The sequence below is a fragment of the Alexandromys fortis genome, unplaced genomic scaffold (genome assembly GCF_014885135.2).
Source record: "Alexandromys fortis isolate MF-2015 unplaced genomic scaffold, M_Fortis_MF-2015_v1.1 scaffold_6, whole genome shotgun sequence".
In the NCBI taxonomy this organism is placed as follows: domain Eukaryota; kingdom Metazoa; phylum Chordata; class Mammalia; order Rodentia; family Cricetidae; genus Alexandromys; species Alexandromys fortis.
This window is the reverse complement of record NW_026067902.1, coordinates 16,417,874-16,484,388: the sequence shown is the minus strand read 5'-3', so window position 1 is coordinate 16,484,388 and position 66,515 is coordinate 16,417,874. Positions and strand designations below refer to the sequence as shown.

General features: G+C 45.0%; 1 protein-coding gene, 2 long non-coding RNA genes and 1 pseudogene across 5 annotated transcripts; 2 read left to right on the top strand and 2 right to left on the bottom strand.

Moving 5' to 3' along the window:
• The first annotated feature begins 18,297 nt into the window (after window positions 1–18,297).
• Window positions 18,298–22,763, top strand: LOC126494591 (uncharacterized). The gene is made up of 3 exons (XR_007590039.1): window positions 18,298–18,317; window positions 22,457–22,544; window positions 22,683–22,763. It is a non-coding gene; the product is annotated as an uncharacterized lncRNA (long non-coding RNA).
• A 935-nt stretch (window positions 22,764–23,698) lies between these two features.
• Slc28a2 (solute carrier family 28 member 2) lies at window positions 23,699–44,424 on the top strand. 3 transcript variants are annotated; one of them, XM_050134340.1, is made up of 18 exons: window positions 23,699–23,959; window positions 24,517–24,602; window positions 24,706–24,776; window positions 29,464–29,555; window positions 30,254–30,437; window positions 33,252–33,393; window positions 34,307–34,420; window positions 34,698–34,775; window positions 35,153–35,233; window positions 35,394–35,474; window positions 38,091–38,216; window positions 38,299–38,429; window positions 38,811–38,979; window positions 39,149–39,346; window positions 39,890–39,971; window positions 41,142–41,240; window positions 41,437–41,548; window positions 43,613–44,424. In XM_050134340.1, the coding sequence occupies exons 2-18, from the start codon at window positions 24,522–24,524 to the stop codon at window positions 43,728–43,730; spliced, it is 1,959 nt and encodes a 652-aa protein (XP_049990297.1). In that variant the 5' UTR covers window positions 23,699–23,959; window positions 24,517–24,521; the 3' UTR covers window positions 43,731–44,424. The 3 variants fall into 3 exon arrangements, with proteins under 3 accessions (XP_049990297.1, XP_049990298.1, XP_049990299.1); XM_050134341.1 differs by lacking the exon at window positions 24,706–24,776 and having other exon boundaries at window positions 23,700–23,959; XM_050134342.1 differs by lacking the exons at window positions 23,699–23,959; window positions 24,517–24,602; window positions 24,706–24,776 and adding an exon at window positions 26,062–27,884.
• LOC126496752 (uncharacterized) lies at window positions 42,270–45,323 on the bottom strand. The gene is made up of 2 exons (XR_007590420.1): window positions 44,977–45,323; window positions 42,270–42,506 (listed from the first exon to the last, which is right to left on the bottom strand). It is a non-coding gene; the product is annotated as an uncharacterized lncRNA (long non-coding RNA).
• Window positions 45,324–56,148: 10,825 nt separating this feature from the next.
• LOC126495027 (thymidylate synthase-like) lies at window positions 56,149–64,040 on the bottom strand (annotated as a pseudogene).
• Window positions 64,041–66,515: the final 2,475 nt, after the last annotated feature.

Sequence of the window (66,515 nt, the reverse complement as noted above, 5' to 3'; positions counted from 1 at the left end):
CACCAGCAGAGGTGAACAGACAGACACACGGTGGCCACTTTCATTCAGACACCAGACTGAGCAGACAGAAGGGCATCTCCTTTGTTGGGGAGACTGGGTCTGTGATGGCACCCATCTCCCCATATCTCTTTTCCAAATGCCCAATCAGGTCTGAGTTTCAGATGCTATTGCCTAACAGTTCTTACTTTTGTTTTGTTTTCAATTTGCAAATGTGTGATAGTCATAGTCTGGGTTCCCCGGGGCCTCTCAAGTCTGTGTTGGGCTTTTTCCTGCTTCCGGCAATCCCTGACTAGAGACCATTAATTTGTGTAGCCGTGACCCTGGGGTCCCAGGGACCTATCAAGCCCACCTTGGACTTGCTCCCCCTGGGGACCTCTCCCAGGCCCATCCTTCACCCCCATTGCCCAGCCCTGTGTCTGGGCTCTCCCAGGGACCTCCCAGACCTTCCAGGCTCTTCTAGGCTGGAAGCCTCCAAATGTTTTGAAGTTCAGGACCCCTGGGGAAAGGCCACAGATTCAATCCAACCACAATGAAAGGATTTATTGATTACTACTAGCAGGACAACAATCTCTGAGCCAAAATTGAGATTGTTGTGTGAAGAGGGTGAGGGATGGATTTTTAAAGATGGAGACCAAAGAAGACCTTGAGTATCTGCACAAACAAGCCAAGAGCTGCTCTGTTCTGCCAAGAGTAGGTAGCCAGGGTGGCCTCAAAATGGTCCTTGAATGTCTGCGTAAGCAGGTTACAGAAGCAAAAAAACAGTCAGTCATATTATAACAAGCAGATAGTCATGGCTGTACATTGGTGGTGGTCACAGAGTCAGGGTTACTGAGAACTTACTTTACAGGGATTGGAGTTGGGGACACAGCTGGTGGGTACCAAGATGGACACCTAGCACAAGATGGAGTTTTTTTTAGCCATCACACCATTGCTTCAAATATTTGTGTGAACTGGGGGACTTCTTTCTTTGCAACGCTAGGTTCTGTTTGCCAGCTTCTTCTGAAGTCTCTCACTGCTAAGTGGGCTGATTTTAAGACACGCACGCATCTCCACTCCCAGTCTCCTCTCTACTCCCCTGCTGTCTTCAAATATCACCTGGCACCTTGAACACTCCAAACACTACGGACACCAAGCTGTGTAGCTAGCCAGATGCAGACCTTACCGGAGGTTTGTGGCAAGGAAGGGAAGTGAATTTGCAGCTCAGCACAAAACAAAACAAACAAAACAAACAATCAAAAAGCACCACCACCACCAACAACAACAACGTTTTGGTACAGGGCTTTACTCTGTAACCTTTTTGGCCTCAAACTTGTGATGTCTGTCTCAGCCTCCTTTGTGTGGGGTCACAGGGGTGCACGAGCACTCCTAACTTCAGCACGTGACCCTTAGCGGTCCCTTCTTCCTCTGCCTTCTTCCTTCTGTCTCTCTTTTTTTTTTCTTTTACAGTAACGGGGTTTGAACCTAGAGCATTTTGCCTGGTAGGCAAGTGCTGACCAGCTGAGCTATGTCCCCAGCTGTAGGTCCTTTGGTTTAGTCTTTGCTACCTCTGCTAAGTCTTGCTACCTCACTGTCCTATCCTGTGTGCTACTCACTTCTGCTGCTTCTCCCAAGATGCTTCAGTGATTCTCCCTGTTACTGGCGCAGAACACTCTAGCCTATCCTAGGACCTTCTCGTTTCTTTAAAAGTTTTTTACGCAGCTACTGTTTTAGCAAAAGAGCCAATCAAGACATTTGCCAAATACATTTTTTTTTTTTGGTATTTTTGAGGCTGATCTTAACATTAGCATGTAGTGCAAGGTAGCCCCACACTCACGGTGATCCTCCTGCCTTAGTCTCTCGAATGCTGAGATTACGGTGTGTGCCAGGGCAAATACAACTTTTAAAATATTTTAAGCATTCGATAAACTTTATTTGCAGTTCCACAATTAAGCAGAAAACTTTTATTCCATAAGAATGAGTGTTCCTTCTACGTGCTTGCATTTTCTGATGTTGGGGCTCAAACTGAGGGCCCTGAGCACGGGAAGTAAGTACTCTGTCACTGGCCTGCATCCCTGGTGCCTTATAACCCTTCTGGTGGCCCTTTTGCTTTACGCGAACGTCCTCCTTTGCTCTCTATTGCTACGATAAAACACCATGACCAAAAGCACTCTGGGAAGGAAAGGGGCTATTTCTCACTGCAGCTTCCCCTCTATCATGAAGGGAAGATAGGACAGAAACCTGGCAGCAGGAGCTAAAGCAGAGGCTATGGAGGGACACTACTTATTACCTGGCTTTCCCAGGCCCTCGGGTTGCTACCTTAGACAATTCAGAGCTGCTTTCCCATGAGTGTTACCACCCACCTTTGGCTGGAGCCTCCTGTATCAAGAAGGTGACTCACAGACTTGTTTACAGGTCGATCTGATGGACAGGCGCTTACTCAGCTGAGGCATCCTCTTCCCAGGTGACCCCAGGTGTGTCAAGCTGACAAAAAAAAAAAAAAAAAAAAGAAAAAAAAGAAAAAAAAAAANAAAAAAAAAAAAAAAAAAAAAAAAAAAAAAAAAAAAAAGAAAAAAAAAAGAAAAAAAAAAGGCTAACCAGCACAATAATTTTTTTTTTTTTCTTCTAGGACACAGTACAGGACAACATGACAAACGGCAAGGCTGGAAAGAAATGCAAGTGAGACCACACGGTTGTTGCATGAGTAGCTTGGGCAGTAGAAGAAGATGACCAGTTAATGTGAGTGTGCTGGGCTGCCGTTCAAAGGCAGACACCAGGGAAAGGGACACCTTGAGTTGAGTCTTATAGGAGAAGTGAAATTGAAGGGATAAGGAAGGCACGAGTGACCGAGGCAGGATGAGCAGTGAAGTCCTGGTTAACAACGAGGACTCTAGGCTCACATAGCCATTTGCTCACTGGATGACTTTGGCAAATCAGTTCATCTCTTTGCTTGAATTGGAAAACTGCCATAGCAATAGGTGCCTTCCTCAAAAGTCTGTGGTTAGGAGTAAATGGGAAAATGCAGACTAACTGAAGGGACTAGTACCTGAAATATAAAAGAGCAATCTAGCATAAGTTAGAAGGGAGGAAAAAGTGACCATAGCTAACATCTTTTATATTTTTTATATTGGCTATTACAGTAATATTTTTGAAATGGCTTTTCACATTTGTTACTTCTTTAATTTCTTCAATAAACTTTTTAAAAATTATGTTTGTGTGTGTGTTTGTATGTAGGTATGTGTGTGAATCAAAGAACCTTGTGGGAGTGTGTTCTTCCTTTAAACTAGGTGAGTCATGGGGATTGAACTCAGGTCCTTGGGCTTGCTGGCAAGAACCTTTATCTGCTGAGCCAGCTTGCCTGCCCATCTCCAGTAACCTTACAGGCATTTGTGGTGACTATCACTCACAGACCTTCCAAATTAAAATCTTTGCACTCATTTTTAATAGGAAAACACCAAACCAAACAAACCCAAGAGGGTTCAAGCTCTGAAATGCTTAAAAGCAGATTTTTGCCGAACGATTATTTCCTGATAACTTGCTTTTCAAACGTAGGTAGATTTTCTCCAATGGGGTACAGTTAGAACTTGCCAGGGGTTGGTTGGTCAATCAAAAGTACACAGGTTAGTCACGCTAATGATTAGCCAACTCTAAGTATATAAGGAATTAATTAACATTAAATAAGGAATACTTGAAGTCAGGCTTTTTTGTTTGTTCATTTGTTTTTTTTTTTTTGTTTTGTTTTGTTTTGTTTTGTTTTCAAGACAGGGTATCTCTATGTATCTCTGGCTGTCCTGGAACGGAATTCTGTAGACCAGGCTGGCCTCAAACTCACAGAGATCCGTCTGCCTCTGCCTCCCTGAGTGTTGGGATTAAAGGCATATGCCACCATTTCCCGATTGGAAGTCAAGCTTTTTTAAAATCAGAACTCAAATAAAAATTTACTCAAGAATAGTAACTTCTGAAAATAAAGATCCTAAGCTCCAGCACGCTGATTATAGAAGACCATTGATGCTGAATCTCCAGAATCAATGCGTGTGCTCCCAGCCCTAACCTGCCACACCCCAAGCATCCCCATCACAAAAGGAGACAGGGAAAGAGACTTGGCTCAGCACCACAGAGACACTGTAGCTCTTCAAGAGCTGTCGTATTTTCATTCTCTTTCCTCTGCTCAGAAAACACTGAGTTCTTCTCTGGGGAAATGAGGCTTGAAACAGGTTTTATGCTATAGCCCAGACTGACTTGAGACTCTCTAGGTAGCAGACCAAACCTCAAACTCCGGTGGTCCTCCTGCCTCTGCGCACGTGTGAGCCACTACAACTTGCTAGGGAAATGCATCTCTAGATGCTTTCTCTTGCATTCTATTCTGTGCCTCCTTTTCTTCCTCACAAGTTCCTTGGAACGCCCTGGTGAGAGCCCTGTAATGACTCATATATTGCTTCCCGCAAGGCCAGAAATAAAAATGCTAATAAAGTTATAGAACTCCAGAAGCAAGCACAAGGAACACTTCCTCTGCCAGCAGGGTACAAAGAGGGAGAAGATAAGCAATTTTGTTGTTGGGACAGACAGGGAAGTTCTAGGTCTCACTGTGTTGCCCAGGGTGGCCTTGAACCCTCCTGAGCACGACCAGACAGGTACAAGTCCAGGATTTTATAAAATCAGGAGTGTGTATGGAAGGCCAGGGTGGGAGAGATGGATGCATGCTGTCTCCCCTAAGTTGTGTGGCAGGTTCACTGTGGGCTTGAGTGTATGTCCAGTAGAATGTCCCTAGGACATGGCTACCAGGTGTGTCTGCAGCTTGATGACCCAGACAGTGAGATTGGTACTATCATGATCCCAGGGATCCTTGCAGCTCCTTTTGCTCTAAATTTCTCTGTTCCACACCCATGAATAATGGTTGTTTTGGATGGTGCGAAGGTCAGGTAGAACGAACGAGAAAGGAAGGGATACAGAGGCCTCTGAGTGCTCCTTTGTACTTTGATTTCTTCCCATCATCTAGGATTCAGGGAGATTCCCTAACTTGCTCTCTTCCTTCACTGATAATGAAGCAGCTATGGGCATCCACTTAATTGATTAGCCACAGCTAAGAAAGTTGAACTTTTCTGTTGATTGGTTCTTTCTCCTTCAAATATTTCCTACATTTCAAATGACTGTTCTGGATTTTCTTTACAGATTGCAAGATGATATGATTTTACCATTGTGTTAGGCCACAGACGCACACTTAGAACCGAGAGGGGGGCCAGTCACATTGGGGAGACTTCAAGCGTACCAGGGAGGTCCTGACTGATGTCCAAGGTTACTTAGCTCCATTCCTTTAGGAGAGACCTCAGATTCTTCCATATTTCTCATTATTCATTACCCAGTTCTTTTTCTTCTCCCTTCCTCTTTCTCTTTCCTCCTCTCTTCCCCTTTCCTCAATCTTTCTTTCTTTTGATGGGGACTCAATTTGTCCCCTAGGCTGACCTCAAACTCCTGGGCTCAAATGAGCCTCCTACATCAACCTTTCAGGCAGCCGGATTCAATTTTGTTATTGCCAAATAGCCATTTGATTTAGTATATCTATATCTATATTAGTTTAGCTATGTATTTCTATGTAATCCCCATTCTGTCCTATAGGCCAATCTGTTGTTTTTTGTTGTTGTTTTCTTGCTTTTTCTTGTTTTTATTGAGCTATACATTTTCCTCCACTCCCCTTCTTTCCTCCCCTCTCCCCTTCTACTCTTTCCCATGATCTCCACATTCCCAATTTACTCAGGAGATCTTGTCTTTTTCACCTTCCTATGTAGATCCATGTAAGTCTCTCTTAGGGTCCTCTTTGTTATCTAGTTTCTCTGGGATTATGGCCTGTAGGCTGGTTTTACTTCACTTTATGTCTAAAAGCTACTTATAAGTGACTATATATTATATTTGTCTTTCTGGGTCTGGGTTACCTTACTCAATATGTTTTTTTTTCTATTGATTATATTCTATTCATTATTTTTTTTTACCGCTTTGTAGTATTCCATCATGTAAATAAATGTACCACATTTTCTTTTTCCATTCTTTGGTTGAGGGGCATCTAGGTTCTAGCTATTACAAATAATGAAGCTATGAACATAGCTGAGCACATGTCCTTGAAGTATGATTGAGTGTCTTTTGGTTATATACCCAACAGAGGTATTGCTGGAAGTACAGTGTTTCCTAATTTTCTGAGAAATCACCATACTGATTTCCAAAGTGGTTGTACCAGATTGAACTCTGACCAGCAATGGAGGAGCATTTCCCTTACCCCACATCCTCTCCAGCATACGCTGTCATCAGTGTTTCTAATCTTGGCTATTCTGACAGGTGTAAGAAGGAATCTCAGAGTTGTTTTGATTTGCATTTCTCTGATGGCTAAGGATGTTGAGCATTTCCTTAAGTGTCTTTTAACCCTTTGAGATTTGTCTCTTGAGAGTTCTTTGTTTAGGCTTGTGCCCCAGTTTTTCTAAATTGGGATTGTTTGTTCTTTTGATCTCAAGTTTCTTGAGTTCTTTGCATATTTTGGAAATCAGTCCTCTGTCTGATGTGGGGTTGGTGAAGATCTTTTCCCATTCTGTAGGCTGCCATTTTGTCTTGTTGGCCATGTCCTTTGCTTTACAGAAGCTTGTCAGTTCTAGGAAGTCCCATTTATTAATTGTTTCTCTTAGTGTCTGTGATACTGGGGTTATATTTAGGAAGTTGCCTCCTGTACCAATGTGTTCAAGTGTACTTCACACTTTCTCTTCTATTAGATTCAGTGTGGTTGGTTTTATGTTGAGGTCTTTGACCCATTTTAACTTGAGATTTGTGAATGGTGATAGATACGAATCTATTTTCATTCTTCTACATGTTGATATCCAGTTATGCCAGCACCATTTGTTGAATATGCTTTCCTTTTTTCATTTTATATTTTTAGCTTCTTTGTCAAAAGTCAGGTGTTCTAGATGTGTGGATTGATATCTGGGTCTTCAATTTGATTCCATTGGTCCTCCTGTCTGTTTTTATGCCAATACCAGTCTGTTTTCATTATGTAGCTATACAGTAGAGTTTGAAGTTCAGGATTGTGATACTTCCAGAAGTTCTTTTGTTGTACAGGATTGTTTTGGCTATCCTGGGTTTTTTGTTTTCCCATATGAAATTGAGTATTATTCTTTCGAGGTCTGTGAAGAATTTTGTTGGGATTTTGATGAGCATTGTGTTGAATCTGTAGATTCCTTTTGGCAAAATTGCCATTTTCCTATGTTAATTCTACCTACCCTAGAGCAAGGGAGACCTTTCCACTTTCTGACGTCACAGTTTTTGTTTTATGAAGCCACACTAGTAGATATGGAAGGTCCCTACCAAGAGAGCACTCAGATCTTTGTGTATTGGCTGAATCCCATCCTTGTTTCACAGGCCTTTATTAAAATTCATCTTCTAGGAGGCCAGGCCCTTTTCCTGTGAGGGTCACCACTGTATCTTCAACATCTAAGGCTGTGCCCTACACAATAGAACCTGCTTGGTAATTATAAACTTTCATTTCTGGCCAAGATAGAATAACAGGAGCCAGCTTTATCATCTTATTTTAAGCAGCTGAATAATCCCAACTTCAATCCTGAAAACAACGTTTTTCAGATATTGGGCAATAGGCATGCAAGATGGACACTGTAAGAAGGGAAGATGAGCTTTACAGTCAGTGTCTCAGTTGACTTCCTGGAGCAGAAGCCAGGTATGGACCCGTGGTCTTTCGGAGCTGAGACATCGGGGATGGCAAGGTAACGAATTCAGAGCACAGGGTGTGGAGAAGAGAGCGGTGTAACAGGAAGTCAATCAGCTCCTGCACATCAGGAGATGGTTGGGTTTGGAAATAAACCACTGAGAGACCTGGCAGAGGGGTCCTTGAAATTAACACAGGGCCGGGACCCTACTAGTCAAAGTGGAAAGACCTTACTTTAGCGTTAGAGCACTTAACACTGAGCAAAGTTCCAGGGACATATTTGCCCAGAATCCAGCCCAGAGAGCCAGGTTTTAGAGGATGTCTTACACCTAAGAAAGTGCAAAGGAAGCTTCAACATGTTAACCCTTTCATAAGTAATCCAATTAATACCCAGTCGTGGAGTCCAGAAATAATTAAGGACAAACGGAAAAATCCATTGCCCACTGACGTGGGACATATTTCTACTATAGATTATCCTGCGTGCCATAAATGACCTGTAACAAGGGGGAAACTAATTAACAGATATAAGATAGAAGTCTGTGAAATGCCTCAGTGGGTAAAGGCGCTTGCTATGCGGTCCTCACGACTAGATCCAGCCCACTAGAAATCACGAACTAGGGGTGAAAGACAAGAGCTACTCTGGAAGGCTGGCCTCTGACTTCACTAGTGTGCGCCAGAACTTGTACACATGCAATATATACACACAACACACCCTGATGTTAGTAATGACACGTCTAAGAAAGAAGCAGCAAATAAATGAAATAGATGACAGAATTAGAATAATAACCCTTTATATTAGATATTTAAATATATCCCCCATATACCTGTGAGTCCTTGGTTTGATGAGAATTGCTAATGTGTTGTACCTATTTAGGGCTCATTTGTGTGTGTGTGTGTGTGTGTACATGCATATGTGAACATACTCATGCCATCATTTGTGTACAAAGGTCAGAGGAAACCCCCAGGAGTCAGTTTTTTCTTTCACCTTGGGTTACAGGATTTGAACTCAGACCATCAGGCATACGCGCAGCCATTTTTACTCACTGAGGCATCTCACAACCCTATTTACATTCTCTGTGATGTTTTTTGAAGAGCAGAAGTTCTTTTTTTTGTGTGTGTGTGTGTGAAACCCAGTTTGTTAGTTTTCTGTATGCATTGTGCTGATAGTGTTGTATCCAAAAGTGTCTCTGTAAACATAAAATCCCCCTCCCCCTTTTTTTTAAATTCTGCACTGAGTACACTCAATGTCCTGTAGCGGGCTGTGTGGTGTCACACCTGATGGAGATGTATAATCAACTCCTGAGATGGCTGAGGCCTGACCTATGCTATGATCACGCAATGATCATCAGCTGCCTGCATATGCGTGAACCTATGGGCAGTGCCCACCTGGCAGTTCGGGGTTGGCAGCCCATGCCTACTTAAGGGCTGGGAGAGGTTTGCCCGGAGAGAGAGGGTAAAGAGAGAGGGGAAGAGAGAGAGAGAGAAAGTGAATAAAGTCCTGGAATAAACTGCAGTGAGAAGAGCTCCGGTGGTCGCGTCATTCCTTGCGGGACGAGGGTGGCTGCGACAATTGGTGGCCTCATGCGGGGAACCTCCAAACCTCTCTCCGTGGAGCTCAGAACTTGCTGCAGTCAGGGGGTGCACCAAATAATCCTCAAAGTAAAGATTGGGGATCCGCGACAAAAAGCGGGTTTTCCGCTCTCGCTGGTAGAAGAAGGGAGAGTGGGGGTAATAGGGCAGCGACCAAAGCGGATGGTTTAAAGTCAGAGCCACGATCAAAGTGGATGGTTTAAAGTGAGGGCCGCGACAATAGTGGACGGTTTAAAATGAAAATAAAAGGAAGAATAGGATTTTAGAATGGGTGCTTCAACATCACACCTGATTTTTCTAGCTCTTAACGAGCTGTTACGGAGTGCATTGGAGAGGTTTTTGGCTAAATGTGACACAATTGCACTTTGGTTTGCCATCTCTGGCAATCTTAATGTGTCATCCTGGGATAAGCCTGGTAGAGATATGAATTTTGCCACTGAACAAGGTATGCTAAGGAAGGGAGTTATATTCATGTATTTTGAATTACCGAGACCTCCAGAGTTTGTAGTGGAGTGTGAACAGCTGCGGCTCCAAGACCAAGGAGCTCCAGGCTGCTCCAAGGCCAAGCAGCACTGAAGAGCTGCAACGGAACCTGCAGACCCAGGACCTGCCTTGAGGACCCACAAGGCCAGAACGCTAGGCCACTCCCAGCATGGATGCCTCAGGGCGTAGAAGCACAAAGGTAAGACCGGTTGGCCTGAACCTCTGTCCCAGCCTGACCAGGGTCGGGCCCGCTGCTCAGCCAAGCCTCCACCTTACAGTTCGGTGGGGAGGAAGTCTCCGCCTCTCCCCTGCTGCCGCTGCGACCTGAGTCTAAGCGTGACTGGGAAATGGTAGTAAGAATGCAACGGCCCCGCTCAGCAGGAAGTAGCCAGAGAGATTGACAACGCCCAAATTCCCTATAAGATAATTTAAGCAGGGTTCCTTCAGAGCAGAAGCAGGATCAGCTGAGTTGCTAGGGAAGCCGAGGAGGTGCACGAGGGAGAAGGTGTCTTCCATGCACTCAGCTGACAGGAATAAATGAGCCACGGGAGTATGGATGCTGGGATATGTTATTTAGGGGACTGCTGAAGGAGCAATGGTTTCTGACGGCTTCTGGGGTCATGGCAAAGCCACTCCTAATGACAGGAGCAGGCAGAGGAAAGCCAGGGAGGGGAAAGCAAGATTGCCTCCCCTTCCTCTCCTCTGTGCTGGCCCCTCTGCTACCAGTTCTGACTGCCCTTGCTGCTGCCGCCGCAAGCACAGCCGCGGCTCTGGCAATTGACTCAGCTTGGCTGTAAATGGAAGTATCTGGGGCTGTGTGTGATATGAAAAATTTAAAGAATTGTCTAGATATCTTTTAGGTAATTGGTCTGGTGAATTCGAACAGCTGGAAAAGCTGCGAGTGGCGACTGCAAATTCCACACGCATGGATACCAGCCTGGCAGAAGAACCATCTTCCTGGATCACTCCATGGATCATCTGAAGGAGTGGGCGGGAGTAGGAGCCCTAACAGGCTTAATGGTGCTTGCCTCCCTGGTATGCCTGTGGTGCATCTGCCACATAAGGGTTTCACAACATCGCAGTTCAGTTATGATCATTCAGGCCTTCACGGCTATTGAAGCAGGACAGTCTCCCCAAGTTTGGCTAGAGATGTAAGAGCAAGTCTGATTGCACGTGGGTTGGTGTCTAGCTCCCACCTCTGTAAAAAGGCACCGGACAGGTCTAGTGTTCTCTGAGTGGATGACACCTGGACAGACACTAGTACATGTTTCATTTTTAACAGAGATCAGACCTCTACTCTTATCTGTGGCTTTACAAAACAAAAGGGGGAACTGTAGCGAGCTGCGTGGTGTCACTCCTGATGGAGATGTATAATCAACTCCTGAGATGGCTAAGGCCTGACATGCTATGATCACGCAATGATTATCAGCTGCTTGCATTTGTGTGAACCTATGGGCAGTGCCCACCTGGCAGTTCGGGGTTGGCAGCCCATGCCTACTTAAGGGCTGGGAGAGGTTTGCCCGGAGAGAGAGGGTAAAGAGAGAGGGGAAGAGAGAGAGAGAAAGTGAATAAAGTCCTGGAATAAACTGCAGTGAGAAGAGCTCCGGTGGTCGCGTTATTCCTTGCGGGACGAGGGTGGCCGCAACAGTGTCCTCCAAGCTGCATTGAGCTCTTAGGGTCCAAGCAATTGTCTTGTCTCAGCTTTCCAAATAGCTGGGACTCTAGGCTATCTCACTGTACCCAGCCATGTCTGGATTTAGGTCTATAATCCATTTTGGATCACTTTTAAAGTCCACCAGAAGAAATAAAGGCCATGTTTTTGCTTTTGGTGCTGTGCGTGGTTATCATGTGTTCTAGTGTTTCATGAAAAGATTATCTTTTCCCCAGGGAGCTGCTTTTATAATTTTGTGGGCAATCGATTGACTATGTCTGTGTGGGTCTATTTCTGTACTCTCTGTTCTGTTCAATTGACGTGTGTCCATTTTTGTCTGGTATCATATTATGGGCCAAGTCTTAACCACCAATGCGATTATATTGGGAAGGAGACTCTTGGAAGGCCACCAGGCCACGAGGATGGAGCCTTCATGATTTGAGTTCACGTTTTTTGAAAACAGGTCCCAGAGCTTTCTGGTCCTTTGTTGACTATGTGAATCTATGAAGGAAAGGGAAATACAGGTGCAACCCAGAAGTAAACCCTTACTAGAACTCAACCATGGTGCACCAGGCAGTGAACTCGAAACCCAAGGTTTATGGGGATCTTCACAAAGGCTCTGAGCAGCATGCAGGGCATTAGAAAGAGCTGTGCAGGGGTGAGGCCAGCATTTGTAACTGGGACACTGAAGGAACACACAGATGCCACCAGAATCTGAGATTCTGCCTATGTAGCACTGCTCATAGACTGAACTAGCATCTTTAACCCAGTCATTCAAAGGAGGAGTTCCCAGGTGTGAGAAAGGCATGATAAAAGACTAAATCCACCAATCAGGCCAGCCGGTTTTTACATCCTATATCCCACCCACCTCTCTTGCCCCATGATATCTATTCCTCTTTATTTTTTTAAAATATTTATTATGTATATAATAGTCTATCTGTATGTATGTTTGTAGGCCAGAAGAGGGCACCAGACCTCATTACAGATGGTTGTGAGCCACCATGTGGTTGCTGGGAATTGAACTCAGAACCTTTGGAAGAACAGGCAATGCTCTTAACCACTGAGCCATCTCTCCAGCCCTATTCCTCTTTATTTAACACCCAGTGCCAACTTAATAAGTGAGATACTTTCTGCTCTGTACAGGTTTCTTCTTCTTACTCCTTCCTTTCGAATGTTTTCATTTTCCTCTTCCAAAGAAGAGGGAAGCCCAGTGTGTAGGGTGTTTGTGGCTCAGCCTTCTGGTGTGCAGGGTCTCTGTGGCTCAGCCTCCTGCTGAGATCTGGACTGTCCCATACCATCTGAGAACATACTTCTCCTCTTTCTTTTCAGTCTACACTTAGCCAAACCACTCATATGCTCGTACTGGTTTAATAAAACCCGGATTGGCCAGTAGCCAGACAAGAAGCATAGGCAGGGCAACAAGACTAAGAGAAAAGACTCTTAAAAGAGAAAAGACTAAGAGGAAAGAGAAAGATGCAATCATCAACCAGACGCGGAGGAAGTAAGACAAGAATGCCTCACGGATGAAAGGTACCAAGCTATGTGGCAAACCATAGGCAAGAATTATGCTGAGCTAATGGGCCAATCAGTTTATAACTAAAAAAAAAAAAATGGATTGATTTAAGTTTTAAGAGCTAGTTAATATTAAGCCTGAGCTAATAGACTAAGCAGTTTATAATTAATATAAGCCCTTGTGTGTTTCTTTGAGACTGAATGGCTACAGGACCAGGCAGGAAAGAAATGTCTGTCTACAAATGGCAACCAAATGTTTTCTCAGGTAGGGTCTGATTGCAGGCAGAATGCAGTGGCATGCTCTTTTAAGAGAGGCCTCCTGACTCAGTGTTAGTGGCAAAAATGTTGCAGCTCTTTGAGAGGCTCTGTCACCAAACACTTAAATGGTGTTTATGAGCAGGCAACATCAGGTTTCTTGGTGGTTGCATGGACCTAGAAACTTCACAGAGTTATAGCAATAAATATGGCTCCTGCAAGTATCTCAGCCATGAAGCTAGACTCTCAAAAAGTGAAGAAATGGTGTGGAACCAGCTGCCAAAGTTGCAGCTTTAATCCTAGCCATATTACTTAGCAGATTAGAGACTCACGTGGTCAGAAAAAGATAAATATCAGTAAAGACAGATTCAGATTAAAAAAAAAAAAACCTCTAAATGGTTTACAGTGTGTTTAAAAATAAATGTAGGTTTGAGAGAGAGGAAAAAGACAGAAAGTTTTTTTTTTTTTTTAAAAAAAATAGAGTAACCAGGTGTGGTGGCACACACCTTTAATTCCAGCACTTGGAAGGCAAAGGCAGGTGAATCTCTGAGTTTGAGGCTAGCCTGGTCTACAGTGTGAGTTCAGGACAGCCAATGATACACAGAGGAATCCTGTCTCAAAAACCTAAAAATTAAATAATAAAAATAAAATAGTTTTAAAAAAGTCATGCAAAGATGGAAAATACACAGAGAATCTGGATACTATATGTTACTGTGTTGTCTTTGAATTGTTTGACAGCTGAGGAAGGAGCAACAGACTAAAAGACATTTGGTTATATATGCTGCTGGATTAATCCAACCTATATATTTTGAAAATGCCTTCACTTCAAAATTTAAGTCAAAAGATACATTACTTTGGAGAAGAGGTTTTGCTTTTGTTTCCACAGGAAATGAGAGGCTTTGGATTCATTCTGAGTTTTAAAAAAAATGAGGATTAATCAAAGAAGATTCCATGAAAAATCTTCATTAGGAGCAGAGATCCAACATTTCAGAGGACCTCTGTTGCAGTTTCTTCTGAGTTCCACATCCAGAACTGCTTTTCTCCAGGTCAGGCACAGGGAAATGGCCAAGCCTTCCTTCCACTGATCCATGTGAATGCTGAGAGTGTGCGGAGAACATCAGCCCACCCCTGCTTCCTTCTCCCACATGTTTAGAGCCTGAGATTGCTCCTCTACAGAGACCTCTCCCCAAGATGAGCCAGCCTCCCCCCACTTGGTATTATATATAAAACAAACACATTGGGTTGCTAGGTTTGGTAGTAGGTGCCCTCCATCAAAGCGAGCACAACTCACTTGATCCCAGCCTTTCTGTATGTGTGCCTGGAGTACCTGTCATTTGTTTTTTTTTTTTTTTTCATCCTCTCATCTACCCCATCGCTTTTCAAGGATCCTGTAGTGCAGGATGTGACACTTAGTGATGCCTACATTTTTGAATGGCAAAGACATTATCTTTGTATCCTCAGAAACCAAGGTGGTTGCCAGGGTGATAGTGATTACTTATCCGTTTGTCAAATGGACTGATAAAGGGATTCCTACCAGCTAGTTGGCATAGAGTTATGCATAGTCCTATTTTCTAGGGGGAAAAAAAACTATTTCCAGTACAAAACTACCAACCCTTATTTACATACCACTCACTGACTAGTCCAGTGGTGGGCGATGCTCCTACAGATAAACCTGTTTCTATCTTCAGCAGAATTAGCTGAGGATGCAGCTCAGTGGTAGAGTGATTGTCTAGCAGGCGCGAGGCCCTGGGTTGAAAGTTCCCACAGAATTCCTAGACCTGCAAAAAAGTCCAAAATCTATAAATATTAACTTGAGGGCTGCCCTCCTAAACTGAGAGCAAGGACAGACACAGTGATGGAGGGCCTGAGGCGTAAAGCTGACCAGTGACTGTAGGCCTCTCCTCCTTGCTCCTGTGTTTTTCTTTTAGCCTTCAATGAGAAGCTGCAGGAGATCGCAGGCCGGGGTAAGCAAAGGCCCTGGAAGAGGGTAGAAAGCTGGTTTGCCAGATTTCTTAATAGTCAGATGAAGTTCAGGTGTCCTATCCTATACAGGAAGGCGCCATTCATACAATAAAGATTGATTGCGTATGTTTAATGAGATGGTGTTTTTAAATTTTAGCTGTGCGTGTGTTGCGTGTGTTGCATGTGTGTGTGGGCATGCCTGTGTGTAATGCAGAGGCCAGAGGAGAATGTTAGGTGTTCTACTATTGTCCTCTTTGCCGTTTCCTTGAGGCAGCGTTTTCACTCACCTGGCAACCAACAAGCCCGTCCTGTCTCTGTTGCCACAGTTCTGGGGCTGCAGTCATGTATGGCCGGCCGTGCCTTGTTTAATTTTTTTCTAAAAATTGTCACGAGATTTGAACTGAGGTTCTCACCCTTGCACAGCAAGCGCCCTTCTTCACGCTGAACTCATTGCCCAGCAGGGGACGTGCAACAAATCCAACCAAAACTCAAGACTCCTTTACTTCAGTGCAATTTCTAAGAATCCAGTGGTGCGGGCCAGGCAGAACTATTTCTTCTAAGCTGAGTGGTCAGTTTAATGTGCCTGGCCCCTCTCACCACCGAGAAAGAAACACAATGCCTACTGGGCTCATCTGGATTTTGGAGGCAGCACATTTTCCACGTGGGGTGTGTTACTCCAGCACCCACACCAAGTGTCTCAGAAAGCTGCTGGGTTTGAGTAAGAGGTTGTTTTCATAGGTCCAGGCTGCTGTGCAGGATGCTAGGCCAATTGCACCATATTACTTATCAGGCTCTGGGAATTTTGGGGCAAAGTCCTACTGTTATCTGCAGATAGCTATTCTCCCTTTGATAAGCAATGCTCAGCCTGGTATTACACCTTACTTAGTGGAAACTGAGCATTTGACAACAAACCCATAAAATTATTATGTGGCACGAGCTATCAATCATGAGTTGGGTATTATTCAATCCACTAAACCACAATGACGGACCTGCAGAGCAGCAATGCACTCTATATGTGATAGTGTTCAAGCGGGTTCTGGGGGCCACAACTAAGGTACATGAAGAGGTTCCTACTATGTTATAATGCCTTCAGCCCCAAGCGTGCACCTTAGGCCTTGTGGGATATGCTCTGTGATTGACTGACTGAGAAAGGAAAGACTAAGACCCAGTTTACGAAGGCTCTGAATGGCATTCAGGTTCTACCCAGAAGTGGATACATGTAACATGGCTGTGCCATTCTGGAGCAGACGTGAAGAACACCAGGGAAGGGAAATCACAGTAGGCAGAATTTTGGGGGGTACACGTTGTCACGATCATGTATTTTGTTTGGTATCAAAAAGACCAGATGTCTTTATATACTTGTGCATGGACTATAGCTAGTGATTTGCTGGAATGGCCCGGGACTTGGAAGTATGATCAGAAAACTGATGTGAAAAACATTTGGGGAAGGGCTATGCGGGTATATTACTCCAAACAGGCAAGGATATGAAGCTAGTTTTGTGCTATATAAATGCTCACTGAAAGATGACTTCAGAAGAGGAGGAGTTTAACAATCAAGTCGATGGAATGACCTACTCTGTGGACAGTCAGTTTCTTTCCTTGGCCATCCCCGCCCAAGTGGCCATGGTGTCAGAGATGGCTATGTATTGGCTAAATAATGAGGACTCTTTTTTCACCAAGGCTGGCCTTGCTGTGGTGCTTGGTGAGTGCCAAATCTGTCAGCAGCTGAGATTAACAAGGAGCCTTTGATATGGTGTCCTTCCTGGGGATGACTAGCCAGCGATCTGGGGATGACCAGCCAGTGATCTTGTGGCAGGTTAACAATCTACAGATTCAATGTAATCCCCATAAATCCGACACAATTCTTTGCAGAAATTGAAAAATTAATCTTAAATTTCTTATGGAAGCACAAAAATCTAGGCTAGCTAAAACATTCTTGAGCAATATGAGAAGTGCTGGAGATACCACCATTCCTTATTTGAAGCTGTATTATAGAACTATAGTAATAAAAACAGCGTGGCATTAACATAAAAACAAATGCATTGATCAGTGGACTAGAATGGAAATTCTGAACATCTCTGCCTGCTTCACACCACTGAACTCCTAGAAGTTTCATCAAGATAGAAAAATCCTTGAAGTTTGTTTAAATTTCTTTCCCATCATCTGATGCAAATATGCTTTACCAACAAGTCCAAAGTGATTTTTTTTTTTTGATTTTCAAGACAGGGTTTCTCCGTAGCTTTTTGGTTCCTGTCCTGGAACTAGCTCTTGTAGTCCAGGCTGGCCTCGAACTCACAGGGATCCGCCTGCCTCTGCCTCCCTAGTGCTGGGATTAAAGGCGTGTGCCACCACCACCCGGTGTGATTGGTACTTCTTGTTCTCGTGGTCTAATAGACCTAATGTCCTCAATACAATGGACCAGTGTGATTACTCGTGGAAGAGACAGGTACCAAGATTATTGCAAACTAAGTTAAAACAATGAGACCAGAGGATTAATGAAGTCTTGAAGTAGAAAAGTAAAGATGTGGTGCTTGCCTTGCTAGCGGAAAGAAAATTGCCTCTGGTGGTTCTTGTGGGACGGTGTCAAGAAAAAACAAAAAAACAAAAAAACAACAAAAAAAAAACCACTTGGTCAGTCAATATTTGCATAAGAAGTGCCAGAAGATGTGTTAGCCTACTGAAGAAAGGAAGCCACATTTGGTCCAGCAGCTGCAATTGGAGTCACTGCGTAATTAAATTTGTGATTATCAACTCTCATTCTCCATGATTCATCCCTCCTGCACAGGACAAGTAGGAGACATGGTGGGAACTATCATCCCTGCATCTTTCAAGTCCTTGGTGGTGGCACAAATTTCTGTCACCCTACAGGCTTTGCATCTTGGTTTTATTCACTATTTTCCCTGACAGGAGCAGTGCTATTTGCTTGTATTTGGATTTTCCAACCGCAGATAGGGTTATCAGTGTGGGGATTATCTGTCCCAGTTGGGCATTCTGGGGTGCACGTAGGATAAGTTTAGGGAGTTACTGGGCCCACTGTGAGTCAGACTTTGGCTGAAGTCTATAAGCAACCTGACTTCCACAAGCCTCTTTGACTTTGGGCACAATGCTTGCTGGGATCTTCGGAAATCAACATCAACAATTCAGAGGCAACGTCTTGTGAACTAGAGAAGGTCTGATCACTTCCTGTTCTCTAAGGTAAAGTTACCGTTGTAAAAATCTCTAGGTCCCGTAGGGAAAGAGAAAGAGTCAGAGGGGAACTTTCAAATATTGTAGGAGTTTCTGCCTCAAGGGGTCCTGGTCTCCCATTCATTTGAGGGGGTGTCTTTAAACTGACTCAGGACAGGAAATGAGTTGAGGGGACCTTGATTCTCTATTTTAGTAATTCAAAGTAACCTTTCTTTCTGTTGTCTGGAGTCCCTTCACTTGTAGAACACAAAGATTAATTTAGCCAGTGCTAAAGTTTACTGTGCTATCGATTATGTTAAGTACATCCAGTCTTTGGTAAACTGCCACGTGAACCTTGCTACTCCCTGGTCAGTGGAGATAGGAGGTAGAGTCAGCAGTGCTTGGCTAGTGAATCATAAGAGTAACTCTGGGACCTACCAACCAAGGACTCCCATCAATATAATCTTTAGATCATGCAAGCCTTCTCCAACAAACAAGAAAAATATCTAATCACAATCTGGAAGTAATACTCACTAAAGAATTTGCATATGACTCGTGCCCACAAAAGCCAGCAGATGTCAGATCTCCTGGAACTGGAATTACAGATGGTATGAGCCACCATGTGGGTGCTGGGAAAGAGATCCTGGGTCCTCTGGAAGACAGCCAGCGCTCTTGACCATGGAGCCATCTCTCCAGCCTTCTTCCTCTTCCTTATATCTAGGGTGTTACTGGAAGGCGCTGCCTACATTAAATGCCAGGTCTTCCCACTTTAAACAATCTGGTCGAGAAAATCCCTCACAGGCATGCCTAGCTTCTTACCTTTAAAAACTGTTGATTCCAGATCCAGTCAAGTTGAAAACCAAGATTAACCGTTAGACGTCCACCCCTTGTCAACTTGACACCCAGTCACGTGTCTTTGTGTCATGACTGATTTCCAAATGAAAACAGTGACAATTCTGCCTACCGAATATAACTGTCCCTCACAAAACTACAAGCACATCATTCCTTCTCCTCCATAACAGGTGACAAACTCACTTAGGGAACGTTTGGTCTCTTGGTGCCCCATACCCTGGGTATGAGACTATGCATTTGCAACACTGAACCGCTGATATTATCTCCATGTTACACTAAATGGTAAAGAAATAGGGGGCTGTAGAGATAGCTCAGCGGGGAAGAGCATCTGCTGCTCCTGAAGAGGAACTGGGTTCTCTCTCCAGCACCCACATCCACAATCACCTGTAACACCCACAGCTTCAGCGGCTCCAACACACACACACACACACACACACACACACACACACAGAGACACGCACACAAATACACATAAGTAGGAATTTTAAAATAAGGTAATTTCTTTAAGTGATAAATAGAGGAGGGCTGGAAAAAAATGATTTAGTGGGTAAAGGCACTTGTTGCCAAGATAGATGACCTGAGTTCAAACACTAGGACTCATATGGGATTCCTTCAGGTTGTCCTCTGGCCTCAACTTGTGCTCTGTGATACATGGACACACACACACACACACACACACACACACACGAATGAATACAATATGATAAAATCTAAACAGAAAAGAAATAGAGGAAAGAAAATACAAATATAAGTGTACATATGCACAAACATGCCCTTTTAAATGGGACAGAAGCGCTCATGAAAATCCCAATCAAAGTGGACACGTGGTCAGCTGGTGTGTGTAACCACCCCCCTCTGCCATCCATTCCATAGTCCCTCCGTCTTCAGCAAGCACTGCAACCATAACCCAGCCAGTTGTGGCTTTTTACCTGGAGGAGTGATCTATGCCTTAAGGTCTCAGAGATCTGGGCCATTTATCATGTTGTCTTTCTGGGTTGTAGCTTCCCACTGACTTTAATCACAGCCCTGCTAAAGGCCCTCCTGCACTGCAGACATAATCTTCCTTGCCTCCACTGTGGAGAAGGGATCCAATTACCCTTCATCAGTCTGGGCCAGTCAATCCTCCTAATACTGTTGTTACCTTCTTAGCCCACTGACTCAAGACCATTGGGAACCCCAAGTGGCTAGTGAGGAGTCTTAACTTTCAGTTCACTGGGTGTCTGCTGTTCCTCCTAGGAGAAGCATGCCCCCTTTTGGAGCTAAGACTTCTAGGCCAGCAGAGCATAAGCTCCCAGGAACAAGAAACAAAATCTGGCTGATGGCTCGCTGGGGATAACCATGAGACGTACCATTCCCATTTCCACATCTTGATCCCTGGATCTTTGAATCCTGGCAACAGAAGAATCAGTAACATACCCTGGACACAAATTCAAAACATAAATGGTCTCTGAAGAACCCTTCGTGTGTGTGTGTGTGTGTGTGTGTGTGTGTGTGTGTGTGTGCATTTATGTGAGAGTAATTATGTAAATTTCAGGAAACTAGAAATGATTCCGTGCAAAGGGGGGGGGGGAAGGCACCTTCAGTGGAAGCGGAATGTGTGTGATATGAAAATGGAAAGAGGAAAGCTGGGCGTGAAGAGGCATAAGGAGCTGTGGCAGGACACAGGAAAAGGAGTCAGCCAGCAATAAAGATGCCTGAAAACACCACAAGAAAACACGACGCTTCATAAGCCAACAAAAATAAACTTAATAGTTTGGAGGTAACTTACGTAGGTAGAACATGCTGATCCCAGATGTCATGAGTGATTTAACAAAAGCCTATGTCAGGGATGCCATACCTCCCCATGGGCTGTTTCTCAGTGAGTCCCGAGGGAGGGGCACAAAGCATGCCAGGGCTGCTGTTTGCTCACAGTACTAGATAGTAAGACCAGATTGATGAAGAAGCCCCATTCCTTGACCACAACACATAGAAAAATCAAGCCAGAATGTGGCTAAAAAATTTCTTCCTTTCTGACTGTCTCTCATAGTACAGAAGGTGCTACACAGAATGCAGGGGCCGGGGGGGGGGGGGGGTGGTGGAGAGATTGTTATCCACGGTCTTAGTTGTGGACACTGTGTGCAACAATACTGACCAGTCCAATAGCGGTAGGGGAGAGCCAACAGTCATCTGATAGGATTTGTTGTTAACCGACAGGAAGGAATTCACATTCAAAAGCCTGTGGTTAGGGAAGCTGTATTTCCCAATGGGGAAGTCCCGCTGCTCAAAAGACATGATGTTCCCCTCAAACTGCCATTCTAAGCAGAAGCAGCATTAAAGAACTGCTTGTGTCCGTAAGACGGTAGTTATCAGTTTTGGTCAGTGGATTTTCGGAGATCAGTGGTGACTGAAGAAATACAGCCGATCAAAGTACTTTGAATAAATGAGACATCGATGTAGCCTCATACAAGACTCAGTGACTGTCACAGAAAAGAGAGTGGAAAAAAAGCCTACGAGCTGGAGGAAGGGAGGCAGAGAGGATGCGGAGGGATGGCTTCTGGGCATGATATGACTCAACAGTCGTTACAAACACTCTTGGACTCAAGACAGTGAGGATGACACAGACAAGATATACGTGACTTTAGGCTTGTCCGCTCAACACGAGGGAAGGAGAGAGCCAGGAGAAGTCCCACCCTTGCCTGAAACTTTATTTCCGGCAGCTAGTGGTTGCTAGGGAAAGGAGGCACGTTTTCTTCAGGTATAGTCACTGGAAAGGTGCCCATAATCCTGTAAAGAAACCCTGGTGAAATTCACTGGGGCACAGAGGGAAAAACTGAGACCTGGAAGTAGGAGAGGAAGAGAAAGAGTGTTAGTGGGAGAGGAGGGAGGCGGGGGAGGAGAAGAGGGCTGACTATGACCAAAATACATTCTGCACATGTGTGAAATGTCATAATGACTCCCCTCATTATAAGTAATTAGTATAGGCTAGTAAGAACTTATCCCCAGTTCCCCCTGGAAAAGACACAGTTGTATAGCCAGCCAGGTGGCAGCAGCCTGGAATGCTGAGATTCTCCCACAGGTTAAATATGCTCAATTCAGTGCCCAGTGTACAGTTTCTCCTGTCACTCAGCGTTTACTAGTCCAGGATGGAGACGTGGAGGTGGAAAGGACACCTCATGCCCAGTGAGCTACCAGCCAAACGTTTGCTTCTTATTCCCTCTAGCTTGGGCTCTGCTGGCCTAGAAGTCTTGGTTCCAGGAGAGGGAGGGAGTGCCCAGGAGGCCCAAGAGAAATCCCACTGAGCTGGAAGCCAAGACTTCTAAGTTCCCTATGTCCTGCAGTCAACAGGCTGAAAAGAAGGAACAGTACAAACAGGAGGGGCGACTGACCCAGGCCAAAGGGAAATGGGACTGTTTCTCTGCCAAGGAGGTAAGGAAGAGCTATCAAATGCAAGAGAGGAACCTTGGGATTAATGTCAATGGGAAACCACAACAACTCAACACAGGCAGGAAATCAGTCAACCCTGTCAACCCAGACCCTTCAGGAGTATATGGATCCCTCCTCCAGGTGAAGAACCGAGACCGGCTGAGGTGCTCGCTGAAGGTGGAGGGACTACGGAATGGGTAGTGGAAGACAGTTATAAATTCCAGGTAAGGAAGGTAGGGGCCTGCCACAGAAATGGGGATTGTTATTGCCATGAGTGTTTCTTTCCTAACTTTGTTAAGAATATGTTTAAATATATAGGCACACATATTAAGCAAACATTTGTGGGTTTTTCCCATTCTGTTCCTTTACCCTGTAATGTAATGACTGAGATGATATCAGTAATTGAATGTAATTAAATTTATATTGCCCTAGTTACGCTGTAGGATACTAAAAGACCATGCATTTCTCAAGGCATCTTGCCACTTATTCCGAGAAAAGAATGACACGTTTTCAGTGGTACATGAGATAACTATCATCTTAGGCAGAATTAGGACCTTGTACTCATCTGAAAATGCACAGCTAAAGGAATGGTTTGGCTGACCTAACGGTAGTGATATTTTATTTGTGTTTTAATAAATAAAGCTTGCCTGAAGATCAGAGTGCAAGAGTTAAGCCACCAGAGGCCAGGGAGTGGCGGCACACACCTTTAATCCCTGGACTCGGGAAACAGTGGCTGAGGGGTCTCTGTTAGTTCAAGGTCATCCTGGGCTACCCGAGATTGATCCAGTCTAAAAGAGAAACAGAGCCCACACAAAGGTGGTCCCAGCATTTAGGATCCCATGCCTTTAATGCCAGCACTAGAGAGGCGGAGACAGGAGTGATATGGCTGGATGAATAGAGGGGTATAAGGTGGGAGGAGACAGGAGCTCAGAGCAGTCCCAGGATGTCGTCTGAACATTGGTAGGGGCAAAATGTCTCTCTAGTGACTGGCTACACGGCTTCTCTGATCCTCCAGCCTTCACCTGCCACTATTGGACTTTACGTTTTATTTATTAAGACCAATAATTTGGGCTACACCCAACTGAGAAGCACACTTCCAAAAAGCCCCTCCCCCTAGTGGGCGGCACTTGCGGGTGGTAATCGCCAAAAGAGAAGGAAGTCTGAGGGGGAAAGGGCTGTTTGCTTGCCTGCCTTCCTTCACTTCCTGCTGGGGAGAGCCCTGGTCTTTATGACTGCCGTCCTTCTCCACTGACACCAGGGTCCAGTTTCTCCAGCATCCCATGTGGACTGGAGACCAGTAGCTCTGCAGGACGCTCCAGGCTCCAGATTTGGAACTGCCAAGCTACCTGGCTTGAGCAGCTCCCAGGTTCTAGCCATTGTCACACTGGACTGGGCTGTGCAGACCCACCCAGCACATTGTAAGTTACTCTAGAAAACCTTCTCTTTTATATATACATTCTATCCGTTCTGTTCCTGAGAGAACCCTACCGCATGCAGTCTGCTTATCTCTCTTCTTTTCCCAGAAATCCTTGGCCCATGGGGCTTCTTCAGCTGTCATTTTCCTTCTCTTTCCTAGCTCAGTGGGGCCTGCTCCAGGAAAAAGATAAAGAGCATTACTAAATGGATCTTGAATTGAGTAACTAAATGGGTTATATTTCAACCCAGGTCCTGGGACCCCGGGAGGCTCACCAATCCATTCCAGTTCTTCCTGCCCTTAATTGCTCTTCTGTCTTCTTGCCCCTTCTTCCATAACCATTTATAACAAGAAATCAAATTCTACCTTTCATTATTTATTGTATTAGTCTGCTCCCAATCTTTCCAGTCCTTATTCTTAATGGAAGCAGCTGACTTTTTAAAAGAATTTTAGTCTTGTGTTTTCTGAGAGGATCTGGCCTTAAAAATTCTCCCTCGCCCCATCTAGACAGAACAACAAAAAAAAAATCTGCCAAAAATTAGCCCTGAGTTTGTTTTCCAGCTGAGATGGAGAGAGCAGGGGGACGAGGATCTGTTTCCCGGGCCACAGCGGAGAACGGCATCGAGAACCCAGGGCTGGAACTCATGGTAATTCACACTGTGGGCTGCGGTATGGCTTTAGCGGCTTTCTTGATCTGTTGCCTCTCCGACGGGGCTGCACGGCTGACCTCACCTGTACCTGTGTTTATAGGAAAGAGGGAACCCTGAGCAAAGCAGAAAGACTGAGGAGACAGAGGAACACAGCCGGAAGGATGGCCCGGGGTAAGGATGTTCCAGAGTCCAGTGTAGTTAGCCACCAAGGACCTGGGGGATGGGGAGGAGAAGTGAGCGGAACAGATGAGAGCTATTCACTCTCAGACTGCCTAACTCACAGACAAGACCAGGACCACTGCACGGTCCCACATGTATGTGTTTGTATTCTGTAGAACTAACTGAAGCGTCAGTTCACGACAGTGACGAGCCCATCAGTGTCAGCCTAGGTGACTTTAAAAAAAAAAATAGTGACAACAGCAATGATAACAGTAACAGTGGCTAACATTTATTGAGTATTATTATGCATAATTTTGTGTAATTAGTTTAATTTTCATAACAGGAAAGTACTAATTTTAACTCTTTTGTCTAAATTGAGACTTAGGAACAAACCTAACTCATATCAATTAAAGCAAAACAAAGCAAAATAAATCTCTCTGAGGCCAGGACTTGTGGTGCATGCTTTTAATCCCAGTACTTGGGAGGCAGAGGTAGACTGATTTCTGTGAGTTTGTGACCAAAGTTCTAGACCTGCTAAGGCTGCATAGAGGAACCCTGTCCAAAACAAAACAAAACGCCCATCTCTACCATGACCGAAAAACTTTTCTGGAATGCTCAGATTTAGGGGAGGAGAAAGAAAGTTACAGGAGCAGAGACAAAAGGCCCCTTCTATGGAGGCTGAAGAAGATGGAGATGTGGGAAAAGCCCGATGTGTGAAACCACAGTCTGCAGTGCTGTGTGCTCAGGCACTGAGGAGGGATGGGTGGCGAAGGATGTTTGACTCTGAACATGGACCTGCTGTCAGAGCTAAAGTCAAAGGGAAGTTTGGGTAAAATTGCTCAGATGGCAGCTATGTTCTACAAATTTTTATATAAAATATCCATATCCATTTACACATATTTTATACTTTAATGAATTCTGTTTTTCTACTTTTTTGGTATTTTGAGACAGGGTTTTCTGTGTAACAGCCCTGGCTGTCCTGGAACTCACTATGTAGACCAGGCTGGCCTCAAACCCAGAGATCCTCCTGCCTCTGCCCCCAGAGTACTGGACTTAAAGGTGTATGCCCCCACACCCAGCTGCTTTTCTATGTCTAAACAATTCATTTTTTTTTAAATATTTTTTTATTTATTATGTATACAATATTCTGTCTGTATGCCTGAAGGCCAGAAGAGGGCGCCAGACCTCTTTACAGATGGTTGTGAGCCACCATGTGGTTGCTGGGAATTGAACTCAGGACCTCTGGAAGAGCAGGCAATGCTCTTAACCACTGAGCCATCTCTCCAGCCCCCTAAACAATTCATTTTTATTTTACATTTATAAGTGTTTTGTCTGCCAGTATGTATGCCCATCACATGTGTGCAGTGCCCCAGGCAGCCAGAGGAGGGCACTAAATTCCCTGCACCTGTGGATATTAGGGTCCAAATCTGTGTCCTCTGGAAGAGCAGCCAGTACTGTCTTCCCTCGGCCTCCTGAGTGTAAGAACAGTCTAGGCAATACAGTAAGATCCACTTTAGTTTGTAGACTTCATAGTCTCTGTTGTATTTACTCACCTCTACCACTTTAGTGAGAAGGAAGCCACGGGTAGCAATATACAAAGGGGCATGGACATGTTCTAAGAAAATTGTAGTGATATTTTATTTACGTTTTAATAAGTAAAGCTTGCCTGAAGATCAGAGCGCGAAGTTAGCCACACTTGTCAGCCATACCAGGCCAGGCAGTGGTAACACACACCTTTAATTCCAACAGCCACACTAGTTAGCCACAGAGGCCAGGTAGTGGTGGTGCACACCTTTAATCCCAGCACTAGAGAGGAATATAAGGCGGAAGGAGACAGGAGCTCGGGGTCTCAGTCTACAGTCACACTTTATTAAAACATAAATATAAAGTCTGTAAACCAAAATGTTTACTGCTTTGTCCTTCACCAAAAAGTACTCCAACTGCCCATCTCACTTGGTAGGTAAGAAAATATATTTATAACATCCGTGTCTAAACTGTGCTCAAAGAGAAAAAAATAATTATTTTCAGAAAGAGGATCTTACTATATTGCCCAGACTATTCTCACACTCAGTAAGACCAGGACTCACCCCCTGCCTCAGCCTCCGATGAATGGGTTGACAGACATGCACCATTGTACCAGCAAGAGATTCCACTTTATGCATTTAACAGCCTGCATAGAGTCCCAGCCCACAGGAGGCTGAGGGAAGAGAGTAGGTGTAAATGCAACTCATCCTCTTGTTCCTTAATTATCCACATAGCACCTATAATATTGCTTGCAAAAGAAATACACTCAAGGGCCCCGCCTGAAGTTGACATGGGGCATAGCCATGAGCTAGAACAGCTTCCCTGAGAAGACTCCATTACCTATCAGAACAAATGCTACCTCCAGCTTGGACAGAGGAGAGTTCTGGGAGGAAGAGGGTAGGTTGGAAAACCCACGGTATACATTCTTCTTACCAGTCAGTCAGTCAGTCAGTCAGTCAGTCTGTCTGTCTGTATCAGGACATTCTTATTCTGTCACTCAGGCTGGCCTCATGCTGCCTTTTCCTGACAGGTTTTCCCCAGACTTTCCAGTCCGTACTTGGCTTCCCACATGGCTAATTAAGGTCTGTTTGTTTTGGAGACTCAGTTTCCTGTGCAGCTACAGCATGCAGCTCATGAGCTCAGAACCAGTTGTGTGCAGAACTTGGACTGTGGAAAAGTGGGAAAGTGGTTCTTCCCATGATGGCTTTGTGGTTAGGAAGACAGGGACAAAGTCTTCTGCCTGGGACTGATTTCTTAGAGTATGCATGCCCACTCTTGCTTTGTAGTAGCTTTATCCAACTGATATTTAATTGGGTGTAAAATAGGACTTTGACCTTTGAAAGACTCTGGTCCCCTGTGCTAGGCGAGCCTCACTCTTCGTTCACACCATCAACTGATGCCGAGTTAACTCTTCCATTTCCTTCACGCCGGACTAGCAAAGACTCAGGCAGGGCCACACTGTCTTCTGTCACTGGAGCTGGATTCTCTGAAGGCTCCCTCAAACTTCCCACACTAATGGCTAAACGAAGAGTTCCAGGTTCTAGGAGTTACCGAGACTCCATCTCTCTCAGCTGGGAGAGTTTCTACATCTCGCAAGTAGGTAACTAAGAAAATTCATGCGTGTCTTTGCCGCTGGATCTGGTGATCACTAAAGCCACGTTTAGCTACTGCTTCTGATCGTGCTCACCTGCTTCTTTCCCATGTATCACTCGGGGATGCGGGCAGTAAGCATGTGAGGAGGTTGTCTTCAGTCAATGCCCGGAAAGTCGCCCGTAACAGACACTTGGAGGCAGAGGCAGAGCATCCGTGTCCACTCACCCGTGGTTAAACATCTCAGTTCAGTTTCTAGTCATAGCACTGATATTAAGACTCAGACTGGAACATTGTGTAAAGAGCTTGGTGCTGTTACCGAGATGCTGGGCCAGGCAAGATTCAGAGTGCACAGACACTTGCCCACATGCTTCTGTGAACTGCTCGATGAGTTTAAAAGGCTGAAAGAAACCTTTTCTTGTTTGCTCTGGAGTTTCTCATTCATAGTCCATCCTCACTGTTTGGTTTCTTCATCTATTTGTTTCTTTTCTGAGGCTGGGTTTGTCCGTGTCGCCCTGGCTGTCAGGGTTGATGAGGATAGTTTGCCTCCCTCTTTGACTTCCCTGTACCTGAGATATACCTGAGAATGTACACCCTGCTCAGTTAAGCCGTGGTTGGACTCCCTGCAGAAGGTAAGAGGATAGAGGCAGAAATGAAGAAGGAAGGATTTAGGGGCAATGAGCAGGATAGTTTCAATCTCATGTTAGATGGAAGAGGTAACAATAGCGAAGGAACCCAGAATTGTGTGCACCAAGACCCCAGACCTTTTAGGTAGTGGCTGGTTCCATCCCTGGCCGAGCACCACACCTTAACACCATAGATGCACAGGACACTTCGAGCTGGGCTCCTTTTCTTTGTTGAAAGTGGAATCTTTTTGCTCACATGGCTGCAATGTACTAAGGACCCTTAGGAATGGCAAAGGCAGGTGACCCTGGGGTCAGGGAAGGTGCATTCTTTAGATTTGGAAGCCAGGCTACTGAGATTCGAGAGCTATTCCTTATGACCTCTGTGACCTTGGGAAATTTACTCAGCTTCCCCAGCTTTCAGGTTGCAAGAACAACCTGGGGGGGGGGGTGGTCTTAGAGGAATCGTGTTAGGATTTGCAGAGTTCTTTGAGCCCACACACTTGGAAAACATGATACAAAGCAATCTTGAATAGTTCTTGCTGGGCATCTTCTCTCAGACCTGCCGACATAAAGACTCTTGAAGCTGGTTTGTTTTCTCTCCTGTCTGCCAATGTACACACAACTACAAAGGCTTTGTGTGGTTTTGGGGTGCTATGGTAGAATGGCTTCTAAGAAGGACAGGCTGAATATGAAAGCTGAGCCATACCTGTCCCTAGGAAAAACACATGATTAGTGTTCACTTCTGTGGTAGAAAATTACCGAAGATGTAGCTACTAGGCTGAGCAGGGCCATTCTGACCTATGTACAGACACAGTTTTGAGGTGGCCTTTGGGGCCTGGTTGGAACACTATTGAACACCCGCCAGCTGAGCTCTTAACTCTGCCATGGTCTATCTGAGGTCTGAGAACCTCACAAACAGGAGGAAGTAATTCTCAAATTTCAACTTGGTTTCTCATCAGGAGGAAGCTGCAGCCTTTCACCAGGGCGAGACATTTCTTTAAAAGACACGCTGCGTTATTCAAGAAGATCCTGCTCGGTCTCCTGTGTTTAGGTGAGATCATGACACTTCATGGAAAGGAGAACCACAGACATTTCTAGAACCATTAACTTGTGTCAAGATTACATATGATATCTATCTATCTATCTATCTATCTATCTATCTATCTATCTATCTATCTACTTATCTATCTATACCTATACCTATATCTATATCTATCTCTATATTCTATTTTTTTAGTGCTTAGGTTTGAATCAGGGCACAAGTCTGTAATCTTTATGAAAGATGCCTGTTATACATACCTTATTTACTGGCTTATAATTAAAATTAGCGCTATACATTATTTTTGAAAGTCAGAAAACCTTGTTTATAGTATGTTGTCAGTAACATGTAGGGCTTTGATTAGAGGCAGCTGGGATAATGAGGGCAAAAATTATCCTTGGGGATGAATCTGGGAGCCCCTAAAAAGCGCCATGTAGCTCTTCCTCCTAAAGGCAGTCTCCTTTACATGGCTTTGCTCAAGAGAAAAGGTTCATCCCTTGACATTTCAACATATCTGGGGGATAAAAACCCAAGAGATGTCTGGTTTCCAAAGAGTCTAACAGTGGCTGTTGGCCAAATCTAAGGGAGAGAGTGAGGACAGCAGCCACAATAGAAGGCAGCGAGTCTTCGCCGGGAGCAGAGAGGCTCGGTGTGGGGCTCCGTGGAAGCTCAGCCTTGCTTGGTTCTCACTCTTCACTTTCTCTCTGTAGCATATGCCGCCTACTTCCTGGCGGCTTGCATCCTGAACTTCCAGAGGGCACTGGCATTATTTGTCCTCACCTGTCTTGTCATCTTCATCCTGGCTTGCCACTTTCTGAAGAAAAGCTTCGGTAAAAAATTAATGAGCTGTCTGAAGCCCTTGAAAAACAGCCGCCTGAGGCTTTGGGTGAAGTGGTAAGTGTGTCAATCACCTTCGTTGCTGTTCACGGAACACTTAGGAACAATGTGTAGGAGAGACGCTTCTGGCTCCCAGTTTCAGAGGCTTAGCCTATGCTCTCCTAGCCCCATCCATTTTGGCTGGTGACGGGGCAGAATGTCATGGTGGGAAGTGAACTGGTGAAGCCAAAGCTGCTCACACCGTGGAGGCCAGGAGGCAAGAGATCAGGAAGGCAAGGCACCTGGGACAAGGTGTAACCTATGAGGACATGTCCCCAGTGACCAATTTCCTTCAATTGGGCCTCACCTCCTACAGCTTCCACCCCCTTCGAGAAGTCCTTTTAATTGTGAATGTATCGATGAATGAACTCATCAGTGAGATGGGAGCCCTCTCATTGCCTCCTTTCCCCTCTCTTCCTTTCTCTTTTTTTTTCTTTTTGTGGGACAAAGTCTCTAGTCCAAGCTGGTCTCAGAACTCTCTATGTAGCCAAGGATGACTTTGAACTTCCGATCCTCTTGCCTTTACCTCTTGAACGCTAGGATTACAGGCGTGCACTAACACACTCAGTTTATGGAGGGCTGGGGATTGAACCCACGGCCTTGTGCATCCTAGGCAAGCCTTCTACCAACTGAGCATCATCGCCACCTCATTGAGCATTTTAACATTTTGACAGTACCTGAGAGGGCTCCAGGCTCTCACCTACACGAAGACAAACATAGAGACCACAGAGCCACGGGCCTTAGAGCTGCAAAGCCCAGTTTCTTACAGCCTTGGGCCAGTATTGCTGGTACAGATGGGACTCCATCTAGATCAGGGAGGAGTTTCAGTCTGGAATCCCAGGAGCCTATGACAAAGGGAGAAAGCCTGCACTTGTCTTTAATGGAGGGGTCAGAGCAGACGCTTGCTAAGCTACCAGCCAAGTTGCTTCTCTCTTGCCTGTGCTCCATCCTCTTCCCTTCTAGTACTCCAGAGACATTTATTTATTTATTTATTTATTTATTTATTTATTATACAATATTCTGTCTGTATGTCTGCAGGCCAGAAGAGGGCACCAGATCTCATTACAGATGGCTGTGAGCCACCATGTGGTTGCTGGGAATTGAATTCAGAACCTTTGAAAGAGCAGGCAATGCTCTTAACCACTGAGCCATCTCTCCAGCCCCCCTACCTGCTTTTATAGTTTGCAACCTCCTAGCTCAGTGGTTCTCAACCTTCCTAACACTGTGACCCCTTAATGCAGCTCCTCATACTGTGGTGACCCCCAACCATGAAATTATTTTCCTTGCTACTTCATAACTGTAATCTTGCTTCTGTTAAAAGTCGCAATGTAAATATCTGATATATGACCCCAAAGGGGTCATGACCCCCAGGTTGAGAACCATTGTCTTAGCATCTAGGCACAAACTTAATCATCAGCATAACTGAACTGGGTTCTGAAGTAGCTATAGCCAGTCTGTCTATGCCATGTCCATCTGTGTTAACCGCAGGCCAGACTGTCCAGAAAGTTTCTCTATCTGTGTTAACCGTAGCCAGACTGTCCAGAAAGTTTCTCTATCTGTGTTAACCGTAGCCAGACTGTCCAGAAAGTTTCTCTTTTCCCCCTCTCCAACGAATGCACAGAAAATGGTGCTCAACGGTGATAATTTGGAGAAAGAACAGATAACCATTGAAGTTTTGTATCACTGATTTATTTGACAGCGTGTGGGAGGAGAAGCCAACATGGGTTTATTCATTAAATAAGCTTTTGGAAGCCAACTTTATTCACTTTGAGGGAGGCGTGTAGGAAAGAGCCGTGAATTTCTGTCCGGTTCTGTAGTTCTTTGCTGCACTGTGCTGGAGGTGTCTCAGTGGGTCATGTACTTCTTTTTATTTCTTTTCATCTGTGATCTCCTTTCTAATTCTCTTCACTTAGGTTTTCGGAAATTTGTCTGTTGCTTTGTTTGTTTCTGTGCTTGTTTGTCTTTGAGAAAGGGGATGTAATATAAGCCAGGTTGGCTCCACACTGTGAGGCTGAGGAGGACTTTAATCTCTTTCAGTTTTACTTTATGAGTGTTTTGCCTGAATGCATACATATGCACCACATGTGCCTGGTGATCACCGTGTTCAGAGGAGGGCATCAGATGATCCCTTGGGACTGGGGTTACAAATGGTTGTTAGTGAGCCACCATGTGGGTGTGGGAATCGAACCTGAGTCCTCTGCAAGAGCAATTATTCTTGGCTGCTGAGCCAATTCTCCAATCCCAATCTTAAAACCTTAATCCTCGTGCCTCTACTCCCTAAGGCTTGCACTACCATGACTGGATCCTTATTTATTGTGGTTGGCTGGGGATCGGATCCAGAGTCTTGCACATTCTAGGCAAGTGTTCTGCTAAGCTACAGCCCAAGCCTTCAGTCTATGTACTGAAATATGTTTGGTGCATGTAAAGATCATACATCCATACATGGCTTATTTAATTCTCACCCTTGGAGTGGTTAAAAATTGAGTAGCCATCATACGGGACCAGTGTATTCTCTTTCTGTTTTCAGTGTTTTGATTAGTCGTTGGAAGCATCTTCAGGGATGAACCTTTATATTAAATTTTATTGATATGGCTATATGAGAAAGGAGAAGTCATGTGATCGGTCTAATTAGATTAGACACTTACTTCCATAAATTAGGAGCGAGCAGAAGTTAGGTAACTACCAGATGATTCTCAAGGTCCTTCTCTGTCTAATCAAGAGTAAGCTGTTGAGTTATCTCACTGACCCTCAGACCAAGCTTCCTGTCTGTCAGAGGGTTCTTGGTTGCTCGTTCACTGAGTTGGTGACATAGCTCTGGCGTTCCGCCTTCAGGGTGTTCATAGGAGCCTCTGTGGTCGGCCTTATCCTGTGGCTGGCTCTCGACACGGCTCAAAGGCCCGAGCAGCTGATCTCCTTTGCAGGAATCTGTATGTTCATCCTCGTCCTCTTTGTCTGCTCCAAACACCACAGCGCGGTGAGTTGGGGGGTCCTTGGGTGGGCATAGCAACAACAAGGGCTGGTAGAAATGACAAAAGGTATGTGTCAGGTAGTCATGATGAAGGCCTAGAACCAAGTAACAACTCCTGGAATTTTCCTCTGACAGTCTTATTCCTAAGAGAAGTTGGGACACTCTTAGAGACTCTAGGCTTGTCGATTGTTATTGTGGTATATATGGATCTAGCCAGCACTAGAGAAAAATAAAAGAAAATATAAAGAAGGAAAGAAAGAAAAGAAAATATGACAGGGAATCATGTGGCACTGTGCAATAATGACATTTGTGGAAGTTATTAGATACGTGTGCCATAAATATCATGTAATTTATTTTTAAAATCTGTATAGGCATATTGTCATTTTGCACAAGTCACCTATTTGTTCTTACCGGTCTCCCTGTTCCCTATGCCATTGTCTTGGGGTACTATTTCTGTGATGAAACACCATGACCAAAAGCAGCTTGGGGAGGAAAGGGTTCATTTGACTTACTCTTCCACATCATTGTTCATCATTGAAAGAAGTCAGGACAGGAGCTCACACAAGGCAGGAACCTGGACGCAGGAGCTGATGCAGAGGCCATGGAGGGGTGCTGCTTACTGGCTTGCTTCCCAAGGGTTGCTCAGTTTGCTTTCTTACAGAACCTAGAACCACCTGCCCAGTAATGGCACTACCCGCAACGGGCTGTGCCCTACAGACTTCCTACAGCCCAGTCTTGTGGAGGCGGTTTCACAGTTGAGGTTCCTTCCCCTTGGATGACTTTAGTTTGTGCCATAAAGCTAGCCAGCACAGCCGTGTTAGCACCCTCACCTAGCTCCACTCACAGGACACAGTTGAACCAGGCAATGAACAAGTAAAGGTTTGGAACTCATGCTGGGCTATTTTCTTCCTCATACCAGGTATGCTGGAGGACTGTGTTTTGGGGCCTGGGCCTTCAGTTCATCTTTGGGATTTTGGTCATCAGAACTGAACCTGGATTTAATGCATTTCAGTGGCTAGGAGATCAGATCCAGGTACAGGGAATTGAATGGAACCCAGAGAATGTAGATTTGAGGGGAGCAGGAGGCTGTCGGGCTCTGTCTTCATGGCGGTGTTGGGGAATCTGGTTGGGTAAAGAGAGAGTGTGATGGGGTTCAGGTGAGGATACAAGTGAAGACTTGCTGAGTCTGTCATTTCATGACCAACTCTTGGGACATGCCCTGCCCACGGGGGGGGGGGGTCACACCTGAGGCAGATCACAGCGTTCTCTGTGTCCTGCCTGTCCTAACTCTCTTATTCCCGCCACTTCAGATTTTCCTGGCTTATACTGTGGAAGGCTCCAGTTTTGTTTTCGGTGATGCCCTGGTCCAAAACGTTTTTGCTTTTCAGGTAATATCTATTTTGTGTGCAGGAATGCAAATGCCAGTTTAAGGATGGGGGTAAAGCAAAGGCTGATACATGTTTCCATGAGGTCAGATAGTCTCTTTCCCAATTTGACCCTGTAAGGGAGCCCACTCTTTCCCTATGAACCGTACCAGGGATCATGTTGATTGAAAGGCAGGTTAGGGAGAAGTTCAGGAAATGGGATATCCTAAGGTTTCGTGCTGATAGATAGGCTTACAGGTTTGCAGTACAGTTTGAGTTTATTCCTAAGCCACCTTGCATCAGATGCCCTGGGAATGCCCAGAGGCGTAGAAGAGCTTGCTTGTGACACGCATAGCACATGTTGTATAATCTCTCATCTGCTTCCACCATTCTCTCTGCAGTCTTTGCCAATCATTATCTTCTTCGGATGCGTGATGTCTATTCTTTACTACCTGGGCCTCGTGCAATGGGTGGTTCAGAAGGTAAGTCCATGGAAGGACCTTGTTCTGTCATTCCGCCACACTATTTCCCTAGCTCCCGGGTTCCTTATGAGGGAATGGAGTAGGGGGAGGGGCTCTGCTGGACATTAGCCAAGGTTCCTCCTACTGTAGATGGATGATTTAGGAGTCTGGATTCTTCTAGATTGCCTGGTTTCTGCAAGTCACCATGGGCACCACTGCTGCCGAGACCCTGGCTGTGGCAGGAAACATCTTTGTGGGAATGGTGAGTACCTTGGGGCCTTCTGTTTTCCTTTCCTGTCGAGAACTGAGAACTTGGCAGAAAACAAATTCAGAAAAAAGAGGCTTTTCCCTTCTCCACTCCCCGCCTCCTTCCTTTCTTTTTATCTGAAACAGAATCTCAATGTAGCCCAGGCTGACCTCATAGTCACTGTGTAGTTGAGGATGGCCTTGAATTCCTGATCCCCCCCCCCCCCTGCCTCCGCCACCCAGGTGCTGGGAGTATAAGCACGTGTCACCACACAGCTTGAAAGACATGCGAAGTCCAAGAAATGAAGATTGTAAAGCATTTGGTCCCCTGTGGAAGAAACCTCAGAGGGTCGAGGAGAACGTAGTTCAGTACTTTCAGCCCTGATGCCTAATACGCAGTCTGAACACACTCTCTAGAAGGTGCTGAGTCACTGGTCCAGCTTCTTACACAGGAATATAAGTGAAAATCTTCACCCATAACTTATCCTGGGACTTTGGGAGCAATGAAGGATGTTTGAGCTGCTTTCTGGTTTCTTGATGTAACTCCCTGTGATCGCTGTTTCAGAGGTCTCTGAGGAGGCAATGGCTTGTCTTGATCAGGACAATTCGGGCTCTTTTCCACAGGACTTTCTTAGTGCATCCGTCTGTGTGGAATTTTAATAAGTCTTTCTCTGCACTATCAGCCCCAAATAACGACACAGAGACTTATTATTAATTATGAAAGCGCGGCCTTAGCTTAGGCTTGCTTTTAACTAGCTCTTTTTTGTTTGTTTTGTTTTGTTTTGTCTATTTTTTTTTTTTTTTTTTTTTTTTTTTTTTTTTTTGAGATAGGGTTTCTCTGTGTGGCGGCCTTAGCTGTCCTGGGACTAACTCTTGTAGATTACGGTGGCCTTGAACTCACCTACTTTCCTCTGTCACTAGAGTGCTGGGATTAAAGGTGTGCACCACCACCTGGCTCTTATCACTTAAATTAACCCATTTTTATTAATATATATTTTGTCACGTACCACACAGTCTGCTTCTTCTGTGTCTCCTTGTGTCTCTCTCTCGCACCTAGATTCTTCCTTCTCTCTCTCTCTCTCTCTCTCTCTCTCTCTCTCTCTCTCTTTCTCTTTCTCTGCCTGAAAGTTCTGCCTTATACCTCCTGCCTAGCTATTGGCTGTTCAGCTCTTTATTAAACAAATCTCAGCAAATACATCTTCACACAGTGTACAAATATCCCACAACATGAAATAAGAGTGGTGTTTGTGTGGAATAGGTGTACTTCCCCTATTGCTGTGATAAAATATGCTGGAAAAAAAAACAACATATTGAGAGAAATGACTTATTTCTGCCTGACGGTTTGAGAGGAAGATCTTGTTGGGAAGATCTTGGTGACCGGAACTCAAGGCAGCTGATTACGTTGCATCTAGTCAGGAAGCAGAGACTGATGTTTGTGCTCAGATAGCTTTCTTGTTCATGCCATCCAGAAGCCTAGGAATGGTACTACCCACTGTTAGAGTGGGGCTTCCCACGTCGGTTAACCCCGTTAAAACAGTTTCTTTTTCTTTTTTTTTTTTTTTTGTTTTTTTCGAGACAGGGTTTCTCTGTGGTTTTGGAGCCTGTCCTGGAACTAGCTCTGTAGACCAGGCTGGACTCGAACTCACAGAGATCTGCCTGCCTCTGCCTCCCGAGTGCTGGGATTAAAGGCGTGCGCCACACAGGATGACCCAATCAAGGTAATCCGCAAGGCATTCCTAGAGTCTCGTCTCCTGGAAGAGTCTATCAATTGTTGATAACCAGTATTAGCCATTACAGGGCTAAAATACCCGCTGCTGACCAAATCAACATTAGGGACAATTGTTGTTCAAATGGGCAAGAAGTTAACATTGAGGTCTTTTTCTTCCAAAGCCTTAGTCTGATTATCTGCTTTTGATACGTTTTCAGGGGACTTCTGATTCTTCTATCATAGCCTTCTATTTTTGCTCTAATTATCTACAATCAGCTTTGCACTAATGGTCTTAGTGACTAGGTCCTTTGGTCGTCACTCATTAAAGGATAAATGACATCCTAGATTGAGGCTAGGTAATTTCCTAGTTTAAAAATGTATTATATTTATTTAATGACAGTGTGTGTGTGTGTGAGTGTGTGTGTGTGTGTGTGTGTGTGTGTGTGTGTGTGAGCATTCATGTTCCATGGAACTCATGCAGAGGTCGGAGGACAACTCGTGGCAATCAGTTCTCTTTTTCTACCATGTGGATTCTAGATATGGAACTCAGTTTCTCAGGATGAGTTTTCTTGGGCGCCTGATATTATTTCATAAGGCATTGCTTAGATAAGTTATTTTCAGTTCATTTAATGCATGTTTTGTCATGTGTGTGGTCAGTAAGTGCACTGTACGCCATAATTCACTTTAGACATGGTAAACAAAATAAAGGAATACTGGTGTCTACAGTATCTTATAACGTGTTCTAGAAACAGTGAAAACACAGCCAGCAAGAAGTTGGTTGGGCCGCCCTGAAGCCTCAGGGCACAGCTTTGGTCCACTGGCTGGAAGGGTGTGCACCGGATGGGTCCACTCCGTGCCTGGGATGAGCTCTTTGATATCGGGTATGTGGCTCTTGGTAATGTGACTGTTTCTCTTTGGTTTCAGACGGAGGCACCTCTGCTCATCCGTCCCTACCTTGCAGACATGACCCTCTCTGAAATCCATGCAGTGATGACCGGAGGCTTTGCTACCATAGCAGGCACTGTGCTGGGAGCCTTCATATCCTTTGGGGTGAGGCACAGTCCCCTTAATCACTCCTGGTGCTCCCCAGTTGAGCCCTCGGGTCATGCTAATCCCCCACCTGGCCTTACAGATAGATGCATCCTCCTTGATTTCTGCCTCAGTGATGGCTGCCCCTTGTGCGCTTGCCTTGTCCAAACTGGTATATCCAGAAGTGGAAGAGTCCAAGTTCAAGAGCAAGGAGGGAGTGAAGCTGCCCCGTGGGTGAGTCAGGGCAAGTGTCTGATTTGGGAGATGGTAAGGTGGGCTACCTAGAGAGGTCCTGTGATGGTAGAGACTTCCAGTTTCCCTGAAGGAAGAATGCCATTCTGTGCCTCCCTTTGCTATCTTGACATCAGCTAATCATTTCTGTGTTGTTTCGATTTAACCTTCCCACCTGGCCTTAACTCCTGAGACAATCACTCCATGCCCTTGGCATCAGGCCGTCCTGCAATAACATCTCAAACACCTCAGTCACTTCAGAGTAATCTCCACTCTTGGAATCACTAAGGGACTGACGGCATCATCTCTCACACCTCAGAGGCCATGGTGCTTCTTTTCTCTGAGGAGCTGAGGTAGCATATACTTTATGCCCAATAACCACAGGGAAGAGAGGAATATCCTGGAAGCTGCGAGCAATGGAGCCACAGACGCCATAGGCCTTGTTGCTAACGTTGCAGCCAACCTGATTGCCTTTTTGGCTGTGTTGGCCTTCATCAATGCAACTCTTTCCTGGCTGGGCGAAATGGTGGACATACACGGACTCAATTTCCAGGTAAGCCTTATATGTGTTGGCCATTTTTTCCCCCTGATCCACGCAAGCTAAGAGAAAGGCAGAGCAGAAGAGGGAGGTGTAGGGAGAGCAGGGCTAAGTGTCCAGTAAGGCTCCTGGCCTCTGACCCTTGTCTGCTCTTCTTCCCCTGGGGCATTTCCCTCTCACTCAGGTCATCTGTTCCTATGTCCTTCGGCCCATGGTTTTCATGATGGGTGTGGAGTGGGCAGACTGTCCACTGGTGGCTGAAATAGTGGGAGTCAAGTTCTTCATAAATGAATTTGTGGCCTATCAACAACTGTCTCAATACAAGAGCAAGCGTCTCTCTGGGGTGGAAGAGTGGATCAACGGCGAGAAACAGTGGATTTCTGTAAGTGATGATCCAGAGAAGTCACAGAGAGGTTTGGGTCACGCATATCTGAGGGAAAGCCCAGCAGCGTTCCACACAGATGTTGGTGGCCCCAGGTATTTCCCAGTGTCCCAGCTTAACCCCAAGACCAGCAGTCTCAGCACTGAGCCTCTGGGTCATTTCTCCTCTGCATTCTGGCCCAAGTTTGGTCTAGAAGATGACTGGTGCTTCCTTACACTGGGACAGTCCAAGGAGCACACTGCTTGGATGTTCTGAAGTCCCTTTATGTGCACAGTCAAATTGTTGTGAATTGTCTTCTTCACACCTGCTTGGGTCCCTAGGTAATTTTCTCTTTATGTTTAATAACAGCAGTGCTGGGCAAGGAGTCTTGTGGTATTACCATATCACGGCAGCTGTTGTAACTCGGGGGTCGTTGTTTTCTGAGCATCTCGTATGGACCTTTAGAACACTACAAGAAAGAGTTGGTGTGCCCTGAAACTTCTACCGTGGTTGTGAGACACAGCAAGACTGAATTTATCTACTTGTTTTTTTTTTTCCTCCTAGGTGAAAGCTGAAATTATTGCAACATTTTCGCTCTGTGGATTTGCCAATCTTAGTTCCATAGGAATCACACTGGGAGGCCTGAGTGAGTTGTTAAATTCTCCCAGATCCTCAGTAGGTCAGATAGATCCCAACCTTTGTTCCCTGCAAAGTCGAGGCAAGATAGAGAAGCTGACACAAAGCGGGGTCTCTTAGGCCATGCAGAACTCAGAGCTCGTACAGTCAGACTGAATGCCCCCTGTCTTCCCGCTAAGGCACAAAAGGGCTTATTTTTTATTTTCCTTACAAGGGAGAAGTTATTAAAATGACATTTCTATCTTACCAACTGCCAAAGGTACTTTCTGAAATTAAGCTACTCAATAGTTTTATTTTTTCACAAAAGCAGCATTTGTATAGGAATCAAAAATGAAAAAAAAAAAGAAATGAAAGGAGACAAAAAACCCCTAAATAAACAGAACAAGTGAGTATTATACATTGTCGGGCTAAAAGCCGAGAGTCCTGGAGTGTAGGGGACTCAGTTCGATCGCTGGAGAGGAGAGGTTGCTGACCTTGGGTTGTGACAGGGAGTGGTCCTGGAGGGCAGAGTGGGGAGCGTCTAACAGAATCCCAAGCACTCGGGAGAGACAAGTTAGAAATGAGTCTTAGAAGAAATAGAATATGTAAAGAATGTGTGAAAACCACCACTTCTGGCAATCACATTCTCGGGTGGAATTATTAAATTTATTTCATTGCTAGTTGATTAGGTGAAACAGTTTCCTTTTGGTTGATCTTCCCTCTTCTTCTAAACGCCTGTCCACACTGGTTACTTCAGCTACTGTGATTTTCTAGCTGTGGTTCTAGAGGCCGGGATAAGACGGACGCTGCCCTCTCTAGTCCTCTGGTTCACAACAGCCCATCTAATTCCAGTCCAGACTTAAGAGTGTGGCTCTCAACTGGCAAATGCCAGGCATCCACCCACTTGGAGCTGCTCAGAGCCTTGCTTAAGTCAGATATATCTTGCGTAGATTCCAGAACCACTGAGGTGAGGGTCAGATATACAGTCCTTGACCCAGGAAAAGTACAAGTTGATAAATAACTAACATATGTACACACCTCTTATGGCAGCCTTAGCAGCCATAGGTGGTTGGTATAAGGAAGGTGTTCATCTGATGGGTTGTGTTATTTTTTCCTTTCATTCTTCTGAATGGGGACCCATGGGCTACCCCTCCTTGTTGTATGGGGAAGACATCCAATTACTTTCTTTTGTTGCCTATAGCATCGATGATACCCCAGCGGAAGAGTGACTTGTGCAAGATTGTGGTCAGAGCCCTCTTCACGGGTGCTTGTGTTTCCTTTATCAGTGCCTGCATGGCAGGTAGGTGCCTAAGCGCTGTCTCTGGCAGAGATCACAGCGTCTCTCTCAGAACAATCACTTAACCAACCACCCATCCCACAGACACCTAAGTTACAGTGTTACCAACTCCCAACCAAATGAGAAAGAACTTTGGGAGCCCTATGCCAAGTCTTCCTCTATTACATAATTTCACGTAATTTCTATCTCCTTCATTCAGGAATCCTCTACGTCCCCAGGGGAGCTGAAGCTGACTGTGTCTCATTCCTAAGCACAAGTTTCACCAACAGAACCTACGAGACCTACGTGTGCTGCAGAGAGCTTTTCCACAGGTAGGCGAACACCGTAGCTCCTGCTCCCTCCTCCTATCTCCTCTCTTCCCGTGAAGGAAGCTTCTGGATTTGGGGAGATGAGAGGTCTTGGGTACAGTCCCGTGGAAGCTGTATGGAGTATATGAGACACAACACGAAAGTTAGTGTGGCCTCCGTCTGTACTCTTTTATTATCTTCAGTAGTGGCCCTACTGTGCGTGACAGGTTCTGTTTATCAGTGGTGTGTAGGGGAGGGAAAGAAGTGTGGCTCCTCTCTTAGGAAGTTACTGTATTTGTTGTGACTGAAATTAGATAGTTTCTAGGTGATGATTTTGCAATAGTCCTACTTGGTAAAACTCGAAGGTTTTTTTTTTTTTTTTTTCCCAATAGAAATGGACCATTAAGTTTAGTGGCACACACCTTTAATCTCAGTACTCGGGAGGCAGATGCAGGTGAATCTCTGTGAGTTTGAGGCCAGCCCTGTCTACAAAGGGAGTTCCAGGAGGGCCGTGTTGTTATACAGAGAAACGCTGTCTCAAAAAACCAATCAATCAAACAAACAAACAAAAAAACAAAAAGAAAAAGAAAGACCAAGAGATGACAAATTTAAAATTGCAAGATGACCTCAGGTTTAGATAGTATAAAGATGATCTCATTTACTGCAGTCTAGAATTTGAAAAAGACCTGCCATCGAGACAAAGGAATTAGTTTGGGATACATGAAAGGAAGGTGGGAGAAATTATAATATTTGACATTGTCAAAGCCGAAGTTGTGTGCTGGTAGAGGTCTGTAGGGACTGGGGAGAACTTTAGGAAGCCAAGCCTCCTCCAGTCCTGGATACGTTCATTCGGAGGTTCCTGTGTGAACACCGTATGAAGTCGCTCACAAGTCAGCTGGAATCTGGCACTCAGGGGAGAAACCGGAACTGGAGTCTGCTTAGGAGGTCTGCGAGTGATCACTGTGGGGTATTCAGATGAGAGCTGTGTAACAGGCCAAGAAATAAAGTAAACGACTCACCAGTGTTGTGTATTATTAAAGAGGAATTTCTAAGCTGGATAGATTTTAGCCTGGCGTGTTTGTTCTCAGTGGATTTTCTAAGCCACGTTCTAAGAGTCATGAGCAACTAGAACCGGAGAGAAATGTTTCTGAGGCCAGAGGAGGTGGTTCAGCAGTTAGCGGGCTGCTCTTGCTCAGGACCCCAGTTCTATTTCCAGCACACACATTGGGTGGTTTCCAGTCAGCTGCAACTCCAGCTCCAGAAGGGTCTCATGCTTCAGTCCTCTGCAGGCACCTGGTCCCACGCATGTATCCACACCTGCAGGCATCTGCTCCCTGGCACGTACCCACACCTGCAGGCACCTGCTCCCTGGCACGTACCCACACCTGCAGGCACCTGCTCCCTGGCACGTACCCACACCTGCAGGCACCTGCTCCCTGGCATGTACCCACACATAGACAGGATTTGAAAAAACTAGCTAACTACATATATATTTCATATATATATATATATACCTATACATGCATATGTACGTATGTATGTAGTGACAATAATTGAAGAAAAAGAGAATATTCACTTGAGAGTGAGGAGAATATTGGGCGTGGCTTGAGGAAGTGTAGCTGGGAGAGGTTGGAGGAGGAAATAGATGTAATTCTATTTCAATTTGAATAAAATAAAAGCCAAAGAAATTTAAAAGAAAAATATCTTTGCCTAATTAAGCTATACCAATGAAATGTAAGCAGTTTTTCTTCCTCAAGAGGAAAGTGGCCTTAGGTTATCAGCTTATTTTTTTATTAAATTCAACTCTACATCATTGATAACATCTGTCTCAGCTGTTTGGAAATGCTATTTCTAACTGGACTGAGGTCGGGAGCTGGCCACGGGGCAGACACTGACAGGGTTCTGTGCTGTCATTAACTAAAGCACGAGTAGGAAAATACATTTAAGTGGCTATCATTTCCCGGCTGTGGCCGACAGACCCGCTCCCAGGTTTGGAGTTCTGTTCTCAGCTACTTGGTAAAACTTGTTGATAGAGGACTTGTTGTTTGTGTCTGACGCATGCGCATCTCCCTGGCTTTATCGTTTCAGTACGTCGCTGAACGGCACCAATACGCCTTCTTTCTCGGGTCCCTGGGAAGACAAGGAGTTCAGCGCCCTGAGTCTCGCTAAGTGCTGTGACCTCTATAGCAACCCTGTCTGTGTATGAGCCAGGGGAGGGGCATTTCCATGACAGTTCTTATAGAACGGGTTTGTGTTGCCAGACACATACTTACGCTTCGAATTCTACAAGGCCCACACTAAAATCCACCAAGTCAAAGTTCTGGGCTCACTGTGGCCCTGTATAAAAATCAGCACCCACCTTTCCACTGGAGTGCCACATACCAGAAAGAAATCGCCTCATAAGCCAAGCTCCCCCTCCCCCCTGACAAATTATGGTAAGAATGCAGCTAACGGGGAAAACATTGTAAATGTGGTAAGAGCCAAGATCCAGGTTCAATCCCTGGCTCGGCCTGGAGTGGGGGGAGTGAGGGAAACAAACGAAGATGCTTAGATTTAATTCTGGGATGGTAATCTCATAACTAAATCCACAGCTAAGGAGGATTGCCTCAGCCTGGGCTGCAGAGCGAGGAGACGGTTTCAGAAACACCAAAAAATCCAAAAGCGTTTCGTAAAAGTGCTGTAGTCTATGATGTGTCCTTGGGCAGAGATGGAGGTGCGGAGCTAGGTCTCTGAAGTTCTATGTGAAGCGCGTATGAATGTTTAATGATAGCTTTTCTGTGTTGTCAGAGATTTGTAAACTTGAAAAACTCCTTGCCATCTTCATACGGCAGCAGAAATGGTCCCTGTACATAAAACGTTTTTTTTTTTTTAAATAAAGAATTTATTTTATTTTTAAATTATACATGTGTGTCTGTGTGTTTGTGTGTCGGGGCCAGAGGCGGCCAGAGGTGTGGGACCCCCTGGAGCTGGAGTTACAGGTAGCTGTGCCACCCCATGTGGGTGCTTGGAAATGAGCTCAGGTCCTCTGGGGGAACAGTACACAACTTACCCGCCAAGCCCTCTCTGTCTAAACTCTAAGGATGATGCATTTTTAAAGTCCTTTCCTTCGTTTGCCATTCCCCTTCAGTGCCAGCTGTCTGTGCTTACGCTGTGCAAATGCTTGCCTGTTGTCCCGAGTTAGATCCTGCGAGGACTCCTCCGAGCAGAAATGGATAAGGAGACACTTCCACCAGCACTGCTTAACAGTTACAGCAACCTCACCGCTCTCGGTTTCAACCCCTCAGTAAGAAGCCAGGCGTGGTGACACGTGTCACGGCTCTCCCTGAGTTCAAGGCCAGATTGGTCTACAAAGTGACAAATCTCAGAACAGCCAGCGCTACCTAGGGAGACCTTGTCTTAAATAACCAAAGGAAAACCAAAACCAGACACAAAAGAGAGTCTGCTACACTTACCGTCTGGTGCCAGGGCTATGCTGCAAAATCCAGGAGCTGTCCAGTGTTGGCGAGCGGCAGAGGCAGTGCCACAAGCAGCCATGATTCAACAGAGTTACACAGATCGGCCCTGGGTCACAGAGAGGTTGGCTGTCCGAGAAATTGCAGCGTGTTTGGGTCATTTCAGTAAAAATCGAAAAGACAGTTGATTCACTGATAGGCTAGAGGGCACAAAGGACGTCAAAGTAGCTAGTCCTTTGTGAAGCGTTTGTGGGGGGTTCTATGGATTGGATTCAGGGGTTCAAGTCCCATGCTTGCATAGCAAGCACGTTACCAAATGACCCATCTCTCCATCCCAAGAGTGACTTTCAAAATTAATGTGTGTGTGTGTGTCTGTCTGTCCAAGTATGCAGGCACGGATGTGAAGTCAGAGGACAAGTGTCAGGAGTCAGTTCTGTTCTGCCACCTTGTGGAATCTGGAGGTTGGTCTCAGGTCTTCAGCCTGTGTGCCAGTGTCTCTACCCATTGCTCCACCTTGCCAATCAAAGTCTATCTTTCACTGCCCCCTTCTTACACTGCCTCATGCTACCTACCCATGTATGTGGTCATTCAGTCGCCACACAGATCTATGAGTTTCCTTAAAAATCTATCCTTTCCTCTTAAGTGACCTGTAAACAGAGACCCTTTTGGTTTCCCAGTCACCCAGACCTGAATAATCACACAGAAACTATATTAATTACAACGCTGTTTGGCCAGTGGCTCAGACATATTTCTAGCTAGCTGTTACATCTTAAATTAACCCATAATTCTTACCTATGTTTAGCTGCATGGCTTGGTACCTTACTCAGTGAGGCATTCTTATCCTGCTTCCTCTCCGTCTGGCTAGTGACTGCATACTGAGCGTTTCCTCTTCCCAGAATTCTCCTAGTCTGGTCACCCCACCTATACTTTCTGCCTGGCTACTGGCCAATCAACACTTTATTAAACCAATATGAGGGACACATCCTTACAGGATACAAGAACATTATCCCACAGCAGTGACCCTCCAAGATACAATCCCCCCCCCCAATGAAAATACCTACAGAATCATAAAAGGCTTACTGTGGAAGATGCAGCGTTTTCACTGACACTTGGGGACATATAATGAACACTAGGTCCCTTTCCCCTGGCTTCATCATCTTTTGTATCTCCCGACCTAAAGTTTAACACTGCTAGAATCTGAATGCTTGTACCCCGCCCTCATTCATACATTGAAATCCTGTCCCCAAAGGTGTTAGTATTAGAGGTGAGATCTTAGGGTGTGGCTAGGTCATGAGGGTGGAGCTTTCACAAATGGATCCACACACCAATGAAAGAACCGGAGATCACTTGCCCTTGAGCCTGCTGAGGTCATCATGAGTGATGGGCCCGTGTGTGGAAGCGGGTTTTCAAACACCAAGTCTCTACGGTTTGATTTGGATCTTTTCCCAGTCTTCAGAAATGAAAGGAATAAATTTCTATTGCTTAGAATCCACTTGGTCTAAGGTATTTTTTTCTAATAGGTCAGGTGGATGAAAGTGAATACTTTCTTCATATAGCTGCTGTAAGTGTATTATATTTCTCTCCAGGGGTACCTGGTCTCATGCCTTGCATATGCCCAACTCTCTTCTAGTTAGACTCTGAAGGGCAGGATAAGAGGATGGATTAGGTTGGACTGGACCCTGCTGAGGGGGTATAGACGGAAAGTCCTGCGCTATGGTTAAGGTATAAGTCTAAAGTTCAGAATTGATGGAGTCATATACACCTTTACGCAATGAAGGTGACTCAAGAGCATTGGGAACAAGGTCATCCAATGGCTCCAGTGCTAATAGCAGTTATTTGGAACAGCCCATCCCAGCAGATGAGAGCCTGGCTGCTGGAGGTGGAGGTAATGAAATCTATGAAAATAGATGTGTCCAGGATTGTACAGAGCACACTTTATTAGAGATAAATGTTCTGATTGACAGTGAAACATGAGGGCCTGTTGATGTGGAAGGGTCTTCTGTTTGTGTTGATTTCATTGGTTAATAAAGAAATTGCCTTGGCCCATTTGATAGGTAGCCCTTAGGTGGGTGGAGTAGACAGAACAGAATGCTGGGAAGAAAGAAAGTGAGGTCAGATGCCATGGAGCCAGACACGATGAAGCTCCTGCCTAAGATGGACGTAGGCTAGAATCCTTCCTGATAAGCTACTGCCTCGTGGTGCTACACAGATTATTAGAAATGGGTTAGTCGAGATGTGAGAGTTAGCCAAGAAGAGGCTAGATATAATGGGCCAGGCAGTGTTTAAAAGAATACAATTTGTGTGTTGTTATTTCCAGGGCTAAGCTAGCCGTGCAGGAGTTGGGTGGGATAAAAAGCGGGCCTGCCTGCAGCTCCGTCTATGGCCTATGTCCTCCAAAAGAGGAGGACGGGTTAGAGTGAGACAAAGACATACACCGGTCTATCAGAATGTGACTGTCCTTTCTCAGAGGCTATTTGTGTGTCTATTATCAGTCAAGAAACAGTCCATGGGCTAACAACATGATTCAGTGGGTAAAAGCACTTGCCTCAAAGGCCCGATGACAAGAGTTCAATTTCTGGAACCCACGTAAAGCTGAAAAGAGAGACCTGACTCCAAAAAAAAAAAATGTCCTCTGGCCTCTGCACTTCTTCCGTGGCACGTGTGTGATCTCTCTTACACACCCCATATACACGATAATACATAAAACACTGTAAAATAAGAAACAAAGAGTCTTGACATCATGGCTGGCACAGCAGGCACAGCCTTTTTGACTTTGTCTCATAGAGTTTGGAGCGTATGCCAGAGTCAGCTGGCAGGAAAGATGGCAGTTCCTGCCAAGATGGCTACAGTTGAGCTGGATCCCTACAAGCAGATGCTCACACATAACAGAAGAGCAAGTGTTGGGAGATTTCCAGGGAGCCATTTTCCCCACAGCTTGTATTTTCACTAGACCAAACAACTTTGATCGGATTCTAGAAAAAGCAGAAGTCACATAGGTTTTTTTTCAAGGCTCAAAATTCTCTTTGTCTCCTTCTCAAGGTTGGCATCTGTTGCATCTGCCACCAGGTTACCCTTGAGAATAAAAATCTTTCCCATGTGTTTGAAGCAAGAAGCAACACAGAATACTGAAGCAACTTTTAACAAGCACAGAGAACTGGGATTTTTGCTGAAATCATATTTCCTCTTGTCAAGAGCTGTTGCTCCCTCAAGAGAGGTAAACATTATGTCTGTGGAGCTGAGCGCCTCATAAAAAACAATTGGCAAAGATAGCTACTCCCTTTCCATAGCAACGGGACTTGGATTTGAATTATTCATCAAGTGAAAGATATTTCCTTATGGCTAAGCAAACTCAAAGGATAATGTAGCAAATTTCCCAAAGAAAATATCATTATTCTTATATTTGACATTTGAGTTCCTCTCTGCCTGGTTTCAGAGGCGAATCTAGAAACCCGTGATTGGGTAAACTCTCCTTCAGCCACAGGGCTGTCATTTATAAAACAAAACTAATATCAAGTTACTTTCTTCATGGCTTTCAGAGAACAGTCAAATATTTAAAAGGTTTAAAGATGGATAGATAACGTAAGGAATCATTAGTAGCCACTCACTGTTGCCTGGTTGTATGCTACCTGGATGGGATCACCATCAGGTGGAGATGCTGAAACCATTTGCTGTGTGGCTGGCCCACCCTGACCATGGCCTGCACATTGCTGAACCAGTCAGATCTCATCAGCTGCATATCTGACTGCCATTTCAGCAAGATGGTGTTTACCAAGGCTTAGACAAGGTAGGAGTTGCTCCAGCCATTCAAGTCATGCTTGCAACAGTCATGCCACAGAACTCAACAATTATTATAATGCTAATACTTACTATTTAATAAGTACTTGATGAATGCCAGGGACTAGGTATGACTTGGTCGTGAATCCCCACACCTCTGTGTTGTCTCTTACAACCATAAATTCAAAGTCAGTGCTTCCAGGAAGGAAGGCTGAAGCTCCTGGCCACTGGCTGCAACGGCTTTCAGAGGCTTTGGCTTCCTCAGAAGCCCTTGGAGGCATGACAGACCTCAGAACTCTCCAAGGCACCTGGGAAGAGCAAGTCACCCATTTCCTCTGTGGTAAAGTGATGGCCTTCTTGGGAACACACCACTTCACCTTGGTTTCCACTTCTTTTCTGCTCCCCCCTTCACGTTTTCTTTTTTCAAACAATAGCCAATAAAACACTGTCATAAAAAAGTGAATTATTGCTGGGCAGTGGTGGCACATGCCTTAAATCCCAGCACTTGGGAGAAAGAGACAGGGAGATCTTTGTGAGTTAGAGGCCAGCCTGGTCTACAAGGGCTAGTTCCAGGACAGACAGGGTTGTTACGCAGAGAAACCCTGCCTTGAAAAACAAACAAACAAACAAACAAAAACCAAAACCAAAAAGCAGAATTATTGTGTGAATTAAATTCTGATTTTTTTTTTTTTTTTAGGATGGGGGTCGGGTATCCTAGACGAAAAGCATATGGATGCCAGAAGTGGTCTTTGGGAACAGATGCTCAGAGTAGGGTGTTTGGGTTGAATAGCTCAGCCACATCTGTCTAAGGTATCAGGAATTGTTTCCACGGTGGTGGCATAGAAAAAGTCTAAGCCATACCCTGATGACTACAGCTTTGAGATGAAGAGCGGGTACAAGGGGAGAGACTGGGAAGGTGAGGTTTGGGACTGAAGGGAATGCTGGGAAGGTGAGACTTGGGACCAAAGGAGTGCTGAGTGTGCTTGGCTGTGGAGATGATGGGGATGTTTTGAACAACATATTAACACTCTGCAGAAAGGAAATGGTATAAAGGCCTAAGAGCTTCCACACGCGGGTCACTTACCTCTTGCCACAGCAGATTAGACATTTGAAAATCTAAGGTTTAGGACCCAGAGCGGCTGCCCAAGATATCAAAGGCAAATCTTCAGTGGCTCTCTCTTTCCAGTCTCTTCCAGGTAGAAAATGTGAGAGACTTTAAAACCTGAACAAGAAATATTCAGGTGCATCAGCCTCGGAATCTTAAGAGTCCAAAGTTGTCCTCCAGCGCTCCTGGCTGGCAGAAGCAGTTAAGTCTTGACAAAGCAGAGCACGCTCCCCTTGACTGAAGAACATACAGGAACCGAGTGAAGGAGGAAAAGTGAGATGTCTCTTCTCAACAGGACCCGCCTACAGTATCTCTGCCTCTGGGTGACAGCCAGGTCGGAGCTCAGACGGCCCAAGAACGAGAGCACTTTCTGCTCTAGAGAGAACTAAAATGCATTTGACATGCAGGGCCTGGGCAAGACCTGGGGATCAGGATAAGGTGAGGCTAGGTCTCAAAGGTGTGAAGACTGAGGAGAAGGACGGTGTGTCACACAAGATTTGTTTAGAGCAGGGTTCTCTGAGATGAGGGCATCTGCACATGACAGCTGTCATTCCTTCAGCCACCCACTCTGAAAACCTGCCCTTCGATTTTTCTTGTTTTTGTTTTAACAATCATATTTAACCAGTTGCTAGAACCGATCCCATTTCTCTCCTTCTGCCAATGCTTTAGTATTATGTTTCAGAATCTCCTACCTGGACAACTGTCATCGTCTTCTAACTGGTCTCAAATCTCACTTTAGACTAATGTCACTCCTTTGTACCCAAATCTTCCATGGGCCCATTTTAACCATGGAGAAAAATTCCTCAGTATGCGTCAGCTCTCTCTGCAATCTGTTCCTATAGATGCCAGTTTAGCGAGTTAAAAATGCAGAATGCTCAGTTAACTTTGAATTTTACTTAAGCCAAAAAGCGTTAGTGTAAGTAGTTTTGCATGCAGTGTTTGGGACACGGTTCAACAGATAAATTATTCACCATTTGTGTGAAATTCAGATTTAACCGAGTGTCTTGTTTCTCTTCCGGCAAATCCACATGACCTTTCCTCCCCCTCTGGTGCAGGGACTCAGCATTTCCTTTGCCCTCAGAGACACCAGAGTTTCTTCTAGGTCTCCTGCTGCTCTAAGGCACAGCCTTGGAATCAGTCCCTGAGGCTGCACCACTCTCTCCTGGCCTCCACTAGTCACACACGTGGAGCACAGACACACATACAGGCACCTCCCTCGACACACACATTTTTAAAAAGTTTTGAAGCTAAAGAAATAAATGGGGAAGAGTAAGAATTCTTTACAGCTAAAAACAAGGAATAAGCGCAGCACGTGGAACTAGAGAATCAGCGATCGCTGCTCTTCACAGCGGTGGTTTATTCAGGTGAGGCGGTCAGTGGTGGGTTCCATCACACCTGGAGGGTTGGTCATGTCTTTGGAGCACATTCTCACTGCCCACCAAGCAACTACAAAGATACCGATGACCTTATGGTTGATGCTGCCAGCTGGTTATGGTCCATATCTTCACTGGAGGGATGGCTCAACACTGTGTGTCTGTCTCAACCCAGACTTTACCCAGGAGCATCGCTGAGGTCTATCTAGTCTGGCGGGGAAGCTATGGTGGGTATCTGCACACGCTACCAACATCCACGCATGGACTGGAGAAAGGCCCACCAGTCCTCTGAGCCTAACCCTTGACCTTGGCAAGGTGGGTTGGGGGGACCTTGTTGTTTTTCCATGGGTCTGAGGCTAGGGTCCTTGACATGCTAGCTCACGTCAACAACACACAGCCTGCCAGGCCTTCACATACACAGAGATTTTTTTTTTCCTGTGCCCCACACGGGACAGAAGTGTAAAAGCACAGCCGCATGAGAGAATGAGGTGCACACTGTTGCTCAAGCAAGTGTGTGTGTGTGTGTGTGCTTGTGTGTTCTGATGATTTATACCCCAGACCTTCCGGATAGTTTTAGGGCTGTGTCATGAAAGGCGGGTGTGAAATGTTAAGGTGTTTAGGTTTTACTTACACACACACACACACACACACACACACACACACACACACACACACATGTTTTTAGGAACAGGGTTTCTCTGTGTAGCCCTGGCTGGCTGTCCTGGAAGTAGCTCTGTAGACCAGGTTGGAACTCAGAGATTCGCTGCCTCTCAGGTGCTGGAGTAAAAGGCAGGGCCACTGCCGCCTGTAATTCTGAAAAGTTGCACTGTTACCAGATTTTCCTTTTGGAAGGTCATCTTAGCTACAGGCTGCTGAACTGGAGGTAGCTGAGGCTAGAAGCTGTGGTCTGGGGAAGTGGCTACTTCCACGGGCGAGAAACAGTGGGGCAGAGATGCTTGGGGCGAAAAGCATCTCCGTTTACAACTTTCCTTGACCCACCTAGTGGTTCCTGACTTTAACTCCCCCAAGAGTTCGCACTGATGGATCTGCGGCTGCTGCCTGAGTCTGAGGGACTTCCCTCTCTAAACTGCTCTTAGCAGGTTTATGGTGAGAAAGCAGAAAGAGGAGAAAACTGGGAAGTTCAGCCAGGAAAGACATTCAAACCCAGTTAAAGCTGTGAACAAGGTACTGGAGGCGAAGGAGCCACAGTATTTTAAAAAATGAATGCAATTGAAGAGAGGCCTTGCCCTCTGCACTGAGACAACAGGAAAGGCCTGCTGAGGGCCAGGGCCTCCCCACCAAGGGCTTCAGTGAAAATTCATTTGAAAGAAAATTCTTAAGCAAAGAGTATCCCTGCAAGGGTTTCCTAATTCAAAACAGCTTCCTAGGGAAGAGGGCCCACTGCCCAGGTACACAGGGTAGCTGTGTGGTGGAGGAGGCCAGGCTAGGTCTTGTGCTGACAGCAGAACTTGATGTCAGTCACTGTTTGCGTGGTACTAGTTTTTCAGACATGCAAGGTACAAGAGTTCTAGCTTCATGGAGGCCTGTACCAAGGGCCCAGGGCTGCCCAAGCCTATTGGAGCCCGGATGATGTCACCAGGAATCCTGGATGGTGGACATGGCGCTGCAGCACTTGATGTCCTCTGTGTCTCTCCCACTCCACTCCCTACTTCTAGGTTTCAGTCCTTGGTGGACCGACTCTCTGCTATTTCTCTACTCTTTCCTTTGAGAATGGGGATGTTTATTCTGTGGCATTTGGGGAGGGCTGTTGTTTAGGTTATTTATTTATTTATTTATTCATTTTTTAAGATTTATTTATTATGTATACATTTATTTATTCATTTTTTAAAAGATTTATTTATTATGTATACAACCTTCTGCCTCCATGTATGCCTGCACACCATAAGAGGGCACCAGACCCCATTACAGATGGTTGTGAGCCACCATGTGGTTGCTGGGAGTTAAACTCAGGACCTCTGGAAGAGCAGCCAGTGCTCTTAACCGCTGAGCCATCTCTCCAGCCCCTATTTATTTGGTTTTCGAGGCAGGGTTTTTCTGTAGCTTTGGAACCTGTCCTGGAACTAGCTCTTGTAGACCAGGCTGGCCTTGAACTCACAGAGATCTGCCTGCTTCTGCCTTCTGAGTGCTGGGATGAAAGGTGTGCACCACCATATCCAGCCATATTCTGTGCCATTTTATGTTAGAATTAAGTAATTTGGTTTCTGATTTAAAGGTACCATAGTTAAGAGATCATAAAAGATCACTTTGAGTCTCAGAAGAGATTTTGGACCTTTAGACAGTGTTGGAGTTTTAAGACCTTAAAGATTTCGGGACTGGATTCGAATGGATTTTATGGGGAAATATGGAATGTCTCCCGGCAGGCTCATTTTAAACAAACATTTAGTTTCTAGCTGATGCTGGTTCAGAAGGTTGAGAAGCCTTTGGGACATGGGGCCTAGATGGCTAATTTAGGGCCACAGGAGAGGGACAGCTCTGGCCCCTGCTCCAGCCTGAGCTCCCAGCTTCTCTGAAAGCACCAATCTGTGAGCAAGTCGCCTCCCCTCCCACTACAGACAGGGCTGTCCCTGCTGCCGTGAGTGCGGCCATGCTTTTCCGAACATGAGACCTCTGTCAGGTACCTTGACCCATCACAAAGAGAATGAGTCCTTATAAAAAGATATAAATGTCATGAGAGGCAATGGAAAATGGGAGAAACTGTCACAGGCTGGAAGAGACTCGGGGAGGAGGGGGGCAGCTGGAGAGATGGCTCAGTGGTTAAGAGCATTGCCTGCTCTTCCAAAGGTCCTGAGTTCAATTCCCAGCAACCACATGGTGGCTCACAACCATCTGTAATGGGGTCTGGTGCCCTCTTCTGACCTGCAGGCATATACACAGACAGAATATTGTATACATAATAAATAAATGAATATTTAAAAAAAAAGAAAGAGACTGGCAGAGGGGACAACTAAGTCCGTGTAAAACTCCTCGGGCAGGGAGCTAAGGTAAGTGGAAGCGTCACTAATGTTCACATAAGGTCTGTGCCTTAAATGATAGTGTTATACTATGGCTGATCTGTTCTTGAGGGTGGTGATGATGATGATGTTCCTTTGCTTATATAAGATGCCGGCACAGACAAAGCTATGCGAAAGATAAGTAGGAACGACAAACTGTTTCTATAACATTTCCTTAATCTTGAAATCAGTTAAAAATTAGCTGACTTTTGATTGTTTGAGTCAAGGTCTCCTACGTAGCCTGTACTGGCTTCAAACACAAGCTCTTCCTGCCTCTGCCTCTAGAGTGAGGGGGTTATCATCCCTGGCTTCATGAAACCATATGTGGCTTCAAAGATCAATCTTAAAGTCACAACAAGTTAAACAATTAGTACTATGTGCTTCATTATGGGGGTGAAAGCACAGTACTGCCTAGGATGAGTGTGTGTGTGTGTGCACGCATGTGTAAGTATATGGATGTACAATTGTGTATGCCTATATGTGCATGTGCTGAGCCAAAGGAGGTCAGGTGATCCTGCTCTATTTCTCCACCCCATTTCCTTGAGAAATGACCACTCACTGAACCTGGGGCTCGCTATTTTGCCACTAGATTCTGACTGGCTAGTGAAAAAAAAAAAAAAACTAGATTGGTCTTGCTCCTGGTCACACCCATCTGGGGATCTGAACTTAGGGCCTCCCGTTAGAGCACCAAGCACTCTTATACACTGAATACCTCCCTGCCCCAGGAGGTCTTTTAAAATCATAGTTAGAGCTGCCTAAAGAGTTGGCTCAGTGTTTAAGATTTAAGAGCATCTGTTAGTCTTGCAGAGGACTCAGGTGTGATTCCCAGCACTCACGTGTGTGTGTGGGGGGGGGGCACAACCTTTCTCTCTGCACCTCCAGTCCCAGGGCACAGACATGCTGTGATGCACAGACATACACACAGGCAAAACACTCATGCACACAACCTTTTTTAGTTATTTTAACTCTAGTACAAAGGAAATATTAAATATAAAGAACATAACACATGGATAAGTACATATCTAATACTATAAGAGGTAGTTTGTTGCTAGACTCTCATTTATAGTGATATTTTATTTATGTTTTAATATATAAAGCTTGATTTGAAGAGCAGAGGGCAAAACTAAGTCACTAGAAGCCAGGCAGTGTTGGTACACATCTTTAATCTCAGAATTTGGGAGACAGAGGCAGATGGATCCCTGTGAGTTCAATAATCTTAGCCTCTTCTCTGAACCAGGTACTCCTTTGTAATTGTGGTCCAGGTTCTAAAACAGTTTTAACCAATTCTACACAGTCTTTAGGAATAATTTTACTACACACTGACCACAATTTTAACCTTTGCTTCACAAAAGGTGAACGCATGCTATGTGTGACTATTGCTTCCTTGACTCTCCTTAAAGCCAAGCGTGGCACAGGAGTCCAGTAGCTGTAACAGAGCCTCTTCCATCTGGCCATTCCTGTGAGGTTACTGGATATATTAAAGTTGGTTCTTTGAAAACCTTAGGCTGTTCCTCTCTAACTGCACAATGCTATTCTGAAATTGATTCTCCATTAAATTTCTCTGTCTATATCTGAATATCTCTGTGTTCTGTTTTTATTAAGTTTTCCTAAGGCCTGTATCTTAGCACTCAGATTAACCAACTTTTCTAGTGATAAAACAAGAATGATAATGCTGATAGTGTTTACAATTGACATTACATAAATCCCATCTAAATTAGATGCCCCCTCATTTAATTGGTCCATTTTCATACTGTCTAGCATATTGTTATATAGAGGCCCAAATCCCTCTCAATGTAATGGCTTTCTCATTTCTTTAATGTGGGAAAAATTATTTTAAATAAATCCTCCCTTTTAAGAACTCCCAATTGTCTTATCAGATCTGTGGACAGTGTTGATGAAGATGTGAGGCTTATTGCTGCTGCATAGACCAGTAGAAGCCTGACTGGATTTCAAGGCAGCTTCCTAGTTTGGCAGCAGCCCGAGGAGAGGGTTCAGGGAGAGCCTGTCAGGAAGCAAGAGAGAAAAACCTAGCCAGTAGGGTAGTTCTGGCCTATGCTGGTGGCTGTAAAGCCACAGGCAAAGGCTTTTTCATGAATTCGTGCCCCAAACTTTGTGCATCAGATGTATCACGAATTATAAAAACACAGAGACAGATATTGGGGTTCACGTTGAAGATCAGGAAAGCAAAACAGCCAAGCCACTAGAAAAGTCTTACTTCTACCAAGGCTGGGCGACTGCAGACTGAGCCCTGAGCCCCTATCTCCTCCTATTTTATATTCCCTTTTAGTGCTGGGATTAAAGGAGTGAGCCACCACTACCTGGATCTGTTTATTCATTGATCTTGTGTAGCCCAGGGGGGGCCTTGAACTAACAGAGATTCATCTGCTTCTGTCTCCCAAATCCTGAGATCAAAGGTGTGTGCCACCACTGCCTGGCCTCCAGTGGCTTAGTTTTGCTCTATGATCTTCAGGCAAGCGTTATTTATTAAAACTTAAATAAAATATTACTATACTCATTCTATCAGCGTATCAATTCAGACAAAAGGGAAAAGGGAGGGTGCTGTACGAGACTGCGAGATGCATAAATTTTCAAAGGCCTAGAAGAATCTCAAGGGACATAACTAAAGTAAGTGAATAACATTTTGCTTTTAATTTTGACTCTGTGGGACAATTATAGGATTTTCATATATAATAGAAACGACTGTTTTGGATATTGAATGATATTAAGGAATTAAGGATAGGATAATAGCATTGTGATTATGCAGAAAACTGTTTGCATCTCTCTCCTCTCTCTCTCTCTCTCTCTCTCTCTCTCTCTCTCTCTCTCTCTCTCTCTCTCTCTCTCTGTTTTGAGACAAGGTCCCATTATGTAGGTTGTCAGGGTCCAAACCCCAACATAAACTATCTCTCTGGACCAGCGTGGAGGCGCAGGAATAATTGAGACACTGTTCACACAGAAACATCAGAAGGGAGTCTCAGGGTTCATTCAAATCCTGAAGATCAGCTGCGTTTATTCTCCAAACATCTTTTATCCCCCAAGGTAAACTGAGCCCCCTCAGTTCATTAGCATTCAATTTCCGGGGTAGCAGGACTAAAGTCACATCCGCAGCTCTGTCACTAGCTTGGAATCAACACCTCTTCCCAGGTGATCCTGAGCTCAGGACACAGCCAGTCTGAAGATGCTTTTAGCTCGCGGCTGATACAATGCAGAAATGTGTGGCCTGTCTAATATTGCCCCACAGGAGGTTGACCTTGATCCGGCAGTCCAGCATTGGCTTCCGCGGGGCCGGGTCACAGGCAAGAGCCTCCACACCCCACTTATTGAGAATGTTTTTTGAGTTGCATACTGAATTATTTAGAGGGGACAGGTCTGACATGAGGTCCGAGATTTGCTTTAAAATTCTTTAGCCACATAACATAGAAAGCAGAACAAGATGAGACTAACACATGGAAAGAGACCGGGAGATGGACACGGGGAGTCTCCTTTTGCATTTGTTTGGAAAGGTTTACAATAAAAAAAAATCTTAAATGAGCCAGGCAGTGGTGGCACATGCGTTTAATCATGGCCCTCAGTAGGCAGAGTCAGGTGGATCTCAGTGGGGCCAATCTGGTCTATAGAGAGAGTTCTAGGGCAGCCAGGTGTACACAGAGAAACCCTCTTTTGAAAAACAAAACCTAAACAAATTCTTAAATGGTTTAAAAAAGAATTATACTATGGTAATAGGGTTTAACTCTTAAGAATAAAGAGAACCATTAGAAGTAAAATAACACAGGAAGAGCAGGTGAGCAGGGCAACCACCATCCCTTGGGCTGAGACAGAGTACCCAAGAAAGTAACCAATTTGGAAGAGCATCCCTCTTACTGATTGATAATTAGCTCTTCCGGCAGAATGAGGGACTGGCCCTCTCAGCAGAGTGATGAAGTCTGTCCCATTGCTGTCTGTAGGGCTGGCAAGCAGGAAAATGCAGGCTGGGTTCTGGGAAGCAGCTTGCAGAGGTGCTGAAGGAGCCCACAGGAGATGCACCCTTGGGATGCTGCTGAAACTTCAGGGCAGACAGCGCCACCTAGTGTGACTTGACTGAAAGGAAGGAGGAAGGGAGGGAGGAAAGCCTCCGGGTCTTCTAAGACGGTCCCTCCAGATGACCTAGAGTGCCACGTGGTGATTCAGCATCACACATACCTATTCTGACACTCTCAGAACTAACTACAGCAGAGGGGTCGTCTTTGAATGACAGAGTTGAGAAACAGGCAGTGTTGGCGGGGCATACGAACTCCTCAGCCCCTCTCAACCCCCAGCACATGTTCTCCTAGGAACACACACAGCTCTCTCTTCCCTCAGCCTGAGCATCAGCACGGCCGCTTCTGACACCAAACATCTCCCACAAGTCACATTGGACTCTTGCCAAATGAAAAATGCATCCTACATTCAGGTTGCTAAGGCGTCAAGTGGGGGACGATAGTGTGTCCTGATGAAGAAATGATTCTCTGAGATGGAAGCCGCACCATGGGCCACTTTCCCCCAGGGAAAGGCGTGGCAGTCTGGTGAGCACAAGGCGGGTCCTTCACAACCCTTCCTCACAGGCAGGGAACTCTCGAGGACTTCAGAGAAAGTAGGTAAGAGGTTTTTATACATGACATCTTTGGTTTTTCAGTCTTTCTGGATTTGCAGGGGCATAGAGGTGAGAGGAAGGATGTTAATAACTATGTAATACATAGGTGTTTCCAGAATAAAGCACTATTCATTGAAATCACCACAGACAGACAGACAGACAGACACACACACGTACAGTTCATCTCTTCCATGAACCTTCTCCAAGACCAAATCTTCCTTTTTCTCATGAGGTTCCCAATATGTAACACCCCCAACATCACACCCAGATAGCCACTCACTCTTTCCTCACTTAAAATGCATTTTAAATCACAGAACTAGGAGTGGCCGGTGTCCGAGTTAGTGGTGGCTGAACGAGATCATTCTTTTGTCTCCGCCGCCTGTTCCCAAACCTCTAAAATGACAAATAGGTTCAAAATGCGTAAACCCACAAGGACCAAGACACTGGGTAAAGTGACAACAGTGACCACATTTTGGCAGCTACAGAGCAGATGCAAGAGCGGGAACTGACTTAGCAGAGTGATAACCACTAAACTGTCAGAGAGGGAAGCTCTGTTCCCCAGACCCCAGGCAAGCTCAAGTGAATGAGGTACAAGGAGTCTCTGAAAGGAGAAAAGCACCTGAGACAAGAGCACAAGGCGCAGCCCAGTGCGGCGTCGCTGTGTTCACAGTGAGGTTTCGCTCAAAGGCAGGATAAAACATAGACATGTGCCCCCCCCCCCCACTCTGCTCTGGGAATGCTGCCAGTCTGGCCAACCTCTTCAGACCACATATGACTGCCGCATCCCCACTGGGAAACTTGTTGGCTTGAAGCAGGAGAATCCTTCTGCCCATCAACCCTGACCAGCCCAACCCCCAACCCCGCATCATCCCTGCTGTGGGTCTCATTGGTCTTCTCACAATTTTTATTTTATTATACTAAGACTACTCAAGGTGAAATGTATCCACACAGAGTCTTTAAAAAAACTTTTAAGACCGTTTCGTATGTAAACATAGTGAATTTTAGTTGTTTCAATCTCTATTCCTCTCTCCCATCAGCTGCCTCCCTCTCTAGCTGAACCTTTCCTCTCAGTAAGTCGCCATCTTACTTTCATGTCTTTCTGTGTGTGACCCACTAAGTTGTTATTATTATTTTGTTATTGCCTGGGAACAGGTGGGAGGTTATTTACTGGAACACGGGCAACTTATCAGTGGTGATGCCCCAGAATAAAATGACACCCCTCCCTCAAGAGCCGATAAATGCTGGTGGTCTATGAGGACCAGAGACTCATGATCAAACATTGAGGGCTTTGACCTTGTGCAGGTAACCACACCTGCAATGAGGTCAAGAGCACAATGGCTATGCTGTGGCTATTTAGTTTAGGGCCAAGCACTCCATCATCATGTATCTTAGGCATGCATGTTGGTGAGTTCTTTCTGCAGCTTAGCTGTCATCCACTGCATCAAGGAACTTCACTGATGAAGACTGGATGGGACACTAATATTATGTATAAACATGAGTATTTAGAAGACTTTTTGGCAGGATAACCATTTAGTAAATCAATGATAGCCAGCTTCCCTTAGGGCCAATGACTTCCTTAGCCACAAGATTGTCCCCAATTTTATAGAACCAGACACAATTTCTTTCCTGTGGGACAGGTCTCAAATCCAATCAGAAAATAATTGGTTACTCCCACAACAGCCATACCACTATTATATTAGAGGGCACATTTTGCCTGCAGGTTATTCATTACTAGGGTTTACAGGATTCACAGGTGGGTGAGACTATTGATCATTTTTATTCATTTGCAGCCAATACATTTCTATTGTGCAATGCTGTACAGCAGACCCCTGGAATTTATTTGTCTTGCTTAATTGATGCAGCTAACTGATAGTCTTCACTCTTAAACACACAGTCAAAGATCACCTGCCAGATAGTTGAGGAATACCTCCAAAGATTGGCAATAAAACATTATATAAAGACCTAAGATCTATTATTGAAATCACGGGAAGATTCAGGGCTTCCTTCCCTTGAAAGAAAGGAGGCTTTGAGAAAGAGCACGCAGAAGAAATAAGAATGCTGTAAAAATGAAAAGATGTCATAGCAGAGATAAAAATTCAACCAAAGGGAGCAGTCCGTGGGTACAGCTCACTAGCAGAACATGTGCTTTGTGTTCAGTGCTCTGGCTCAGTCTATAACACCAAAAAGTAAACAAATGAACAAACCGACCAACCAACCAGCCAACCACCCCAACTAACTAAACAATAACAACATCCTCGCTTAAAAAACAGAAGGTAGAAGAAGGTAGATAGGCAGGGAGACTTTGAAGCTTTGAGACTGTCCATGCCCACAGTTTACACTTCATATTTACAATACTTTATTTTTTCCATTTCATCACTAAGATGCGTGAGCAGGAAACTTTCCCATAGGGACAAAGGCAGAATTCTTTACTCCTGAAATTAATTATTTCAACCTAAAACAACTCACTGAAATTGAGCACTGAACTGTTCAGTTAACCATCAAGCACTAGTTACTCCCAAGCTGGAACACTGGTATCAAGACCCTTGCTTGCTGTGACCATAATCCCTACCCACCATCCCTACCCAATCCTGATCAAGTCTGAGCTTGTTTAGACCACTCAGATTTCAGAACTTCATAAACATCTCAACTTTCCCCTTCCTCTAAGAGGACTGCCAAGAAGTATGAGACCCGGTAGGCAGAAGGGAATGTTGAGTTTCTGTAGAGACAATGGGCCACTAGGGGGCAGGAGTGCACCAAAAGTGCCAATTAAAGCCTGGGTTACACTTTCCTACTCTGGCTTATCTGGGAGTTCTAACTAGAGGGTTGGGTGTGGGTGGGGCTTTAAAGAACCAATTCTGAAGTGTAATTGTTGTGGTGGACATAAATTCTTATTTTTTTTTAAAATTTATGTGTATGAGTGTTTTGCCTACATGAATATATATTTAAACACATAAATATAACCCGCTATGTCTGTATACTGTTACTTGCATTATGTTTTCAGGGCCGGCCATTTAGTACTGGATAACCAATTGTGTTCTCTTTCCTGGAAGACTATTCTTTCATTCTCAGCATGTCTTAGCTGACTGTAGTTCTTTGTGTAGGTTGAGGTCTCTGGGCTTCCCCTACGTTTTCCCTCACTGCCCTGGCTGAGATGACTTGAAGGTGAGGCTCTTGATGAGCCTACAAGTAGTTCTTGTGTCCTGGGCATTCTAGAGACGGTGTCTGTGTTCTGTGATGGAGCATCCCGAGAGCCAGTGTTCAAAGAAACCCTGGCAGAAATTATGCAGTCAGTACAATGTAGTTTCAGACACATTGTGTCACTTCCGTATTCTGTTGCAGAGGAAGTCAAGTCAAATCCTGCCTGCCCTGCCCCCACCAGCTCCTAGCCTGCTAACCTCTTCCTGACATTGTTTTGCCAAGGCCCCTTCCTTGTCTTCAGCTCTCTCAAGATTCCTACTTTTGGTTTCTCACTAACGGATGTTTTGAGGAAGAGCCCTCTAAGACTTTTCAGAGGCAAAATAGATGAGTTTCATTTTGTGAGGCGTTGGAAACATAGCTGCTGTGGATATCCAATAAGCTTTTTTCTTTTTCTTTCCGCGTGAAACAGGTCTTTATTTCAGCAATCAGTAGACAAGCACAGCTTTGGAAGTCGTTTCATATTTCAAGTTTGGAGGAATAGCTTATGAAATTTATGAAACTCACCAGCCCTCTTCATATAGACATCTAGGAATGTCTGTTGTTCTTGCTAAGAGGATATACATTTCCAGTTTCCTCCATAAATTCACCCCAGCTTCTTATGCACCTTCAGTGAACACTGAAAGAGGCAGTTTTCTTTCAGTATAAAACGTCTCTGGCTCTTTTATCTGCCAGTGACATTGCCTTAGGAGTTAATGAACAGTAAGAAATTGGCCACTGCTCCCCCCCCCCCCCCCCGCCCATTCCCCACCCCACCCCAGTTCATTTTCTCTTTAGCGAAAAAAGAACTTTGTTTTACTCCGGACATTTGACCCAAACCCTGAAGGCTATTGATATCCACAGCATCTTCGAAAGCCATTTCCATTTTAATTGGGGACTGGATTGTTCCCTTTGGTTTGAAACTCTTCAACTCCGATCTGATCAATCGCCTCAACTTCTCAAAGGATTTTGAACTTAGGGAAGTCTTAGTTCTTGCTGAAACTGAATTTTCAGTGACTTGATGTGGTTCAGGTAAAAATGTGCCTCTTCCAAAGGATAGACAATATCACCTGGCTGCAGGCCCACAATGTCAGTGAGCAGTCACTGTCAGTACTGAGGAACACACCCAGGCCCGGATCTCCTGACCTCTGGTATGGCTGGCAGGACAGCTCCTGGTTCACCACAGAGAACTGTCAGAGGACATGGCAAGGAGGCAGCCCCGTTAGAGGAAAGTCTTTTGAATTCAAGGTATGCTGTGGGACAATGGTCTGTACCCTATCAACTGTATTTTAATAAAACACTGATTGGTCAGTAGCCAGGCAGGGAGTATAGGCAGGGAAACCAGGCAGGAAGTATAGGTGGGGTACTGAGAACAGGAGAATTCTGGGAAGATAAAGATTTAGTCTGCAGTTGTCACTCAGATGTAGAGGATGCAGATGAGAATGCCTCGCTGATGAAAGGTACCAAGCCATGTGGCTAACACAGACAAGAATTATGGCTTAAGATGTAAGAATTAATTAATAAGAAGCCTGAGCTAATAGGCCAACCGGTTTATGATTAATGTAGACCTCTGTGGGTTTTGGTACTGAATGACTGCGGGACCTGGTGGGACAGAAACCTCTGTTAACAAGGGCACACATGATGATTCATCTGTCACCAGGACTCATTTTTAATCAGTCACTTTCTACAGTTGGTCTACTCCTTGACTGGAGTCATCTGGATCCGTATCTTTGAAGTCTGCCCCAGAATGCCTCCTAGGAAGACCATAAGCTGGCCCCAGGTGCTCTTCCTGTTGTGTTGAAAATCCCTGACTGTAACATCTAGGGAGCCATTGGCATGACAAATTTTAACTCCCTTGGAGGACAGTCCTTTAGCATTTGTGGATCCCTCGAGAAGCTTAGCAACTCTTCCAGAACACCTGTATAGAACGCTCATTTGGTGGTGAGCACTGGAAATCCATCTCTCAGGTGGTAATGTGCTTGGATGTGGAAAACCAAACAGTGCCAGTGCCCACACATCCCCCTTGCTGAAGCCACAGAGCAGACTGTGTCCCCCTTGTCCCAGGTACTATTATTCCCCTCTTGTCAGGCGACCCAATAATGCTTTTTAAAAACTATTATCAGAGATGCAACTATTGTCAAGGGCACCAGAAAAGGTCCCTAGGATATCTGGAAGGAAATAAGACACCCAAGCCAAGATGTACAACATCTGGCAAATGATGTATTAGAAGACAGACGTTAACTATTCTAGTCATTCTTGCTTTTTGAAAAAAAAAAACCCACTAATGTAGCACAAAGAATAAAAACTCAGAGACAGTTATTGGAGCTCAATGTGAAGATCAGAAAAGCAAAGTAACCAAGCCACTAGAGAGCTCTTACCGCTATGAAATCTTTCTCTCTTTCTCTTTCTATGAAAGAGAGCAAGTTACTGTCTCATCCCTCTTTATAGTCCTCTCTAGTGCTGGGATAAAAGGTGTGCACCACTACCACCCAGTCTCTGTGGCTGCTAACTAGTGTGGCTGCTGGGATTAAAGGTGTGTGCCACCACTGTCTGGTCTGTATGGCTGACTAGTGTGGCTGTTTTGCATTCTGATCTTCAGGCAAGCTTTATTTATTAAAATACAAATGAAATATCACTACAGACTAACTTCTATTTTTTAGGACTTTTATTGCTGTGATAAAACATTATGACCAAAGACAACTGAAGGAAGAAATCTCACAGCTTATAAAAGCCCATCACTGAGGGAAGGAAGGGCAGTAACTCAAACAGGGTTGAAACTTGGAGGCAGAAGCTGATGCAGAGGCCATGGCGTACTGACACTTGTGGCTTGTTCCTCCTGGCATGCTCAGCCTGCTTTCTTATAGAACCCAGGAGCAGTGGTACTGCCCAGAAAGAGCTGCACCCTCTAACATTGGTCATCAATCATGAACGCACACAACAGCCTTGCCTACAGACCAATCTGGTAGGTGTGTTTTCTCAGTTGAGGTCCCCTCTTCCTAAATGACTTTAGTTAGTGTCAAGTTGATGGTAAAATAACCCAGTACAGGCTACAATCCAGGAATTGTAAAGATCTGTTTGATCTGGCTCCATCTTAACAGAGGAGGTGGGACCAAACCTCCTCCACCTTTTCCTAACGCCAGGACAGGGAGTCAGATTCCCAGGAAAAGACTGATGATAATTGTTCTCCCCTGAGTTCTTGGCTGAGCCCTTGTGCCTGATAGAGCCCTACCCCACCTGGACCAAAGATAACAGGAGGTTAACAAGGCCTGCAGCAGACCTTAGCTTACTGTCCGTTGTGGAGCAGACAGCTTTGCTTTCGTTGTAGTAGAGTAACATAGCAATTTATAAAGGAGCTAATTCAACCTCTAGTCAGTGGGCTAGAGTGTGAGTCTGTAAGAGAGCCCTGGGTGACAGACGATTGGCTAGGGGGCTAACTCTAGAGTGAAGGACAATGAAGCCGGTTCCTCTGAGCTCATTCAAGCAGCCATCCTGACCCTAGGAAACCCAACAACAAAAGAAGATGTGTGTGTGTGTGTGTGTGTGTGTTATTGTGTGTGTGTGTGTGTCCATAAATGTAAATCCCAGGGATCATGGCTGGAGCCAAAGCAAAGCTAGCGCCCACACCAGTAACTGGCCCATAACACATGAGTGTATTTCTGGAGTTTCATGTAAATAGAAAGATATTTTGTTATGTTTATGTTCCATCTGGAGCATAACCTGGGTGATGTGGTTTCTAGGGCAGGTAGGCACAGAAAGTCTGTGCCTGCTTTCTTATAGAACTCAGGCCTTGTTTTTGTGATCTGGTAAATGACATAAATCTCTTTCATTAGTTAATCTGGGATATTTTTACACTCAAATTTCTCAGTCCCCCAAACTCTTTGCTGTGTTGATATAAATAGTTTTCAAAACCATTCAGAACCTTTTTCTATGAGGGAAACTCATTCCTGCCGGTGGTCAGCTCACATAAGCTTTTCTAAAGACTGGTCACCCGAATTGTCAAATTTCAAACTCAGGGACCTCCCCTGCCAACTAAAATACTTGGTGCTCCTGTTTCTGGGGTTGTTCTGTTAGCAGAGTATCCAGGGCTCTTTAATTTGTGGTGACAACCATCCTGATCCTAAGTATCTTTTTTTTTTTCCTTTGTAGAAAGTGGTCCCTTCACTTCTGCTGAGCATCCACATAAACTGGACCTATACTGCCTGGAGCCCATGTTTTGGTGAATTTGTTCTCACTGAAAGAAGTATGAGGGGTCTGTGTGTGCTGGGAGATAAGATTCTCTTGTTAAGTGTGGGTGAAGGCAAGAGAACCAGGTACAGATTCACTAATACAGCCCCAACTTGGTATCCTGTGTGGCTAGTCAGATGTCTAATACAGCTCACCTGACCCTCCATACACCAGCTGTATGCAAGAGTTTCCTTTCTGCTCTTAAATCTTTTTTTTTTGGTTTTGGTTTTTCGAGACAGGGTTTCTCTGTGGCTTTGGAGCCTGTCCTG

Excerpts from the sequence above, each read along its gene's own strand:
- Slc28a2 (XM_050134340.1), top strand. The coding sequence starts at position 24,522 with ATGGAGAGAGCAGGGGGACGAGGATCTGTTTCCCGGGCCACAGCGGAG. Across the intron at positions 38,217-38,298 it reads GAGCCTTCATATCCTTTGGG|ATAGATGCATCCTCCTTGAT; the intron begins GTGAGGCACAGT and ends CTGGCCTTACAG. Across the intron at positions 39,347-39,889 it reads GCGAGAAACAGTGGATTTCT|GTGAAAGCTGAAATTATTGC; the intron begins GTAAGTGATGAT and ends TTTTCCTCCTAG.